The 72,089-nt window shown below is 33.8% G+C and overlaps 3 protein-coding genes and 1 pseudogene across 4 annotated transcripts in view; 1 reads left to right on the top strand and 3 right to left on the bottom strand.

The window, feature by feature from the left end:
* Window positions 1-8,542, bottom strand: part of LOC107604869 (putative alpha-mannosidase At5g13980) — a 24,700-nt gene extending 16,158 nt beyond the window's left edge. Inside the window, exons 1-16 of one of the 2 annotated variants that reach the window (XM_016306575.3) lie at window positions 8,098-8,542; window positions 7,283-7,366; window positions 6,777-6,865; window positions 6,449-6,623; window positions 6,244-6,363; window positions 6,020-6,106; window positions 5,858-5,929; window positions 3,910-4,023; window positions 3,441-3,541; window positions 3,236-3,329; window positions 2,972-3,139; window positions 2,800-2,889; window positions 1,379-1,444; window positions 1,206-1,262; window positions 291-510; window positions 54-187 (exon numbers count right to left, since the gene is read on the bottom strand). In XM_016306575.3, the coding sequence (XP_016162061.1) occupies window positions 54-187; window positions 291-510; window positions 1,206-1,262; window positions 1,379-1,444; window positions 2,800-2,889; window positions 2,972-3,139; window positions 3,236-3,329; window positions 3,441-3,541; window positions 3,910-4,023; window positions 5,858-5,929; window positions 6,020-6,106; window positions 6,244-6,363; window positions 6,449-6,623; window positions 6,777-6,865; window positions 7,283-7,366; window positions 8,098-8,295 (1,869 nt within the window). In that variant the 5' untranslated portion in view covers window positions 8,296-8,542. Of the gene's footprint in view, window positions 1-53; window positions 188-290; window positions 511-1,205; window positions 1,263-1,378; window positions 1,445-2,799; window positions 2,890-2,971; window positions 3,140-3,235; window positions 3,330-3,440; window positions 3,542-3,909; window positions 4,024-5,857; window positions 5,930-6,019; window positions 6,107-6,243; window positions 6,364-6,448; window positions 6,624-6,776; window positions 6,866-7,282; window positions 7,367-7,789; window positions 8,009-8,097 lie in introns of those variants that run through there. The other variant, XM_021104854.2, reaches the window with a different exon arrangement.
* A 9,685-nt stretch (window positions 8,543-18,227) lies between these two features.
* On the bottom strand, window positions 18,228-25,012 carry LOC110263503 (uncharacterized). The gene is made up of 9 exons (XM_088490984.1): window positions 24,778-25,012; window positions 20,114-20,243; window positions 19,709-19,769; window positions 19,576-19,611; window positions 19,297-19,377; window positions 19,148-19,189; window positions 18,828-18,879; window positions 18,465-18,690; window positions 18,228-18,372 (listed from the first exon to the last, which is right to left on the bottom strand). Exons 1-9 carry the CDS (start codon window positions 25,010-25,012, stop codon window positions 18,228-18,230), a joined length of 1,008 nt encoding a protein of 335 aa, XP_088347110.1.
* A 3,561-nt stretch (window positions 25,013-28,573) lies between these two features.
* LOC148562754 (protein FAR1-RELATED SEQUENCE 5-like) lies at window positions 28,574-30,565 on the top strand (annotated as a pseudogene).
* Window positions 30,566-66,964: 36,399 nt separating this feature from the next.
* Window positions 66,965-70,546, bottom strand: LOC107604871 (small ribosomal subunit protein uS13m). Its single transcript, XM_016306576.3, has 4 exons — window positions 70,117-70,546; window positions 67,905-68,038; window positions 67,540-67,773; window positions 66,965-67,446 (listed from the first exon to the last, which is right to left on the bottom strand). The coding sequence occupies exons 2-4, from the start codon at window positions 67,959-67,961 to the stop codon at window positions 67,294-67,296; spliced, it is 444 nt and encodes a 147-aa protein (XP_016162062.1). The 5' UTR covers window positions 67,962-68,038; window positions 70,117-70,546; the 3' UTR covers window positions 66,965-67,293.
* Window positions 70,547-72,089: the final 1,543 nt, after the last annotated feature.

The raw sequence follows: 72,089 nt of genomic DNA, 5'->3' as shown, positions 1-72,089 counted from the left end.
AAATGTTCCTAATTAAGGGGGAATCTTTTCACGCAAAGTGATGTATCACGCACCATGCTTCTTATATTAACATAATTGCTGTGTGTTTCTTCATCTGTAGAGAATGTAAGTTTCAAGTTCCCTTGACCAACTTCAAACCTCGCCTTTTCATTACTTTGATATGTATTTACTGATGATTTGGTTGAACCTGAAAACAAGAAGAAATCAAATATAAAAAAAACCAATGCTGCAAGCAAATGGAAAGCAAATAAATATTAGTTAGTTAATAATAAAACAATTTATTATAGAACCTGTTCTTTTGGCAGTTGAGACAGTGTATGTGCTAAAACCAAGTGGAGGTACTGAAACTGTGAACGCAAGCCAATATTTGGGTGTGTTGGGTGGAGTGTGTCCCAAATATGCCTTGACATAAAAGTTTCTTAAGCCTTCAAAGACCTCAGCTTGAGGAAGAAGTTGAGATTCTATTTCTGTGCCATTAGAGTCATGAACCGCAACATTGTCATCAATAACCTAAAGAAATTTGTCGCAATGGAAGGCATGTTACCAATAGTAAACATTATCATAGTTTAATAGATCATAACTGAAACTTATCTGTGCAAGCACTATATGTTATTTATATTATCAAATGTTGTAAGCATGACAAGACAGGACCTGGAATATTTCTTTTAGAATCCTCTAAGGCTATAGCCTAAAACCACAAAAAGGGAAGTTCAATGCAAAGCATCTCTTATTATGTAGGGTTTGGATTAGGACTACTCCCAAAGGGTATAATGTAGACAGTTTAACCTGACGCAAGCATACACAACCCATTTGAATGTCAGTTATAGAAAAAAAACCATTGAACAGACGACCACGAACTCAGCACCAGTTATTTATATTAGAAGTTGATCACCAAGAGTATTTATTCCTCTATTCGGGTGGAAAAAAAAAGCGGTTTTAACATTTTGGTTCACCAAGCACTCGTTTCTAAAAGACACCTCTGATTAATGGTAGCCAAAGACCATTTACAGTCTATGAAATTTTAAAAGCAGCTTATTTCAGTAAACTGATGCCAATAACCTTTAACAGCATGCTGACCATCGAAAGAATCAAATGAATGTAGATTGTAACAACTTTTGTTATATTAGTTTCAACTTTTAAATGATGTAAGTGGTGCAAGATATCAGATTGAAGACAACAAGAAATAAAAAGATGGCATGACTCACAGGAATTCGAATCACTTCGTTCCTCCTCCAAGCAAGAGAGTTGTAAACAATAATAACCTAAATATAAGAAGGATCAAGGATGATGAAAAAAGAGGATTAAAAATTCTAAAATAAAACACTTTATGGAATGCTTAGCAGCAAAGATAAACAAATTTGAAGAAATAATGGTTTACCAAATTCTTTCCATGACTGAGATCAACTTCTGATGCAGGACAATAACTTATATTCAAAAGTGGACACTGGAAAATAAACGGAAAAAAAGAGGAAAAGAAAGCAGATTGCAATCATCAGAAACCTTACAGCTTGGAATTGGATATGATAATCAGAAACAATCAATACACAAATTTAATTCTATTCAATCTCAGTTGTAATCACTATAATCTCATATAGAGAGAAAAAATTAATATCCAAAGCTCTGAGCATCAGTCGTTACATAATATGGCTAATACACAAAACTTGAGATTGGATGAACAAATCAGGTATATAGTAACATAGATATGGACATTGCAAGAATAAGAGATTATTATTGTTTCGGAAAACTCCCTTGTAGCTCAACGTGTTTATGCATTAAATAAGGTGACAAATTTCTAAGCATCAACAAGATATGCAAATGTCACAGCATGATGAATAATTGAGATTAAGGATATTTCTTTCAAGTGAACAGAGAAAGAAAAGAACCATATATTTGTGAACACATGCAAAGGTTGGTAAAACTATAAACTATATCGTATATCAAAAGATGATAAGTTTAAGCTGAAAAAAAGCTTCTCAGTATAAGCCACTATTTGGAACTTATGAATATAAGTATAAGCTGAGTTCAACAAAATATATTATTAAAATATAAACAGTCATTTAGATGCTTTATTTAGTAAATTTATCCTGCAAAACAACAATTTTATATAATCCAAACAAAATAGATTATTTTAAAACCATTTTCTAGCTAAAGTATCAAAACATAAATTGATTTCACATGAATAAGTAACTATTGAAATATTTTAATCTTTCAGTTATCCCAACACATGTTAAAGCTAATCGCTAACAAAGCTAAGGACCTATAAGGCTGCGTTTGTTTACAAGTATAGGACACTGAAATAGTGATATAGAGAGAATTATATTTGGCAGATGAGACATAGATATAGGCATTGTATCCAGAGATACTGAATTAGTTTATTTTTTGTCCTTTCTGACAGGAAGGACATAAAGAGTCAAAGACACTAACAAAGACACAACTTATTTTTTCATTATTCCTATTAATTTTTCATAATTATATTTTTTATTATTATATTTTTCTTCCTAAAGTTTTTATATGGAAAAAAAATAGTAAAGTGGACTTTCATAAAATGTTATTTTTTATATTTAGTTTATTACCAAACAAAATACAAGAACATTAATTTTTGTGTCTGTCTTTTGTGTCTTGTTCTCGATATCCTGTCTTGTCTTATCCTTATAACCAAACGCAGCCTAAGTGACAAGAAATAGTTTTCTAGGAACAGTAAGTGATGAGAAATAGTTTCAAGTCAATGTAGATTCAGGCATTATAGCAAGTAAGAAAAATGATCCACAAACTTCAAATTCAACAACAAAGATCTTTTACTTGTTGAAACATTGTAACTGGGTTCTGACATCCAGCGGGCAATGTTGACTCAACCAAGCATGCCAGTGTTGATGAAACCAATTGCTCTGCCTGCAAAATGAAAAAATGCTACTAGGTGACGTGCTAACAAATGGATATAGACAATTACAAGATAGATAAACTGAAACTGCACCTCCTTGTAGCCTATTGCCAATCGTTTCGAATAATCATTTGCCACATGCTGCTGTTCTGTGCCAGTGACAGCATCATGATGTTGAGCAATTGCCAAAGCATCAGCTAATGAGTCTGTATTTGGCCCTGAATTCATTCTCCCACTAAAAAATTCTAGTTGTCTTGCAGCCTAATAATTTATTGGTAGAAGATAAATTTCTTAACATCAGTGGACCAGAAGTTTCAGTTACCTTATTTATATTACCTATAAACATAGACATCATACCAAATAATAGCCACTCATTAATCTGACATAGCGCTTGATAGCTGGCCTACTGGTAAAGTATCCAGTCCAGTAAGCATTTGCATTATCTGCATAACTTTTTTTTTTTTGAAAAAAAATGCACAAATACAGGTAAAACATCATCCAATGAGAAAAGAAAACTCAGGAATTAAGAAAAGAGATTATGCAAACTAAGTCTTAAACTCACGGGAAGTAATCATCAGTCTTGATTGGCCACGTCTCATTTGTAGCATATTTTGCATCCGTATATATGGATGGTGTAGAGTACAAAGCATTGACACGTCCATCCTAAAGTTAAAATTAACACTATGAGTAATGACAGCAAGTCAAATTGTGAGTTAAACCACAATAAAATATATTCCTTTTTAATCTATGGATTACTGTTTGTATTGTCTTTAGATACAAGTTTTAACCAAGAAAATTGATTTTACAGAATAAGAGTTCTGAAAAAAGTTTACACATTCTTCATCATCTTAAAAATTGTAGGGCTAGCTTGTTACTAGTTATTATACGAATTTTTGATACATCCTTAACTCAATGACCAATACCAATTTACTAATATAAAATCATATAGGACAAAAAGAAATTCATGAAAAATGAATTCTAAGTAGTTAAAGAAGGAGGTATCTCATTCTCCTGAGTTGTTAGAAAGTTACCTTGTTGACATAATGAATAAACTTGTCAAGCTGTCGGAACCATGTATGTGCATATTGATACTTAAAATCAGTTCCCATCGTCCACATTATATGATTTGTTCGAGTTATGTTTGCCTGAAAATGAAACAATATGGCGCAATAATTTAAATGAGATCCTGCATAGAGTTGTTAAAGTTCCACTTAGTACAACAATAGTATAATTACACTTCTTGCTCAAGTTTCAAGTTAAAAACATATGTCATTCAAATGGATTGCCATTCTGTGAGGTAAGAAAAAGACTTCCCAAATCCCGATTTTAATAAAACTAAAGGGTGATAACATAATAATATTATTACCCAACATTGAACTACACAAATAACTAGAATACAATAGGTAATCAGTATGCTCTCTGTAGTGTGTAATATATACATCACTAGTCTTTCTGGTGCAAATAGTACTCTGTAGTGTGTAATATATGCTCTCTGTAGTGTGCATCTTTTTTTATTTCTTTGCCATAGATTTGAGTCTAAGTCCAGACTGATAAATAGTACCTCTCATTTCAAATTAACTAGAAATGAGACAAGACACTAATTATTGAGTTCCCAGAGATATATAAATAAGGAGCAAGGAAGGGATAAATAACAAGCAAAGAATGTGACATGAAAAAATCTCCAGATGAGCTATACTAGCAGAAAAACTTTATTCTGTTAGAAAGTGAAATGATTCATTTTGGGTGCTAAAGACACCACAGAAAGTTAAGGGAACCATATCATGAAGGGAAAATGAAATACCCATCTCTGTTGGGGAAAATCATTTTTCAAATCTGACAGGAGCTGATGTAAAAATGAAGAGTCTTTGCCCTATTGGCTATTGATGTTAGATTTTGGGTAAGGATTCTTAGGAACTCAACATAATAGATAAAAGGTTAACAACAACAAAGATCAAGTGTTACTTATGACAATTAGTTCAAGGAAACTGAAATATTAATATCAAAGATAAGGAGAACAATAGATAATGATCAATTACTTCAATTGTATTGGAGGAGAAAATTCATGTACATAGGAATCTCAATACCAGTTATAAAAAATATTAAATGTTACTTCAAAATGAACTCGGATGAAAATTAATTCAGGAAAGTACATATATCAATAATGTAGATAACATTTTAAAGCAGAGTAAAAGATGACAAAACAAATTGGAAGTGAGCCAAACTAAGTTGAGCTAGGCCAAGCTCCGGAAAATTGAGATCAGCTCATGGCTTGCCTCAATAAAAATAGAGCCGAATTATAATGCTCAAGCATGACTCACCAAAGGATATATATATAATGAAAAACTAACAATTGTATATCTTATATTCTTACATTTAGTTCATGCCCTCTCATCATTATATATAAAGGATAACTGTAACTTTTATATCAAATGATTAATATAAAGATCTTTCACTCTTCTATTATAAACAATCTAGTTAAACTCACTAAATCTCATTCATCAACCATTTTAACCTACACTAAAATAGACAAAAATATTATGATTTAAATATGGTAGAAGTAAAAGCAATTTACCATCATATGTTCAACAAATTTATGTCATATAAATTAAAAGTATAAAGTAATATATGTATTAATGAAAGTATATAATATACATAATCAAGCATGAGCCAATGAGCTGTACTTACCGAAACTCAAGTTCGACTAATTTAATATATGACTTCAAATCTAAACTCAAGCTCGGCTCATAAGCTCAACTTATTGAGCTGCTAATGAGCTGAGCTCGAGTCAGCTCGCGAGTCGGTTTGACTCACTTGCAGCCCTTAGAACAATCCATAGAAAAGGACAGGATAAGTGTGATCACGACATTTTGGCTGTTTAACTTTCACATATTATTTTGCCCTAAAAAAATATATGCTTCTTGTTCGCACAGAAATCATATAACTTATTCAGCAGTGGGAAGGAAAGCTTGCTCAATTTACCTGTGACAATGCAGCAGTAACAAAGTCATTCACTCGATCTTCAACATTGTAGTCAAACAAATCCAGATTATCCTTAAGCAAAAAGTAACAGATATATATTTAGCACAATAGGCAAATAAAAAATGTAGTAGTGACAAAATTAACAAGTTCTTATAATATTACTTGAATTACTGGTGAAACATCATTAACTTCAAAGTAAAATCCACCAGGTGGTGGCTCATAATTCTCAGGGAAAGCACCTGCGAAGATCTGGAGGAATACCAAGCATCAAGGATATCCATGAGATGATGACAAGAAATATATAATTTAAGAGTCACCAATCATGAAATAACATACAACCATACAAATATCAAGGAACAGAAAGAAAAACAATTCTTGAGAGTTACCTGGGATGATGAGCCAAAGCTCTTACTACCCTGCCATATGACCTCAAGACTCTTCTCCCTTTTGCGCTTAGCCCTATCTTGGTAATCTATCCGACCAAAGAAAAGTGAGTCAAAGCCAACCTGCATCCACAGTAGAACAACCAGTTGATAGCCAACTAAGAAAATAGTACTTGTGACATTTATTTTTCTTCCAAATGTGCCATACTTCAGCTCCCAATAAGTAAGCCTGCACAGCAGAATGTCCAAAGGGATCGATTTGCCAACCAACTCTAGGAGTCACACCAAACTCCTCTTTAATAAACCGATGTCCAAGTGTAGTCTGATCAATCATGTCTATGTAATGAGTTGATGCTTCATCATGCATACACATGCCTCCATTTCTGTGACAAGGACAAATGAAAGAAAGGAATAATAAATTCAATAGCAGAAACAAGTCAATGTAAGAGAGGATTAAAGAAAGGGAACCCTGACAAACATGAAAGATGACTTTGTCCTTAATCACAATGAAATTTTGCATCAGAAATGGAATTTACATGAACTCTAGTTGACCCGAACTAACGAGTTTCTTTACACTATCCTGAGCAGCCTCACTCTGATCTCTCCACCATCTCTGGAAAAAGGCCTGCATTGAGGAAAGAAATATTTCAGGAAAAAGTTTGAAAAGGGTCTATTTCATCAAATGAACATGAACATACAGTCACATGGCATGCTCAGGTATAAAACAGTGGCTTAATTTAGGTGATAACTGATAAGCAACCTTGACTCTAAAAATTTGAATAATCCTGCATGAATAGACTACAGACAAAATAAAAAATAAATAAATAAAAATTTTATATATAACCAGTGCAGAAAAAGGAATGAATAGAAAATTTAAACTTGTAACAGCATTAAATTGGACCTAAAAACCCAACTTTTTTCAGTTATATATTTTCCTCTAGGAGGAAGTAGATGCAGCAATATAATCCAAAAAGTCATGGTCACACGAGGAAGAAATGAAGTCACACACACATACAAATTAAAAAAATATATATTAACTTACTTGCTCAACGTAGATAAACTTTCGATTCTTATCAGCCAAAAGAGCTTGAACAACAGAATCCAACACATTTTGCACACAAGCCCCCTACACAAAATTTGTTTAAAAAATTACTCAGAACAACAGAATGATCAAGGAGATTAAATTCAAACAAAATAACCATCCTCTAATACAAGCATTTGGTTTTAGACTATAGTAGTTACTGCCACTCTAATGCAAAGAATCTAACATACACATATGCATTCATTTCAACAAACATAAAAAGGCTAAACAACAAAACCAGATATTAGATAATTGGATAATTCATAAAATGCATTCTGTGATGAGTTTAGCGATAGGTTTATTTAATATTCACTGGATTCTGAGGTTGATATTCTGTAGAGGAATAGGCTAGCACCTTTGATTATTTTAATCAGACTTCCAGTACTATAAATTAGGGAAACATTTTTAATTTCTTGAAATGTGCTGAACAGATTATCAATGGAACAATCAATGAGAATGGCTGCTTACTGATTAAAGCTACACATGTTGGATCAGATACTTCACTTTCTCAATTTGTTCAGCTTGTAGAAATCGCTCAACTAGCTAAGTTACCAGTTCAAAAGAATGGATTAAAGGGATAGAGTGTTATCAGGAGACGCTAGGTTTCGCTTGGGAATTGAAATAAACTTCTTTTTTTCCTTAATGCTCGCAATGGTGAATCAATCATTCGATCTCTTTTTCCCTTTCCTTTTGTTGCGAAATCAGTTTCAATCAACAAACACATTCTTCAAAAGTTCACTGGAAAAAATAAAATAAAATAAAATAAATAGAAGTACCTGAATTGAATTGTTAGAACCAACATAGTACTGATCAACGGTCTTCAACCAACCAACATCGTCGTGTGTATGAGCAACGAGATGAACGTTGAGCTTCCCAGGCACCACGCCCTGCGAGGTGTTATACGCTATGTACTTTGATTCCACACACAGGAACAGTATTGTTCCTAGAAACAAAATCAGCAGTTCGTTCGCCATTGGAGATCGTGCACACTGCTCATCAAACTCACTCACTTCTTCTTCTGTGTATTCTCGAAGAAGGGTTTAATCAGTTGAAGAAAGAGTTCATTTGACTTCATTTAAGTGGGGTTTGTGGTTTCTGTCCTTTTCCAATATTATTATTTTTTATTGGAAAAAATTATTAGATTGCCTTTGTGAAAAACTCAAAACTGGATAAGGGGGCCAGGGTAACTTAACGGTAGAGTCTTGGTGTGGAATTGTAGATGTTGAAATAATCAAATTTATAAACACGTGAGGAACTGAAGTGGCTCGGGTTTTTTTTTTTTTTTTTTTTTGGACTGGGTCCAGGCAAGTGGCTCGGGTTTAAGAGTGACTTGTCTCCTGCCACTCTTCTTGTGTTCAAATCTGTATGACAAAATGCATAAAATTTGGGTTTTGTGACTTATGTCCTTTGAAATTAGGCCTGGTAATTTTAATGAAAGGGGTTTTTTTGGGCACGGTAATGAAAGATTGATTAATGAGGGAACTATTTTTCTATCCTGGGCCATGGACACGCAATAGTTTTGACTTTTGACCCTGCTAAATAGACTTGCTAGTTGCTAAATGGAAACTGTATAGGGGTAAGGATGGAGTTTTTGTTTCTGGGTCTCGGAGGCCTTGGTTCTGACCAAAAACACCAAAAAGGATGGGGTATATATATATCACATAATTTTTTCATTTAAAAAATATTCCTTGGATTTACCTTAAACAATTCTTTGAAATTAAATTTATAATATTATAAAATCACTTATTTATTAAGGATTTATAGTGTATATAAAATTTGAGGGTTTAATTTAGGTATAGATTAGTTACTAAATTTAATAATTAAAATATATATAAATTAATATTAATTTTAAAATTTGTTGTATTAATATTTATATCATATTATTATAAATTTATTTATTTTATCAAACAAATTAAGGTGTAATTATTAATATTAATATATTAAGGGTTAAGTACTTTTTCGTCCTTAAAATCTTGGGTCAAAATTAAAATTATCTCTAATCTTTTTTTTATAATATCATCTTCAACGTTATAAGAAGTTATAAAATCATCTTTTTTACTCTAAAAAGACAAATTTACCCTTACAAATAATTGATTTATTCCTCCAATTAAAGGTAAAAAAAAAAAAAAGAAAACAACTAACAAAACACAAATAGAATCAGGGGGAGGGAACGGAGGCAAGGGATCGGGGTCGTCGTCGTTGGCAAAAAAGTCCTGAGAACGTGTGGCACTTGGTTGACGGCGTTCGGGGATCCCTTTGTAGTGGCTGTGGTCGTTGTCGCCAGTAGTATTGGTGTCGGCGACAACGTCTGGGTGTCGGCGGCACTTGATAGAATGATGATAGATGAGAGGATGTTGATGGAAAAAGGTTAGAAAAATTGATGATGATGGTAGGATGGGGTTTAATTTTTTATTTTATAATTTTAAATTTTATAATTTATTTTTTGTAAGGATAAATTTGCCTCTTTAAGATAAAAAAGATGATTTTATAATGTTTTATAAATGTTGAGAGTGATATTAATAAAAAAAATGTTGGAGACAATTTTAATTTTAACACAAGACTTTAGGGACGAAAAAAACAATTAATCCTAATATAATATACTAAAAATATTTCAAAAATAATTTATGTTTTATCGAATAAAGTGTAATTTTTACATACTTGTATAGCTATTAAAGATATGATTATTGTCATGAATTGATTTGTTGTTAGATCACTCCTTTTATTAATATAAATAGGGTAAAGTATTAAATTAATCCCCTATATTTGGGCATAATTCTGTTTTAGTTCTTAAGGTTTAAAGTGTCCTATTTAAATCTAAAAAATTTTCATTTAACATCAATTTAGTCCCACAGTGAGATCAAAGTTAAATAATTAACGGAATGTCCTACATAACAACAGTATAAAAACAAAATCGATAATCTGGAGAACAAGTACAAGCTCCAGAAGCACAAAATCAGTCGTTGATGCATCAATACATTTATTTATTATTTTTCTTATAATATAAATAAAATATTTTCTATATAACTAAAGAAAATAATAAATAAATGTATTGATGCATCCACGGTTGATTTTGTACTTCTGGAGCTTGTACTTGTTCTCCAAATTATCGATTTTGTTCTTATACTGTTGTTATGTAGGACATTCCGTTAATTATTTAACTTTGACCTCACTGTGGGACTAAATTGATGTTAAATGAAACTTTTTTTATTCAAATAGGACACTTTAAACTTTAAGGATCAAAATATAATTATGCCCAAATATAGGGGACTAATTTAATACTTTACCCATATAAATATAAGTTTATATATAATGCACTATCACTTAATTATTGTGGTTTATTTTATATAATTATTACTTTATAAATATTCTTGAATGTACATTAAGTATTTATAATTTAGAAATGGTATTCTGAATATTTTAGTGTAGTAATAATGCAAGTTATATTTCTAATATTCTTATAAAATAATTTATCAAGTTAGAGTTTAAGATTCGCGAATGAGTCTATAATTTAAAATTTAAAGTAAAATCTTGTTTTTGAGAAAAAAAAATACTTTTAAAGCTTAAAGTAATACAATATTATAACAGATTATATTTATAATAGTTTTGATTAATTTGGCTATGGATTTAGGATTCATTAGTGAGGAGTTTATAATTTAATGTGGAAGATGTAGGTTTAAAAAAAAACTTTTGTTGATAGATTTCAAAGTAATATTATTAGTGCGTATTATAATCATAGTATTTTCGACTAATTTCATTTTCAAATTTTAGGGTTTATAATTATCTATGGTATAAATTTGTTTTTTATAATTTTGTTGTAAAGTTTAAATTAATATTAGTATTTATTATATCTATAATAGTTTGAGTTAATCCCACTATCAAAATTTTAGATTTAGAATTAAGGGTTTATAATTTAGTATTTGAGATATAAATTTTTCTTTCTAAAAAAATTTATTTATGTAAATTTCAAAGTAATACCACTATATATTATATTTATAATATTATCGATTAATTCACCAATAAAAGCTTTAAGATTTAGAATTTATTATTTATGATTTAGTATTTAGGATATAGATTTATTTTTTTTATAATTTTTTATATATAAAATTTAAAATAATATTAGTATATATATTTTTTATATCATCAATTAATTTCCTCATCGAAATTTAAGGATTTAGAATTTAAAGTGAGAGTATATCGTTTAGAATTCACGGTATAAGTTTTTTTAAAAGAGAGAAATTAATTTCATAAGTTTAAAGTAATATTAGTACATATTATATTTATAATATTATGGATTAATTCATTTATCAAAATATTATGGTTTAGGGTTTAACGACAAGAATTTTTTTTTTTGTCTAAAGAGAACAAAAAAAGAAATAAAGCAACAAAAAAAAAAGACAGCAACAAAACTAAGAAGCCAAGGCAATAGTTGAATCTTTCTGGATTAGGTGCAAGGTAGGGGTGCACAGACCCGGTCCGGTTCGAAGGTCTGGCTCAGTCCCGAACACTTTAGGAATTAATTTGGTGTGATTTCATTGGGTTTAGGGTCGGGTACGGGTCTCAAAAATAGACTCGGTCATTATTTCGGGTCGGGTCCGGGCCATAGCTCGGGTCACCCGAAGTCGGCCCGGTGGCCCGATCATCATACACAATTAATATTTTGTGTTATTAGTGATGGATCATGACTATTCTTATGTGAAATTTAAGTATTGTAAACCTTAATATTTTGTGTTATTAGTCATTATAAGACCATAAGTTAATGTTTTATGTTTATAATGCATAAGACTTTAGACTAATACATAAGATTGTGTTATTTGTATTGATTTAAATATTTGGTATTATTAGACAATATCAGTATTGATTGTGGTTATGCTTTAATATTGATTGTGGTTATACTTTAATTTTGAAGAAGGGTTGGTTCTTGTTATACTTTTCTAAGTGAATTTTACCATGTTAACTAATGGTTGGAGTCTTGGAAATTTGGATATTTTTACATGCTAGCTTACAAGAAGGTATCAACGTAATGTAATGTTAACGGCCCGGTTTTCACCCGATTTTCACCCGGTATAATTGTGGCCCGAAAGTGTATTAGTTTCATCGGGTCTAGGGCCGGGTTCGGGTCTAATAAATAGACCCGGTGTATATTTCGGGCCGGGTCTGGGTCACATCAAACCCGGCTTCACCCGGCCCATGTGCACCCCTAGTGCAAGGTCTCTTCAGGTGGATTAAACTAGGGGTGTTTATAGGTCGGATGAAACTGAGTTTGATGTGACCCAGACTCAACCCGAAATATACCGGGCCTATTTGTTAGACCCGAACCCGGCTCTAGACCAGATGAAACCTAAAAACTTTCGAGTCACGATTATACCGGGTAAAAATCGGGTGAAAATTGGGCCGTTAACATTACATTACCTTGATATCTTCTTGTAAGCTAGCATGTGAAAATATCCAAATTTCCAAGACTCTAACCATTATTTGACATGATAAAACTCACTTAGAAAAATATAACAAGAACTAACCTTTCTCTAAAATTAAAGCATAACCACATTCAATACTAATATTGTCTAATAACACCAAATATTTAAATCAATACAAATAACACAATATTATGCATTAGTCTAAAGTCTTATGCATTTTAAAATATAAAACATTAACTTATAGCTTATAATGACTAATAACACAAAATACTAAGGTTTACAATACTTAAATTCCACATAAGAATAGCCATCATCTATCACTAATAACAAAAAATATTAATTGTGTATGATGACCGGGCCCAGATTCGAGTGACCCGAGTTATGGCCCGAACCCGACCCGAAATAATGACTAGGCCTATTTTTGAGACCCTTACCCGGTCATAGACTCGGTGACATTACACCAAATTAGCCCCTAAAATATTCGGGATTGGGCCAGATCTTCGGGTCGGGCCATGCACACCTCTAGATCAAACCACTCTAAATGGACATTTTCTCTTCTTACAACAGTTCTAGCAAGATAGTCAGCAACTAAATTTGCTGTTCACAGCACAGGAACAACCCTGACCTTCTATTTTCTCACAAATAATTCAATAATCTTGCAAATAAGATCCTTATCTTTGGCATGGTTCATAGCATTCACATCACGAAAGATAAGCACAGTTTTCAGATAGTCTGTCTCGCAAATAATGTCTCAAAATCTTGCATTACAGGCCAAGATCAAACCTCTAAAAATAGCAAAAAAACTTGCCACTGAGAGCAGAATCCATCGGCGATGTCCCAGAGCATTCCTTTAAGCAAATGCCTTCAAAGTTTCGAATAATACAACCAAACCTACTAAACCAGCTATCTTCAAAGAAACTCGCATCACAATTAAGTTTATAAGTATTACGAGGAGGTGTCTTCCAATCTTGAGGAAGTGAGAACGTCCCTACTACCACTTGAATTTGAATAGATTTAATAAAATCCTCACACGAGCTCACAATGAAAAGTTGGAGTTTACTCTCAAGCCAAGGATGCTCTAGATTAAACAAGTCATTATTTCTACTCCTCCATATCTATCAAAGGGTAGAAGAAAATAAAATCTCATATTTCTTAAGATTTATCTTTAACGAAGTCTGAAGGTGCATCATCCCAAAAAATTATGCAAAGGTATAGCCTAGTCTTCTCCAAACCTCTTTTGATTTCGGACAATCTCTTAAGCAATGAAGGATAGTTTCAACCTCATCATTACAACGAAAGCAAGTATCAGAAACAGTAAGGGATCTACGATAAAGGAGACAATAGGCAACGCGTCATAGAGGTTTAACCAAACCATAAATTTGATTTTTTTCAGGAATTCTGAGTTACTAGACCCATAACCAATTCTCATTCTTCTGCCAGTCAAATTTTTTCCCAGCAACCCAATTATAACTGCTCATAGAGGTATAGAAATTTGAATTGTCCCAAATCCATTGAGGTTCAAGTCCTTTCTGGATATCAGGATTAAATATATTCAATTCCACTTTAATAGTCTCAGGAATTATGGTATAGCAAATAGCAAACATCAAAATTTCAATGTTCATCTTTTCAAACATCCTTTATCCTAAAATCTGTATCTGCAATATGGACAAAAGGGAGCTCCACTGCTAAAGGTCTTTGCGGCCTCCAATTGTCAAACCAGAAAAATTGATCCATCTGACCACTACAGCAATTATAGCCATTCCGAATTCACCTTCCATCTCTCTGAATACTGCGCCAAACAACATAGGAGTTTGTGTCATAGAAAGTATTTCAAAGTGAGTTGGTAGACTGATATTTAGACATCATAATTTGAACCCATATCTAATCAGGACAATTCGAAAGATGCCAGATCAACTTTTCAAGGAGAGCAACATTCACACATCAGGAACCTCTAACCCCTTACACACTAAACTTCTTAGGCATCACAATGGTTTTCCAATTGACGAGACTAAGAACATTCCCATTAGTATTACCTTTTTATAAAAATTATCCCATCATAAAGTTGATTTTACTACAAACATAATCGGGAAAATACATCACCTGCATATGATAAACAGGAATAGAGGTCACTGCTGATTTTATAAGACAAAGTCTTCCAGCCTTGTTGAGAAGCTTTCCTTTCTATTCTGCCAACCAAGATTGAATCTTGTCCAAAACATTATGAAATCAGCTCTATTGGCCCTCTTGTGATTTAGATTAATGCCTAAATATTTTTCTAAATCTTGAGTGAATCTAATAGAGCAGATACTGGTGAACATCTCCCGACGCTTATTGACTCTTAGAGCAAAGGGCCTTCAACTTTTTAGCATTCACCTTTAAATCAGACATCTTACTGAACATATTAAACACATCTATAGACTTAAGTCTTAGACACCTTGAAGAAAAGAAGAAGATCATCAATGAACATTAAATGAGATATGTGAGGCCCACCTCTAGAAACAACAACACGATCCTAAATCCCATTCAAGACATGTTTATTAATAAAGCAAGCTAGTCGCTCAATGCAGGCAACAAAGAGATACGAAGATATTGGATCACCTTGCCTCAGACCTCTCCTAGGGGTGAAGTTCTCTAATTTTGATCCATTCCAAAGAATAGAAAGGGACGACGATCTCACACATAATATAATAAGACAAACTGAGGAATGAAAAAAATCAAATCCATACAGAGAATGCTCCAAGAACCTCCAATCCACTCTATCATAGGTTTTCTTCATATCAATCTTGAAAGTAAGGATTCTTTTTTTTTAACTTTATCCACTTCATAAAATGCAAAACCTCTTGAGTTACAATAATTTTGTCAATAGTACCTCTTTCTGAAATGAACTCGTCTTTCATAACAATGCATAAAAATTAAAAAGTAGTTTAAACACATGAATTATTAGTAAAAAAAGGATGAAGGTGGTTAACCAATACATTAGTGATCACTTTGTATACCACATTATATAAACTAATGGGTCGAAACTATTTTAGATTGGTGAGAGAGCTAGCCTTGAGGATTTGTCATTTCACAACTAGAAAATGGATTAATACAGACAGATTTACAGACGGATTTAGTCTTTATTACATACGATTTTTGGTTACCGACGAAATTACCGACGGATTTTGTCCCTCTGTAAAAGCCCCGTCGGAAATTATTTACCGACGGATTTTTTTTCCGTCGAAAAATTACAGACGGATTTTTAACAGTTACCAACGGATTTTCCCTCTGTAAATTTTCTATCCATTTCCCAAAGGCGACGGACTTTTCGACGGATTTTTCGTCTGTAATTACAGACGGATTTTTCGACGGATTTTCCGTCTGTAATTACAGACGAATTTTCAGACAGATTTTCTGTCTGTAATTACAGACGGATTTTCCGACGGATTTTCCGACTGTAATTACAGACGGATTTTCCGACAGATTTTTCGTCTATAATTTGAACCTTGAAAAATCACCTCACACTAAGATTACAGACAGAAAATCCGTCGGTAAAGTAAAATAGAAATTTTTTTTAAATTTTTCCATTGCAAAATGAATACTTTAGGTTTATTTTTTAAATTTCCTCCATCAAACACACTGTAAATTGAAAAAAAAAAGACCAAAAATTATATAGATAAACATAATGTTCATTACATAATACCTATAAAATTGGATGTTATTTTTCAACATCATTGCCCAATATATGACTATCATAAAAAGGTACCCAAAAAAATAAACTATTGACAGAACTATAACTATTTACATTACTCATTGACACTACTAGTTCCTTCATTTTCAACAATTTAAACAAACAAGATTTTATATTGATCCTATTCCTTTTAAATTGCATGATGGTGACTTGCTCAGAGCCATTGACAAATACACCTCCTCGACAAATAAACCATTAGACAAAAACGCTCCTTTCGATCAGTCAGCAGGAGTATACCCTTAGAGGCTGGACCAACTTGACCTGGAGCGTAATAATGCCAACGAAAGAGTTCAACATCTCTTCCTAAATGATCGTTTTTGCGGACTACCTGAAAGCGTTTTGGGATACACAATTTAGCTAGTATATATTGAATCATTTTGGTGCATCTGTCAAGTAAGGCAAGACAAGTCCAAAAGAGCAATCAAAAGCTCAATAAAGCAGCAAGGCAAATCTAAAAGAGCAAAAATAAAAAAGTACACCTGAATCACATGCTAAATTGGACTCCCGGCTTTTTTCAGCACTCCTAACTGTAAGCATGTTACTGTAATTTTCAATAACTGACATTGATTAATGATTGTGAAATTCTTTTTTTTATGTTTTTTTTACTTGCTCAAAGTGAATAGGGCATTTCCTTATGTGTCAATCAATGAATTCCTTGAAATCCTTTTAAAGAACCTATTACCTGAATGGCTTGCATGCTTTGTGCATCTGAAAAGTCAATTCCATCTCGATTGATAAACCTAATTGAATTCAAAGTTTTCAGTCGCTTAATCAAGTACTTTACGAAGGCCAGGTATCACATAGAGATGACACTAAGTCTATTGAATCAGGTCCAAAACTAGACTGCATTACACCTATGTAAAAGCAAGTAATAAGGAAAATGCCAAAATGCATATAGCCATCTATCTACATTTTCGTCTTTCATTTTACAACCTTTCCTCCACAAGCTAGATGTCAGCTTCAGTCCACCTAGTCATTTATAACAGTACAACTAAAGGATCTTACAAGTATTTTCTAACATATTTGAATTGTTTTCTTAACATCCAACAGAGAATATAAGCAAGCAATCATACAAGTAGCAACAGATGACTAGGTTCTAGTTCTTTAATTTTTCAAGTTTAGACTGAAGATTATTATTTACTACAATTCATAATCCAATTACTGGTTAGTAGTGATTGCACTGGAGTAATACTTTTCAGCCAGAAAGTCAAACTTACAGACTAGACAATAAACAGAATTATCAGATAAATTTCTACAATCACAATATCACGTATGTTCTCACTTGCAGTATTGCAAAATAACAAAATAACGTTCTCGGTTCCTTACCAAATCCCCTTCCAGATTTAGAACCACATATGTCGCACTGCCATGCATCCTTTTGGGGGAAATTAAAAAACCCATGTCAGATTATGTATATGTCAAAAGTAAAAATAAATTAAAAGGGCAGAGCATGGTGCAGACAAAAAATAGTAATCCAAGTAAATTCAATTTTCAGACATTGAAATAATTAATAGAAAATTTAAATAACAAGCGAAGTGACTTGCCATAGATGCCTAAGGGAAAACACCAAGTGCATGATGCCCAACATTGTTATACAAAGACAAGCACCACCGTTCCTTTGCTCGAAGAGAGTAATACTCGGCCACAAATTTTCTCCAATAGGCCACAAATTCACTGGAACGAGACAAAAAAAAAAAGAAGGAATCTTTATCAATTAGAGATCATGGAAGTAAAACAAGAATGCGAGATGAGACTGATTTATTTATTTATTTTGAAGGTTGTGAAGAACACACCATTTTCCATCATGGATTGCAACTGCTTGATTGCATCCTGATTGCAAATACCCATCTTCAACTGAAACAAAGACAAATCTGCAACTGGGTTCTTGAAAAGTGTGACCTTTAACACTAGCACAGAAACCTTGTATAGAGTATAAACATTCTGAAGAAGACTGTGGGGAGCCAAAAAACCAAAATCATAATAAGAACAACTGTCTTACCATATGGGGTAGTTTGTAAAAGCATGCATCTCATAGTTGTTTTGCTTTAAGGAAAGAAGCAAATGTTCAATTCCTTCAATGTATGAATATCCACTTGTCATGCAAGTTTTAAGGCCTGTGATGGAAACACACATGAAACTAAAATATCGACAATCTGGAATTGATCTGAAATGACTTGATCTGGAAGAACTGTAGCCAATCTGGAATTGATCTGAAATGACTTGATCTATGAACAAAAATATCAACATCAGCATTTTGCGGTTCTTAAAAGTCAGATTTTCAATGTATTATATTAAACTAAAATAGTATCATGTAATGACTAATACTAAGATATCAGCTCTAGCAACAAAATGTTAGACCAACCTTCTAAATCAACATCCCTTCCGTCCTTAAAAACTTTTCTCGCTAGCTCCATCTGGAAGAGAAAAACATTATTAAGAACGATGTTATGAAAGTGGAAACTACTTAACCATTTTATGCAGAAGATACAAGAAATTCGAAAGCAAGTAGTGAAAAGCGAGAATTCAATTTCTATGATTTCTCAGCAACCAAAGATACTTGAGCCCTTAAATAATCATTGCTTTGCCTTAGATCTTCAATAATTTTGATGTCTTCGTCCATTTTTTCTGATTTTTCGGCTGTGTATCCATCAAATCTTTATTTAGCCTTTGTATGGAACTTACGACTTCTTCCTTTTCTGGAAAACTTTTGGAAGGATCTGACATCTGTTATAAAAAGCCAATGCCGGCATTCCAAAAAGTAATTATTTACATTATCAAAAAGCCATTATATTGTTAACATAACTGATATCCCTTGAATGCTTGACCTGTACCTGAGAAGCACTGGAAAGGACATTAGCCGCTAAAGACTTCCTGCTTGTTTCAAGAGCAGCCTCAATTTCATTCTTTTCCATCTAACAATAATGAGAACAATGGGTTATAGTAGAGTACATTTTAGAGGTAAATATCACAAATTCACAACTAAAAAATATAAGTCTTTTAAATTATGACCTCCCCATAGTATAACTACAAACAGAATGATTCTTTTTATCTCACGGTGAGCAAAAGAATGCTTCAGTTACAATGATGAAATATATATAATATAAATTCACTTTGTCTCTATCCAGCTTTAATATTTTAAGCTCCTCCTGAAAGGACTTGTTCAATTTCTGTTCCTTTGACATTTAAGTGTAGAATCAAATAAGAAAGGAGGGTTAAAAAGCATGGTTCCTTATCAAGAATTACCTCTCGGAGAGCTTCAAGTTTCCATGAACAATAGCCGGAACTTTCTGCAGAAGGTTTACTTCTGCAAAGACATCAAACAGCGCATGTAAGTAGCCAGAGCGGACAGCACCAACTATTGCAGATCTCAATATCTCAATATCTCAACAAATTTGTAGAAACTTATCAGTAATTTTAAGTTAATTAAGAACAGATCTCGATATCTCAACAAATTAAAAAATGAATGAAGTTAATTAGTATTATTTTTATTTTTCTGTGAAATTAGCAGCAGCAACAGGGAAGGGATAGGGCTAGGGCTAGGGATAATGAAATCAGAATAGAATCACAATGGAAGGGGTTAGGGATATGAACGAGAAGGAGGCGGAGGCCTACCTGAACTAACGGCGACGAGAAGAGATGATGACAAACCTCCGGCGAGGAGAGAAGAAGCAGCGACGAGAGCAGCGCAGAAGGAGCTCGTAAGACAAGAGCACGACGGAGAGAGGTCGTACGACGATGGCAACGAAGGGAGCAAACACGATGAGGGCGACGGAGGGAGCTCATGCGATGCGAGCCGCGGCGGCGGTGACAGCGGAGGACGTCACATCTTCAACGGAGAGAGAAGGCAGGGAGCAAGGAAAACGTGAAAAATTGAAATGAACCTGGGAGTTTCGGGAACCTGGGAGTTGGAGGACTACAGCGTTCAAAAACTAGGCATGAATGGCGAGTGAATGGAGTTAATCTTCAACTAGGGTTTTCAATATTTCCGACGGATTTCATTTAAATTACAGACGGATTTTTCGTCTGTAATAATTTAATAAAATGCACGTTTTGTCTATTTAATTACAGACGGAAAATCCGTCTGTAACCATTTCACAGAAAAAAAATTAATTTTTCCGACGGAATTATAGACGGATTCTCTTTTCCGTCTGTAATTTATGCTAATCTATTTTTTTTGTTTTCTGACAAAAAAATCCTTCTGAAATTTCGTCTGTATTTCAGTGGGATAAAATCCGTCGGAAATATCCGTCTGTAATAACTAATTTTCTAGTAGTGTTTAGTATTTAGGATATAGATTTGTGTTATCAAAGTTTATTTTCTAAGTTTAAAGTAATATTAGTATATATCATATTTATAATATTATCAATTAATTCACACGTACAAATTTAAGATTTGGAATTTAAAATTAAAGATTTACTATTAAGTGTTTAGGGTATATATTTTGTTTTATAAAATTTAATTTATAAAGTTTAAAGTAATATCAATATTTATTATTTATAATGTATCATGTTAAAACACCATATAATTATTAATTTTTAAATAACTATAGTATCATATTTGTGGTAAAATTAAAACTTTAGTGTTTGGAATGCAGATTTAAGGGGTTTTTTTAATATTTAACAAATTCATCATGATTTTAGTTAATTTTGAACTATTTCTTTTTTAATTTACAGAAAGTGCATAATTTAGTATAACAATTAAAATTTTAATTTTTATTGCATAGATTTTCTTTATAAACGCTTTTGTTATATCAAATAAATTGATATTGCTTATATTTTTTAAATTATATTTATAAATCTAGGGTGCATGGTTTTACAAGAGTGTGAAAAGTGTTAAAGTTTTAAGTTTTTTAGAATTTATATTTAGTTTGAAAACACTTATTTTACATTAAACACATTCATATTAATTTAATGTTCCTATAATTTTTATTTATATATAATCAATCCATTCATTTATCAAATGAAAAAAGATATATAATTTAGGGATAAGGTTAAAATTTAGGCTTTAGGATATAGACATGATTTATAAAGTTTTATTTTTTTATTTAGAAAGCTAAAGTCGATATTATTATTTATACTATTTTAGAGTTATTCATTTATCTTTGGTCAATAATTTGGAGCGTATAATTTACTACAATTAGAGTTATTAAAGCTTTGGATTATATATAATATTTAAATTTAGTTTGCAAACTTTTTTTTTTACAAACAAATTGATATTTCTTTTAATTTTAAATTTTTAGGATATAAATTTAGTTTGTGTCTTACATTTTTATTTGAATAAATTAGTATTATCTTAAAAATTAATCATTTTAGTACATTAACAATATAAGAAGTTTTATATAATCATCTAATTAGATTTATATGTTTGGATGATCGTGTAAAATTTTTTATATTAACAATGCATAAAAATTAAAAAGTAGTTTAAACACATGAATTATTAGGATATACATTTATCTATATATACATATTTATACTATTACGGCTATTTTAGTAAAAAATTAAGATGTGTAATTTAAAGATATGGTTAAAGATTTGAGTTTTAGAAAGGTTTAATTAATCTGTTAGTCTCTATAGTTTTGCGAAATTTTTAATTAGGTTTCTATATTTTTTTTTTTTAGTTGAGTCTCTGTACCAAATTTTTTTTCAATTAGGTCCCTCTTGGTAGTAATTAGTTTAATTGTATAGGGACCAAACTAAAAAAAAAATTGGTGCAGGAACTCAAATAAAAGAAAAAAAATTGTAGGCACTCACTAAAAAAAAATTGATGCAAGGACTCAATTAAAAAGAAAAAAAGTATAGGAATCTAATTAAAAATTTTGCGAAACTATAAGGACCAATAGAGTAATTAAACCTTTTAGAAAATATATATAGTTTGTAAATATTTTATTTTTACATTAAGCACTTTAATATCGATTTTATTTATGTTCAAATATACTTTTATAAATTAATTAATATTTTATAACATTTTAAAATTATAAAATTACACATTTCAAAATAACTAAGAATATTTTATTTATATAAAGATAAAGTTAAAATTCTAATATTTGAAATAAATAAATAATTTTGACTTTTTTAATTACTTGAAATAGGATCTTCTACTGGTATATATACGTTAAACATGATTAGAACGAAGAAAAGACATCATATAATAAACGTGAGCACCAAGAAAATTTCGATCATTTCAAATGCGAATCCTTCCCCCCCTCTTCCTCCTCTTACTTCTACATCTTCAATCAGCAGAATCAACTTCAGTCGCTCTCAAGTCTCAACGCAGAACAAGTTCCTTCCAAGACCGTTGGTGAATCCAGCACGAAGCTTAAATGGAGTTCTAAAATTGGAGGAGAAGAAACGGTTCTTGGAGGTGGGTTACAATAGGGAGGCTTCTGTTTACAAATGCATTTTGGGTTTCATGATTTGGTTGATTAAGTTTTTACGATAATTTCATCCTTTGTGTTTGTGGAAAATTAAAAGAAAGTTGCATTTTTCTTTTCTTTAAAGGTCTTGGTGTTAATTCTGTTGCAACTTTCCTAAATTTATATGCATACTTAGTTTTCTTCATGAATTTATGTGCAACTTTTCGTCGTGGATTCAAGGTGCTGAGGAGAAAGGTGAATTAAATAATTGTAACAGTTTTATTAACAAGAAGAGGAGTGCAAATCCTAACAACAACAATAACAAGAACAACGATGATGAATGATCAGTTGTTGATGGAGCAAACTTCGTTCTTTCTTTGTTGATGTTGCCTTCTGATGGCAAAATTGTGAAGAGAAATGATTGCGGCAGTAAAAAGGATCTTCTCTGGAATAATTGCAATCCGGTGTATCAGCCTCCTCAGGTTTTGATTTCTTTCTTTCTTTTCAGTATACGAATTCAAAGCATGTTTTGTTATCACTTGTTAGATTTTGGTGTTAAAAGAATAACAAAAAAACGTATAGGGAAGAGTAATTCTTGAGGATTAAGAATGAAGGTCAAATCAGTCAATTTGGACGACCAATTTGTTCTTTTTTTTTTTTACCAAACAAGCTCAACATAATAAGTGGAGTGAACTAGAACACAAAGTAACATCAACCAAAATAAATTAAATGTAAGACAAATATTTCCAATGTCATCTTTAGCATTGTCATCAACAACAAACGGAATTCACACTTCTCCACGCGTTGTAACTAGCAACCGATTTGTGAAGAACTTCTTCTATACCTGATTCCTTATTATGAAAAATTCGCCCATTCCTTTCTAGCCATATATTCCACATAACTGAAAAGAAACATATGAGCCACTTTTTACACTCCTCCTTCCTATGAGGTGCACCTGTTAAACTCTTAAAAGGTTCCTTCATCGATCCCGGAAACAACATCTCATAATCAGAAAGCCAAACACACTACACCTGCCAAGTAAAATCACAACCAAAAAATAAGTGGTGAATAAATTTAACATTTTTTTTACACAAAATACATATGTTGTCACCCTAATGAATAACTCCATTCTTGGTGGAACCAAGTATTTTCATATAGTTCTAGTGAAACTATAACTCGTAACATCTTTGGGAAATGTTTCTGACTGCAACACCTGCACAAAAGAGTTACTAGAAAAACTCCTTCCCTATTAAACTTTCACACAACTCTATCCTCTCTATTATTTGCGAGCTTTATAATTTTTAAAGTATCATGCAACTAATCCACTAATTCCAACTCCCATTAGTATAATTCTTGCCTCCATGAAAGTTTCAAATCCACTCTAACCCATCACAGAACCCACAATCATCTATTACAGATCCTCTTTGGTTTGAAACAGAGAAGAGCCTTGGAAAAACTATCTTTTAACAATCCACTTTGTAGCCAAACATCTTCCCAAAATCGAATCTTTCGACCATCACCAATCTCCATAGATAATCCAGAAAACATCTTATATCTCACATTTTGATTTTTAAACTGTAGTTGACAAATATCCTTTCATGGACTCCCTTTAGTCGACAATGTCTGATTTGACAACATCAAATTGGGATCCAAGCTATGACAAAAGCAAATAATCTTCTTCCATAAAGGACACTCCTCTTTTGAAAAACGCCACCACCACTTAAAAAGAAGCATTGTGTTTCTAACCACGGCATCACCCACCCCAACCCTCCCAACTTTTTTGGGGATTTAAACACATCCCACTTCACCAACGTCATATCATTCTTTTCTTCCTCCTTACTCCACATGAATCTTCTCTGCAATGAAATCAATTTTTCTGCTATAGCTTTCGACATCTTATACAGACTCAAATAGTATACTGGCAGGCTATTTAACACTGATTTAATGAGGACCAACTTACCAGCTTTATTGAGCACCTTTGCTTTCCACAAACTGAGCTTCTTCTCCACTTTATCAAGTATCAGCTTCCAAGTCTCGACCAACCTAGTATTCGCTCCTAATGATATGCCTAAATATCTGACTGGAAGATTAGCCTCCTTACATTCCAAAAAGCTACACATGTTATCAACCCACTGCTGCTCACAGTTGATTGGAATCAAGCTAGATTTATTGAAGTTGATACTTAACCCCGACATTGTAACACCCTAACTTTTAGCACGTTATGATCGTACCAAAAGTAAGGCGTTACTAACCCATTTTCCTTTATTATCTATTTAATATTGAGCATTTACGTCGGTATCGCGTTTCAGTTTTTAAGAAAATTCCACAAAATTTTGTTTCTATTAATTAAAACCACATATCAAAGATCTTCAAATAATAATAATCACATAAATACTATTAATAATAAGTTATATACAAATAAATCAATATAAAACTTGAATACAATACCTATCCCTCTAGATAAACTAGAAACTAAAGCAACAAGGGCGAGGGAACTCTATAAAAGCGTCAGGCATCATAGGTAAACCTACTAATCGTCCGCAGCTTCATACTGAGTCTTCGAACCTGTGCCACTGAAAGGGTGGAAGATTTTGGGGTGAGAACAAACCACACGTTCTCAGTAGGGACAGAGAATGCCGTTAGAGTAGAGAAATAAGTTGCAAATAATCGCTTTTTAACTTTAAATAATGACCTTTAGAACTCTTTAAAACTCAATTTAAAGACTTTGGTTAGTTCTTAGTAAGTTAAGTCATTTAAGAAAATCCTAGTCAGCAATAACAACCGAAACCCGCAACAAACATAATAACTATAGCACACAAAGAGAAACAAATACAACACATACACAATCACAGAAAAATACAACAAGCAAGCACAACCAAATGCAAATGTGCAAACATCATGATGCATGTCTATCCCTAACGCAGGTCATGAGCTCATGTGTCGGTTGCCTACCCGCTCCCGACATTACCCTGGCACAAGTCCCAGATATGGCTTTCCAGATGCATATAGTGTGCTTATAAGTCGTACGACTAGGCCGCATACAGTGTGACTTTAAGTCGTATGGCTAGGCCGCATACAGTGTGACTTTCCAAATTGATAGGCGTACATCTAGAAAACAGTTCTCAGTGTGTGGGAGTCCCCACTTTACATTTGACACTAAGGCCCAAACAATGTCACATATGCTCTCCTGTGGCAGACAGTCCCTTAAAATTTTTCTTTATCTTTGTTCTCTACTCTCCTGTGGCAGAGATTCCTTTAATTATCTCTCTTTCCTTTACTTTTCATTCTCCTTCTTCTCTTTCTTATCAAGCCAAACTCATATAATAATTTAAATGAAATCTCTTCTCAAAATATTGGATTTAAAACATTATTCTTTTCTTGATAAATTGAATTCAAATAGAATAAATCTTTTCTTAACTAAATAAATCTCAAATAATCTAATTTTTCAAAACCAAATCTTTTAAAATAGCATTTCAAACAAAGTCTCAAAGTTTATAAAATTTCGGTAGCATGTCCTCTAAAATTCAGACTATGCACCCTTCCAGGGTCCCAACCAAACAATCTCTCAATCATTTTGAATATCAAATCCTTTTCAATAATCAGTCCATTTTCAAATATTAAATAATTTTCAATAATCAAATCGTTTTCTTTAAAGCTAAGCCTCTTTTTATTTCAATAAAATTCAGCTCTCTTTCAAACCTTTTGCTATTAAGACCAAAGGAACAAGCCGCACGTTCATTCAAACTTTACAAAACCTCCTGATCATATTCTTTTTACATTTAACATTAACCAAAACCACCTTTTCATTTATGGTTACAAGAACCCGGACATAACCTTCCTCACTTTCATAACTCCTTAATTCATATGTCATTTAATCAAAGCATAAACGTAACGTATTTTCAGCCACAATTCAAACAATCAAGAATTCAGATATGTTCATCAAACTCAATCATTCTCACAGTCAATACTTATTCATCAAATTCAATTAGTCTAGACAAACACAATTTATTTGCAATTACTTAATAAACCTTTTGGCATTCTTAACTTAAAAACTATTAATTATTTTAAAAAATAAAACCTCCTACCTCGATTGTCGAACCCATAAACTAAATGCCTCAAAGAAATCCTTTTCTCTCGACTCGCACCCAGCGGCAGCCGCAACCACAGGTTTATCCACTATCCGCAGCAACAATCAAAACTCTTAATCACGACATGCCACAACTCTAGTAGTTAGGATAACGGTGACAACATCAACAATTATAATAACCATTCACTTATCCAACACAAGTTTAATCGGTGAGAATTTATCGAAATCCTACCTCCATACGAAATCAAAATACTCGAAGCTCTGGAGAAATTTTTTGACCGAGCTGCCGAAGAAGAAAACGTCCAGAATTGTCTGTGCCTCCTAGAATTCCAGTTGGCCGAACTCAAAGGATAGGGGAGCTACGTCACCGTTAGCTTCCACCGAACAAAAGTAACACCAACGTGTAGAGGAGGAGGATACAAATATTTTTACCGGATTAGATTTTTTATTGGAGTTACGGATCATAAGAAATCGAAAGTAGAATTTTTGGTGTGGGTCACGGTTCCATGAAAACTCACGTTCTCTCCCTCTGTTCTTTTCTTTCTTTCGGTAGTGATGATAAGAATGAAATGAAGAATGATGATATGGAATAAAAGAAGGAAGCTTCTACGGTGGGGAAAGTATTTTCTGGTCCATCAAGGACCAGGTTAAAAATTTGAATTATAAAAAATTTTGGGACTCATTTGAAAATTTTGCAATTGAGCATTAGGTTCTATCTGGTGGTGATGTGGCATAGAGATTATAATGTTAACTGCAATTTAAGAAATGCAACTCAAATTTAATTAAAAACTGAGTTAGGTGAGGTGTTTGTATCTGAAGAGAAACATAGTTGCCACAAAAGGTGCTGAGCACGTTTCTTGAAGGCGGACGGAGCAACGGAAAAGTTTCCCATTCGAATACATTTCGGTTATCCACAATTACTCCTTGGAAGAACTCGTTGATGAGGTAGGTCTTCTAGCACCAGTTTATGTTCAAGACCTTTTTTTGTGGTTGAAGTCGCTGTTGTAGATGATCTAGATTTTGGGGGGGGGGGTTTAGGGTTCCTATTGTTGACCAATTTGGATACCCATTTTTTTAGGGTATTCCTAGAGATGTTGCTGGTGACCTGTGTCACAGGACATTGAAATGTTGTGGTTGTTACAGGATCAGGCTAAGGAGATGGAAGGAAGCTACACAGTCTCTTTGAACATTCGACAACGATCCCAAGTACAGGTGAACGTGTGTCAGTTTATTTCTTTTGCTATAGTGGATAAATAAGTTGCTGTGAAGTGCATGTTTAGTAAAATTTGGACTCATGAATGTTCTTGTTTTGGCTGGACAGTTTGTGACAGGTGAGACAGTTGGTGTGGATGAAGAAGATGCTGAATATGGGGAGGATTACGAGCAGCAACACAAGCCCGGGATGATTGTCGACGGAATTAGGTCATTTAATAGAATAGATTTTTCTTCTTTGACGTATGAGGAGATGCGGAGGTTTGAGTTTGTGGACTTGCAGACAGCTTATGACTTCTACAATGAGCATGGGCAGATTCAAGGGTTTTCTATTCGGAGGTCAAAGGTTGTAAGAAGCACAAAGATTGGATCGGAGGGAGAAATTTTATGGTATATTTTTGTTTGCTCGAGACAAGGTGAGAGAGACGCCAAACATATTCATCGGGTAGAAAGGAAAATGGATCCTCGACCAATTACACGATGTGGGTGTGGTGCACAAATAAAGGTTCACGTTGATCAAAGCACTAGCCGTTGGTTCGTAGATAAGTTTTGTGATGAACACAACCATGAGATGCTAGATGCAAGGTTCCGGGAGTTGTTGCGTTCTCATAGAGTAATCAAGGAAGGGGACATGCATCAAATTAACTCGATGAGAAAAGCTGGGATGCATGTGCCAACCATATTTCGTGCATTTGCCATCCAATGCGGGAGATTTGAGACAGTTGGATTTGTAATTAAAGACATCTACAATGCAATAGAGAAGTAAAGAAGAGTGGGGGCGAGTGATGTGGAGTGTGCCTTAAAGTATTTGTGTTGCCTAAAGAGGAATGACGCAAACATGTTTTGGAAATTCTCATTGGACGAGGAGAGGAGGCTGCACAATATATTTTGGTGTGATGGTACTAGCCGACATGACTATAGTGTGTTTGGGGATGTTCTGGGGTTCGACGCAACTTATGGGAGGAATAGGTACAAGTGTCCGCTTGTAATATTTTCGGATTTGGATCATCACATGCGGACTGTGGTATTCGGTTGTGCAATTCTGAGCAACGAAGTAGAGGAAAGTTATGTCTGGTTGTTGTGAGCATTTCTTGAGGCAATGAAAGGACAAGAATCAAAATCTGTGTTGACCGATGGAGATTTGGCAATGAAGAATGCAATTAATGCTGTCTTTCCAAATGCACATCACAGGCTGTGCAGCTGGCACCTGCTACGAAATGCGGCTATCCGCATTGGCCGGCCTATGTTTCTTCGCAAGTTCCGAGTTTGCCTGATGGGTGACTTAGAGGTAGATGAGTTTGAGAACCTATGGAGCGATATTGTGGAAGATTTTGGGTTGCAACAAAACCCGTGGATACTAGATATGTATGAATGCAAGCATATGTGGGCTAATGCATATATTAGAGGCAATTTTTTTGCTGGGCTGAAGACGACGTCTCGATGTAAGGCATTGAACATGCAGATTGGGAAATTTATTGGGAACGGATACAATCTACGTAAATTTATTGAGCATTTTCAGCACTATCTCGAGTTCATAAGAAGAAGAGAGCTAGTCGCCAATTATAGATTTGTGTATGGGCAACCCATTGTTAAGTCGAAGTTGGAAGCCTTGGAAAGATACGCAGCAACAGTATACACGAAAGAGGTTTTTGAACTATTCTAGGAGGTCCTCCTTTTGTCCAGCAATGTAAGAGTTGTATCTTACAAGAAAACTAGCACGTGTTCCCTGTTTGAGGTTACCATGTACTGCCGGGACCGATCCTAGAGTGTGGCTTGGGATGAGGTGGATGACGAATTTACTTGCTCATGTTTGCGTATGTAATCATTTGGCATTATTTGTGTGCACATGATGGGGGTGTTTGTTTATCTGAACATCACTCAGCTTCCGGTGAAGACCATATGCGAACGATGGACGAAGAAGGCCAAGCAAGCGGCAGTGGACCCATCTGGACAGGTAGGCGAGATTCCTGAGGCTGCGTATATGAGCATGCACGCAGCTTTGCTAAATGATTGTAGAGAGTTAATCAAGTTCGCCTGCCAGTACTTTGAAGACTACTCTGAACTGAAATCCATGATACGAAACCAAAGTAATGCATTGAGAGAGAAGCATCGGTTAAGGGTTGGCATAGCTGATTGTAGAGAAAAGATATCCGTTCGCGATCCGTTGCGGGCGAGACATAAGGGATGCGGCCAACGAGGGTTAACTGCTAGGGGAAAAACTTGGTGTGTGCAACGTTGCAGTAAGTGTGGCAAAGCTGGCCATAACTCCAGGAAGTGTGCGGAGTTCGGAAGCGAAAGGCGCAGGGGCATGGCCGCAGCGATGGAGGGTTGGGAGAACACGTCGGCGGCAAAGGAGGGTAACTATACGGATGAAATGAATGTGAGTGGCATTTACATTTTACAAGAAAGTTATCTGAATTTGTGTGTTGCTTATTTCGGTATGACATGATACCATGTTAGTTTGATCAGCAAGGGTTTCTTTGTTATTGTATGGATACTAGCTTGTTGAATTATGTATTAATCCCTCCATTTGCTGGTGCCGTTTGGCGTTTCAGGTTGATGAAGATGAGTTTTCCATTTGAAGATTTGGTTTCTACAAATGCATGATGTGTAATGAAAATTTCAATGCTTAGTTCAGTTTTTTGATATGTAATTCATGATTTGGTTTGGCGTTTGGTTTTTGTGTGAAGATTTTAGCAGCCACTATCTTTGCAATGACATGCTTGCATGTTGCAGCTGGGAAAAGTTTTTATACATATTTTCGACTGCATTATAATCAACGGTATACAAATGTGACTTGTATCAAGCTTCATAAATCATATTTGTTTAACATATTCAAACATGATTGTCAATATAAAATGGTGGTATTATATGGAGTTGTGTCATCACTTCCATTTTACATATGAATTGAATATCATCATTGTGATAATTAATTATATTTTTAATAATTGCATGACAGTAATATGTAAGTATATAACAACATGTCGATTTTATAAACAAGTAATTAATTATTTGTATGCATCAAACTCCTTTAATATTTATCAACCCGTGTTAGTTCACAGCATTAAATTTGTAAATACTGGTTCTTATGAAGAATGGAAAATAATATACCTTCAAGAGTGATTACAGATAAGTTGTTGATGTGTATTATCGCGAGCAGGATCCATCATGATTTATATACATAGAATGGAGTGGTGCCGATTGGGTGGGGTTGGGTTTGCATTGGAAAAATAGTAGATATCTGTGTGGAGGTTATATAATTTATGAGGTTTTTGGCAACATCAACTTTAAGAAAATAAATTTTATAATATGGAGGCAAATTATGTGTAATTATTAATGAAAGAATTGAATATCTAATAAGTTTGAAATACACATTTAAAATCAGGAAGCATTAACTATAAGGCCATGTAATCTTCAGTTTACATCCTCGATTATGAAATGCACAAACATGTATATGTAGATGGATGAAGCCCATTAGACTAAAGTACTTTCATTAGGTGACAATCCAATAACATTACAACTAGGTGCAGTGGATGCAACCACACTATTGTCAATCAAAATGCAAAATGTGCAGCCAAGTACTTGAATTTTGCCATTCGGGGAGGGGTTGTGTCCAACGAATTCAGTTCCGTTTGTGGATACTGAGCAAAAAATACAACCATGTAAAATACAAAGTTTGATGCAACACGACATTACCAAGAGTACCTGGAGGCATCCCATGACATGGAACTATTGCCTTCCATAGTACCAACGGCATACACTTCAACGTTATGGGATTGCCTACAACACATGATTCAAAATGGTAGGAACTGAGTTTACTTAGTCTGAGCATATGTCACCCTAGCAGACTAGATGCAAGAAATTGACAGAAATTTGAATACATTAAACCATAATCAGCCACTACAAATATTATGCAAAGCATCGAATTTCCTTCAAGGTAGCACGTCAGCCATGGTGCGCTTGCTATTCCAGTCGATGACAGCTCTCTGGAGAAATTCATCCCGCATTTGGTTAAAGTGCTTAGCCGCAAAGCCGAGGGCAGTGTCAATGCGGATTTTGTCAGCCAGCAGGTCGATATTGTTATGCTGCGTTGTCACAAACATGATTAGAGTTATGTTACCGTTGCCCCAAAAAAAAAAAGAGCAGTTTCAGTACATAGGTAATTGTGGAATATCGTTTTTTACCAATCGGATTTAATGTGAAGTATTGCTCCATCTGAAGCCAGAGGAGCACCCAGAGCTTGTCCTTGTAGCTGGAACAAAATGACAAGTATCAGATGCTAAAGCCAGTATACACCCCAACAAAAACATGTCTATTATTTACTAGAAGAACTGCCTTACCAGTTACCCATGTTAGGGATTCCAAGTACAAACTCAGGGTTCCATTCAGCTAGTGGAGGCCTATGGCCTAGGAGATTGAGATCCAGAAATTTCTCCTTCAAAATATAATCCAGAGTCCTTGCTTGCAGAGTAACAAATCCATATATCTCAAAATTAACACTAAATGCATGGTTAGTAAACTGGTATAATGTTTTATGGCCCAAACCATGTTTATAAATTATATTTCACTTAAGGTGGCTTACTTTTTATTGTCCCAACCGTATTTTGCAAAGCAATATTAACGGTATTTTGACTAGATTGTACTCATTCTAGATAGCCCAACTCACTCTACTTGGCCCAGCCCACTTCAAAAGTTATAGAAACAGTATGTCACCGTGTTTTTGGTCCAATTTCATTGACTCAACCTGGTTGAGAAGTAACACCAACTACATCATAATTAAATGGAGTTCATACCGTGGGCCCAATCAAGTTTTACAGTAACCCTATCTTCTTGTAGACTAAATTGGGCTCTCCTTTTTTGCCCAAATCAGGACACACCTGTTCAAACAAAAAATTAAGGATTTTTTGAACCCAGTAAATCCAACACGCATCGCACCCAAGATATGATAACACCAAAGTCTGACCTAGAACAAAAAAAAAAAAAAGAAAAACAACCAAAGCATATTCCATTGTTGGTACATGCAGATACCCTAAACATGCAAGTAACGTAGGCAGCTATAGTTCCCAGTTTAGGAAAACTCACCACAGATTTCGCAGCGTATTTTCGTCTTATGATTGAATCATCAGTCGGATAGCAATCCATAAGCCACATCTTCCCACCGTTGATGTCCACAACAACCAGGTAGAAGTGATCCTCTCCAGTAACATCTACTTTGTCAGCCATTTGGACATAGGTCTTCCAGAAACATAAAGAAAGTTATTCCTATTCCAGCTAAGAAAATTGACACTCGAAATGCATACAGATATAAGCTTCAAGGCAAAATGCTAACATATCTTAGTGTTGTTGGTCTTGGTAGACAATCCTGAAAGAAGAAGGCAGCCACTTGAGAGTCATCTATGTCTGGATCCAGTACGAATTCCTGGAGTCGAATGGACAACAACGTTGAAAAGAAACAAGATCTGGGACAAATAAGTAACTTGATAACCATATCCAACCACCAAGTCGGGATGCTCACCGAGAAATGTAGCGAGAGTGACCGCACAGTTCGCTGCTGAAGCTGGGACTGGGTCCATGATGTTTTGTATGCCATGAGCTGCATAACATACGCAGATGGTTCTTGTCCCGGCTGCAGGCAGTAGAAATCTTCCCTCTCTAGCTTCATGTCATCTCTCTTGAACAACATTTCGCTAGGGTTCATGGATTCCCCAAATATGTAGGCAATGGATTGGGCTTCATCGAATAAACTGTATTATATACAGTTAGCCGACATAAACTGTATTATATACTAGACTTGGTTAGCCGACATATGTTTGTATAATCAAAATCGTCCGGTAACGATAACATGACAACCAAAGTCAAGAACAACTTACAGAAGGAAACGTCACACCGACCATAGTGGATGACATCGGAGATGCGCTCTCACGGGGTGCCCTTCTCATCTTTCCAGATTTCTTCATCTCTTCCGGAGTTAAAAGGGTCAACTTAGGGATCTTGGATGGGCTATGGTAGCCTCAAGCTGGACTTCCGGAACTCACAATGCCATCTCTAAATCTCACCTAACCAAATAAATCGAAGAGTCATTAGTTAACCAATAACCATGCAAACAAGCTTAACTAGATACATGTTCATCGTAGAAGATGATTGACTTGAAGACCGTTACCGCAAACTGAGTTTCCTTCATTTTGGCTGAACGATTATCCTGTGGGTCAACCCAAGAGCCACCTAACCGTAACGTGCTCCTGGTTGTTATGGTGGGATGCATTGATTTGGCCGCATCCAACGGGATCATAGAGCCCAGCATTATAGTGTCGTCTGACCACACACCATGTGCAGTGATGATCCTGCTCAACGGTAACAGGCACCATGGGACTAAAGCCAGGTGTGGAGTTCGCTTCAAGCATCACACCCGATTTTGGTGGTGGCGGTGTCAGTGTGTGCTCCGAAACAATGTTTTTTTTGCGGGTCGGAGTTACTCCAGCGGATCCATCACCGTCGCCGGGCCGGAGAAAGCTTTTCATGCAAGCCTCAACTAAAGCCATCCCCCGCCGCATGTCCTCCGCCAGGCTTCCCACTGGATCGGCTTCCTTCATGTGGGTCTGTAAACATGGAAGACAAATACAATTTTAATGCATTGGAAAAAATAAACCTCACTGCATGGTTAGTCCAATAGAGACCGAAGACGAATCTTATCAATGCGAATATAATTTGCACTTACATCCAGCACTTTCAACAGTTTTTAGCTCAGCTCCTTCATTGTGCCATTCACCTGGAGAAGGGCAGCGGTGATACATGCAGCCTGACCGCCGGAAGAAATTGGTTGTAAGTCTATGATCAAGGTCCAACATCATTTTAAGCCACAAAAAAAAAAAAGAAAAGCAAATTCTCGTACCTCTCCCCCCTTCGAATCTTTGGAGTCATGATCCATATTCTCGGTTGCATGTTCGGACGCTCCCTTTGGCTTATCCGCATCGTTAACCTTGCCTCCATCATGCTTACTGTCATTTCCCCCACCCGGAGCCACAATGTTGCCTCCTTGTTGGTCCATATCGTCCACGACCTCTGTTTCCATCTCTGTAATTGCAGACACCACAAACTTTAACCCTTCGTCCACATAGATTAATTTGTAAAACAATATATGGCAAAAAATTTATTGAGATAGCAAGAGTTGACTCTACTTCCTTTTAACGTTGGGGCAGGTGATCCTCCCACCCATCGCTTAGTGCAGTAGGGGAGTGGTCTACACTCATAGCTCCACCCAAACCTCATCATAAGCTGTCAAAATCAAATCTCGTTGTCAGTAGGTGCATGTGAGAGTAGCTTCCCCTCTTCATGGGTGCCTTTCTCATAAGGGATATTTCGGAGTTCATAGTCTTAACAAAATTAGAAGATGCTAATTCACAATAAAGATTTTCCACACGATACGGCATTTTTTTACCTACTTGAACTTGTGAGAGAATATTCCCTTGGCCTATTCAGTTGCGTTACCTGAATGTATGACAATATAAATATTAGTTAATATTAATTTTTTATAATTTTTTTGTATAAATTATAATTTAAATAATCAATATAAATAATTGATATATTTAATTAATAAAAATCATTAATTAAATATTATTATAATTACTTATAATAATTAATTATTATAATTTTTAATAATCTAATATTTATTAAATAAGTGGTTAACATAATTATTTATAATTTAATTATTTAATCATTTGCCATATGTGAAATTACATATATTAAACGTATATGTAATGTAATATAGAAATTTAATAATTTTGTTTAATAATTTACAACATGGCAAAAAATTGTTGGTTGCTGGTTCATATGCCTTTTACAGGGATCCTCAGCCTTAGTTAGTAAAGGGATTCTCTCCACTATTAACCCAAGTGGCTTTTGGATCCATGTGTCAGAATAAAATCTCCATTTATTTTTATTGGAATTGCATCTATTTACTACCAATAATGGAGCTGCTCTTACCCTAGTTGACTTTTACCCTAGTTGAACCAGTGTCATCCTTGAGCAGTTGAATAAGTCACTATTCAGTGTCACATCACCCTTTGCTTCCACTATTTCCCAGGTGAAATGATTACTGATGCAGCCATCACTCATTCAAGTCCAACTTATACGCTTTCATGAGTTCCTTCCGGCGTAATGTTTATGGATGCTTTGTAGAACCTTATCTTCGTGGATACTCCGGAGCACTACCAAAATTAAACCGCCAATTACCTACAAATTCAAGTTACACGCATTATTTGTGAAAATTTCGATTGGATTTTTTTGGTCTAAGACTTTCTATACAACGCATATCAGTTAACCCAGCATTGTCTTTTCGAAGAAAAACATGGCATCAACATCAACTACATTTAAGTTACAGCTTAAGGCGGCAAAAACAAAACCATCATGAATTCAAATTTTCGACTACTCCATCTAACTAATTTATTCAAAACGGGAATTCTTATCCGAATTTGGTTAAAATTACAATGGAGGATGCTCGGTTGTTTTGGGCACACAAATATTTTATAAACAACAATTCGTTGGTTGCATCGGTATTATTCAAAATAATCAAGAATGAATCATTGAGGGAAATAAGTTACGAAGGTTAAGGAGATCCAATTCATTCCTGCTTAACAATACCTATTTCCATCAATACAACAACATAATGACACACACAACATGCATCCACATTATGTAAAACACATAACCGAAAATCGGACACAGCTACATTTTACAGACCAACAAAATAAGAACTCACACATAGCGGGGCCATGTGCAATGCTTTCACTAGTCAAATACTTATGAACCGCCGAACATAGCATACACCAGAATCAACCGACTTTCAAGGGAAATTGTTACTTGTTGCGAGTCTTCGTCCTAAACAAGTTTGACATCTGATCTATTGCCTCTGTTAACTGCATTAAAAGCTCCCTGTTTTCTACCTCTAGCTGAGACACACGCCCCTCTAGCATGGTGACTGCATGTTGAAGTCACGCAATGGCACTTGCTGCGCCAATGCAACACCACATTAAACGATCGGTTACTCAAAAATAAATCCAATTTCTTTATTCACAGTCTAAAGTAGAAAAATTCTAACCGTATCGTAAAAAAGACATACCGTCCGAACCCGGGGGCTAGTATTCACTTTCATTGGGGGAAGTCGGCTGTTTCTCTAGTGACACCTGACGCGAGGATGAGTTAAAATAAAGATGCGGTCCACCACTCTCCGCGTCTGCTGTGAAGTATACGGCATGATGAAGATGGAGGTCGCTTGCACTGGCCGAACCAGAGGTAGCACCAACAGGAACCCCCTCCGCTAGTGGTAAAACTTGAAGACCTTGGCTGTTGTTTGAAACACCCACACACTGCCCATGCATGTAATCAACCTATGCTCTCCAGCCCACTTCAAAGCTCCGATACCGGCGATGCAGATTCTTCGGATAGCCGCTCACCTGTTGCTCTGTCGACTCCTAGGTGTTGTATATTCTGGGTGTCCATCCCCTAAATACAACGTAACACTCACCCTCTACACGAAGAGACATGTGGCTTTTTGAAATCCTCCTCCACTTAGTGTATGAAATACTTTCAGATTTAAGAAACAAATCAAAGTGACGACGACTGGAGTTTTAGTAGATGAAGTGTCTTGCCTCACTCACTCACTGATTACACTCTCACCGTCCATTTCATTATTAAAAATCCACGCGTCAGCATCCCAAGAAATCATAACTGAAACTTTATTTAATGGTTGGTATATGTGCAAGTAATAATAAATAGTTTAGAGAAGAAAGGGTCAACAGAAAAATAAATAAGATGAACTCACGGGACACGGTTACATTTAAAAGTTTGATTATGTGAATATAATTTAGAAATGATATTTCATATTTAATAAATGAAAGCTTTCGACCCCTTTTGTAATAAACAAGTTAAATGTTTAATTACAAATGTGAAATCATTATACATGCTTCTATATATAATTTTAATTATAAATATAAACATAAAATCACTATATTTTTATATAATTATGTTGTAAACTTAATTCCGATTACGGGGCATAAATATGTAGTACTTATTTATATTACTTTCATTATATTTATATACACCATTTTTTTATTGAATAAAAATTAAACGTTAATATAAAAGAAAAATTTTGTAGGCATTTTAATAAATATATAATATTCTATTATCTAAAATAAACTGCTTTTAATATATAATACTGTAAATAATAACATAATCTTTTATTTTTAGATAAATAACATAACATATTTAAATTTCAAAAATATATATATTTTTTATTCATTTAAATTAATTATGATGCAAAAATGTTTGAAACATTAAAAATTATATTAAAATTATTTTAAATTGCAATATTAAAATGTAAACATAAATTCTATACTAAGACAGCTTACCTAAACAAAATGGCAAATCACAGGTATAAATCAATGGCAAGATATAAAATTACATGTAAGGATAATTTCGATTATGTAGGCAATAGAAGATTGGCCTAGAGTATAAAATAATTTAATTTATTTTAAAGTTTGAATTATGTAGGCAGTAGAAGATTCGCATCCTCGTTATTGTTATAATCAGCAATCATGGAGGGATCCACATCATCCTCATCCTCATCCTAAAACACATCTTTCCCACCATCCGGAGCTCCACCCTGTCCGAATTCTAGTACCATATCATCAATACCGGCCATCGCAATTGCAACATCAACCTCCGGCCCAGTGTCAACCCTAGCTCTATCACGAGATGGGATTAGATCCACATTGAACGACGGGGAGGCCACCAAAAACTGTCTTAGGCTCAAACCTTTGTCCACGTGAGTTACTTTTCTAGGGTTTAATAAGAACGCAACTACAAAAACGGTTATCTTTGAATATATCCGAATCTCTGGTATGAAGAACGTAAGTAAATTCTTAAAATTGAAACCAATATATTACTTAAATTCTCTGGTATGAAGAACGTAAGCTCATGACTCAAACAGAAGATTAAGGCAATAAAAAGTGTAAAATGTAGAATGAAGTGTGTATGAGTGAAGAGAACCCGAAGGGCTGCGTCTTTTCCCTTTTATATCTAATCCTAATTTGATTTGAAACTAAAATAAAAACAATGAAATCTAGACCTAAAAGATTTTGTTTGTAAATGAAAAAATCTAAAACAAAAAAATTACAATAATTAAAAGCCAAATCCACTAAAATAGCATTAAAACTTCTTGAATTATAACTTAAAATAAACAGCTAATAAAGATAATCTTCAAGTATAATTGTTACAAAAATATAGATAATCTTCATGTCTACATAATCTGCTACAATGTTCCATACGCATATTGGTGCGTGCGTACGCAATCCCCACACTTTCCGTATAGCAGCATTCCCAGCAAGTGCACTGGGTCGCCCAAGTAATACTTGAGTGAGTCAGGGTCGATCCCACGAGGATTGTGGCTCGAAGCTAGGGATGACAGTTTTCTCCAGCGGGGCGGGTATCCGCGGGGATTTACCCGTCGGGGAACGGATTTGGGGGCCAATTTCTCCCCGCGGGGTCGGGGAACTGGTATCCGTTTAATAAACGGGGCGGGGGCGGAGGTAGAGATACCCGCCCCGTGGATACCCGTTTAATACCCATCAATATCAATTTACCAAAATATCCCAGTATATATATTTTTAACAAACCCTAATACCCTATTCTCATTTCCCATTTCATTCACTCTCTCAATCTCTCTGCCCGAGCCTCAGTCTCAGTCTCTCAGATCCTCTCCTCACCACTGCCGCCACCTCCGTTGCTCACTTCCCAGACTCGCCACGAGCTTCTCCCCCTTCAGCAAGGTCGCCTCACCTTCCCCCTTCCTTTTTCCCCTTTTCTCATCAAGTTCTGTTTTCCTTTTTTCCCTTTTCTCATCAGAGCTCCTCCTCGCGCGCCATCCTTCCTCCTCCTCGTCAGATATCATCAGCGCCACAGATCTGTCTGTCTCCGTCTCCACCACAGATTTGCATGTTGCCATCTGCGCATCGCCGATTTTGTCGCCATTTATTCCGTCTCTGGGTCTGCTTCTCGCCGCTGCTGATTGCAACTGCCTCGTCATCTACAGATCTGTGTGTTTTAATTTTTTTTTTGAAATCTAATGTTAATTTGCATTGTTATAAAATCTGCATTATATAGATCTAGGATTTTTTAATTGTTCTGAAATCTGTATTGTTTATCTTCATTGTTATAAAATCTGCATTGTACAGATCTGAGTTCTTTGAAATTGTTCTGAAATCAAAATTGTTAATCTCCATTGTTATGAATGATGTATTGTTAATGTGCATTGTTTCTAAAATCTGAGTTCTTTGAATATTTTAATTTTTTTTAAAAGAAGATCCGCGGGGATATCCGCGGGGAATGGATATCCGGCGGATATCGGGTATCCGCCACCCGTCACGGATACGGGGCGGGGACGGGGGGATTTTTGGGGTCACGGGGCGGGGGGTGGGGGTCATGTCCCCGCCCCCATGGGGACCCGTTGCCATCCCTACTCGAAGCAAGCTATTGTTGTCTTACAAGTCTTAGTCAGGCGGAATTAGAAGGTTATTGGATTAAGTATATGGAGTTGGATGAAGTATCATGAAACTATGAAAGGAATACTGAATTATAATAAAGTTAAAGCAATAATAGGAATAGAGTTGAGAGTCGGACTTACTTTGCCTTTCTGAACTAACTCCAGTACTACTGTCTTCTTTGCTTGTGAATGATCTTCTTCTATGGCAGGCTGTATGTGATCAAAGCCATTGCCCGTGGTCATTGATCTCCTCTCCTGCAGATTGAATGCCATTGGCCGTGGTCATCCAATCTGACAAAGGGTGAAGTGCTTAGCAAGTCATTCTTCTGGCGATCCTACTCAAAACGCCACAGATAAGGTCGAATCTTCCGGATCAGAGAATGTTGCTTCTTTGGATTCTAGCCTATACCACAGAGACCCTAATCTCCACAGAAATCAGCTGAACTGGTGTCTCGAGAAGTCCCAAACGAAGTCGTGGATTAACTGTCTGAGAGATGTATAAACATAGCTGTTGGCTTGTGCTTTTCCTTTCGAATATTCACACGAACCCAAGTAGACACGGGTGTTTGTCAGGCGCGTTCGTCTTAATGTGATTAACAGAGCTAATTGGTTAGATCATCCTATTCACCACGATGAAGATCGGGATATACATCTTAGAGATAGATCAAACACAGATCAAAGAAGAAATAATAGTACTTTTATCAATTTATAGGACTCAGCAGAGCTCCTGCTCTCAACCTAGGAGGTTTAGAACTCATACTGAAAGTAAAAAACAATGATAAACTTGAATAATGTGTAAAAAGTTAGAAGGACCCTGAAATACATAATTAAAATCCCTTAAACACTAAACAAATGACTAGTAAGGGTAAAACAGTCTATCTAGTGTTAAACTCCACTTCCGGGGCCCACTTGGTGAGTGCTTGGGCTGAGCTTTAGTGAGATCCACGTGCTATGAGGCTCCTGCGGCGTGAAACGCTGGCTAGGGAGTCCTCATTGGGCCTTTAGATGCTGGGCTCTGGTCTTTGGGCACTGGATGCCTGGAAAGGGGCAGGAAGCTGGTTTTGGATGCCAGTTTTGGGCCTTCTAATCCGAAGCAAGGTATAGACTATCATATATTGCTGGAAAGCTCTGGATGTCAACTTTTCATAGCCGTTGAGAGCGCTATATTTGGATTTCAGTAACCCCAGAAAGGCTCTTCCGAATGCAGGCAGGTCAAATATGGACAGCATCTGCAGTGCTTTTTCTGTCTCTAAATCAGACTTTTGCTCCCACTCCTCAATTTCAGCTAGAAAATACCTGAAACACAAAAATTCATAGTAGAATCCAAAAATATAAATTTAACACTAAACCTTATAAAAACTTAATAAAAACTAAATAAAACACACTAAAAACTATATGAAAATGATGTCAAAAAACGTATAAAATATCCGCTCATCACATATGCTGTGTTTACAGAATTGTAACCTGGTAAACATGGGTTCCAATTGTTCTATTTAGCTAACTTGCCTTTTATTTTATATTATCTGACGAATAATTAGATTATTATATTCAAAATTTATTAACGAACTACTTTATTAAAAACATGTTTTAAATTTAATATTTATAATTTTATATATATAATATTTATAATTAAATACTTATTATATTTAATATCATCCAATTATTTCATTAATAATTAAAATGTATAAAATCAGATCATATTTTATTTTCTATTATTCTTAAATATTTTTTATTTTGTTAGTTAAATTTTTTATTCTTTAACCCGACCACACTTTTATATATATATATATATATATATATATATATTAGTGCAAAAATATTTTTCACAAAATATTTTTCATGATACATAATTTACTAAAAATATATTTTGTTAAATCTAAGAATGAATCGTAACTTGTTACCTGATTTTAATATAATTATGTAGGATGGAAAATCATTATTATTATTAAAAAGGGAATGAAATTAATAGACAGTATACAAATTAAAAAAGTTATCACTTATTTCATTGTAGGAAGGTGAACATCTTACTGAATTATTACATGCCACTAAACAAACTTAGTTAACATATAAGGTGCGTTTTGTGGTACCTATTACTTTACTATGCCTATGATGACTATAAAGAGGTGCCAAACCTAATTTTTCTAAAGAAACTTTGAACTAATAGTTAAGGTAAATATTTTAAACAAAAATTTAGAGAAAATAATTTATTTATACTAGAAAAATAAAGAGAAGATAGATGTTAGCACATCCTCTATAAATGCTCAAATATATATGGGTTAGGTTTTCTGGGTTTGAGAAGACCGATAGCAAACAAAAATTAAATTATATTTAAAAATTAAAATAAATTTTTGTTTATATTTATAAACACTAAAAATTCATAAACACTAGAATTTTAAACCATACAAGAAATAAATAAAAAAAATAAAAATCCTTTTATAAAATTAATTTGGTTTTAAAAAATAAAAATAATTAAATTTAATTAACATGAATAATTTAAAAAAAAATCTTTTTATATAAACAAAAATATAGAATAATTATCAAAATCAATCATTGGGTATTTTAAAATGAGAGACTTTAGTCTCTTAGATTTTAAAATAGATAAAATCGTCTCCAACATTTATTTTCGTTAAACGGTCCGGTGTCTCTCCAATTTGATTCGAAAAGTTAAGTATAAAATTGTCTCTAAAAATTTAAAAGTAATATTTAAAAATTTTAATAGTCATTTTGATTAAAAAATCAAATTAAAAAGAGACTGTATTATCTAACAAAAAAGTAAATATTATGGATTGTTTTGTGTATTTTAAAACTTAATAGACTCAAATCTTTAATATTAAAAATTTTGAAGATATTTTTGAATAATTATTCAAAAATATATTACATAATTAAAATTTATAATTTTAAATTAATATTACAATATTTAAATTAAACATTTATAATTTATAAGATATGTTAGTGTTCATTAATACTAATAAAAATAATAGAATTTTTCTCTTATTTTTCTTTTTTATTTTTTCCTATCCCTTGTAAATTGGATTTTCCTTTTTTTTTTTCTAAGTCATATATAAAAATGTAAATTTGGTAATCTACTATCAACGGCTAAAGAAAAAAAAGAAAAAAGAGCAAGAGAATCCAATTAAGCAAATTTATCATTTTCAGTACTAACTAAGCAAGCTTCTTTTTATAATCTTTTTACCAAATGCCATACATTTATTGGTGGGTCAATAATTGACCATCACTAGACACCATTTTTTGTGCTACCAGAAAACTGGCTAAACATATAAACCTACTTATACATGTATAAAATTATTATTACTTATTTTTTATTAACAACACTACAAGCGTACAAAATACTATATGGTAATTAGTTTGGAGTTTAAAACCCCAGTCTATAAATATTTTATCATTATTATTTTCTATACGTATCATGTAACTTTGTATAAATAAAACTTCGGACATTTTATTATGTGCTAAACTAACTTAAATAAATAACATTAAACTTATAAATACATAAATAAAAATATAATATTATACAAATCAATATAAACACATAAATGACGAATTATAATTTTAATATTTACTAAATGACTAACAATTAAATCCAATGAAGTTCACATTATGGGAGTTAGTAAATAATTAAGTTCTTGATTTAAAAAAAATGAAACTATAATTAACATTTAAGTTTGAGTGATTTGGTGAAATTTAGACTTTCAAATTTTGCATAACATAAAAAATTTCAATTAAAAAAATAAAAATTTAACCTGAGTAGTCCTCAAAAATATAAACATCTACAATATTCATGCCATACACACATATTGATTCTTATTTTTTATTTTTTTTGTCCGTGCATTGATCCGTAAATGAATTCAGTTACTTTACTTCTCAATATTTTTTAACCTTTAAGGATGTGGCATACCCACCCAACTGGGTCCAATCCTACAAACCTAAACTAAAGCTTCAGTAGGGTTAACCTTTTTTTTCTCATTCACTTCATTTCATGAAAACTGACGCTACAAAGAAATTACTGACCCAATTTATCTTTTTAACCAAAATCTAATATCTCCACTCTACACATTAATACCATCCAGCTCAGCATACTTATACTTAATCTCTTAAACATATTTTTAATTATTAAAAAATAAAGAGTACAACAAAAACTAGACCTTCTATTATACAACTCTCATTCTCACCACATAATAGACATTTTCTAAAAAAGATCTTACAGCACCTTCTTCAACTTTTCCCACCATAGCTAATGCCATAAAAGAAATGCATCACATTATGTTTTTATATAAACAAGCCACGTTTCCATTTCTCTACCTTTGATTATATATACATATATATTTATTTATACCTAGGGATATAAGCATAAAGCATGTTTCAATTTTATATATATATAAATATATATGTAATGCATATGACTAAAGGCTTCGGCCACTTCTTCTTTTTCTTTTAAACAATAATAATAATAATAATAATAATAATAATAATAATAATAATAATAATAATAATAATAATAATAATAATAATAATTTTTTATTTTTTTAAAAATATTTTATTATAATAATAAAAATAATTTAAAAATTTTAATAGATTTTAAATTCAAAATATCATAAAATTTAATTTAATTACTTTTAAGAGAATAATTTTCTTTAAATAAAATAATACATCATTATTTAATTTTTCAAAAATTCAGGGTGTTATAAACATCACCTCAAAGCACCTCAGTATTCTTGCATAATTTCTGATGGTCTTCTCTTCAAGCGGGCAGAATAATATAGTGTCATCCACAAACTGGATATGTTACAACTTTATATTATCCCTACCAACCAATAAAGGCATAATACGTCCGTTTAACTGCCTTACCCATTATCCTATCTCAACCAGAAGAATGAACAAAAATGGAGATAATAGATCACCTTATCTCAAACCTCTCTCTATCTTAAAAGGTTTCGATGGCGATCCATTAATCAAAATTGACATAGAAACTGTACCAACACACTCTTTTACCCATGTCCTCTACCACCAACCAAAACCCATCTTCTGCAATACAATGTCCACAAAACTCCACTTAACTCTATCATATGCCTTTTGAAAATCTAATTTAATAATCGTCGATTTCTTCTTCCTCAGCTTAAGCCATTACACTGTTTCACACGCAATAAGAGCACCATTACGTATTTTTCGCCCTTTAACAAAAGTACTCTGTGTCTCACTTGCTAGTCCTTACATCACCGATCTCATTCTCCTTACCAACACTTTAAAGATTACCTTATACACACAGCCCACCATGCTAATCGGCTGATTGTCCTTGATCTCTTTGGCTCCAATAAATTTCAGTGCTAGAGCCACCCATGTAATATTTGAATCTGAAAGTAGCCTGGATGTCTGAAAAAAATCCAACACAGCTGTCGTGAACTCTGAACTAATCTCATCCTAATACTTCTTGATGAAATTCATGTTGTACCAATCACTCTCTGGAGCTTTAGAAGATTCATAGTCCAATACCGCCTCCCTAACCTCCTCTACCGTCGGCATTCTCTCCAGTTCTACAGAATCATCTTCAGCTATACGATTCACCAACCTCTCTAAAACCCAATTGGAGATCTCTTCTGATGATACAGGTCTCTATAAAACTCCCTAATAGCAATCTTAATTCTAGCTTGATTTCTTATCAACCGTCCATTAAGAGCCAATGCATCAGTTTTATTGTTCCTTCTTCTTGCCGATGCCAAATTATGGAAGTACCTAGTGTTTTTGTCCATATCCTTCGCCTATTTAGATTGCGACATCTGTTTCCAATGCACCTCTTTTCTCACATACCATCTCTCACAACAGCTGACTAACGCCTTTCTTCTTGCTTCCATGGTACCATCATAAACCCCATGACTGGCCATATCGTCTATCTTCTTTATCTCATCCTCAGAATGCTGAATCCTATTATCCATGGCATCAAATTTGTTCTTATGCCATCTTCTGATCAGGACAGTCAGAGCCTTCAGCTTGTTTGTGAACTGCACATCACCAATACCTCTCCATTCCTCTCTGACCATGCTAAAGAACCCGGCATATGTAAACCAAAAATCTAAACTCCAGAACTGACGTGGTCCACCTCTAAATTTAGTATCCTCCACTATTATTGGATAATGGTCTGACAAACCTCTAGGACTACTTTTTAGTCTAACCTCTGAAAACTCTTCAACCCATTTCACACTCAACAGAACTCTATCAATACGACTGCAAGATCGGCCTCTAAACCAAGAGAATTTTCAATTATTAAGCGGCAAGTCCACTAACTGTATATCTTAAATCCAAGTCTTAAAATCTTCTGCTGACGCTGATAACCTGTCCTAACCTTTTCTTTCTTCCACCAGCACTATCTCATTAAAGTCTCCCATGTAGCAAACCGGAACTTGACAAAGACCAGCAATATAACTTAGTTCCTCCCATACAAAAAGTTTCTCAACCCTAGTATGAGCACCATATACCAAACAAAAAGCACAACAAAACTCGTTTTTATAGTAAAACACCTTTAACACATAATCATCTCTCTCCTTTATAACAATTATTTATTCTAAACTAATTTGTTCTGTTAATAACTACTTTCAGATTGTTGTTGTTGTCGTCGTCCATGCTTTCTTGAAGCCTTGAACATCATGCTTCTTTGATTTCATGGAGTTCAGCTCTGAATATACCCTTGTTTCTTTTTTCTGATTCTCTACTTAGCTGGCTATCTGGCTTTACATTCTTTAGGCTATAAAATCTTAAAATTTATTTCTCTACTCATTTATTATAGGGTAAAGTACTATTTTGGTCCCCGATGTTTGGGGTAAATTCTATTTTAGTCTCTAACATTTTAATCATCTTATTTTTATCCCAAAATGTTTAAAATAACATCAATGTTATCCCACCATCAAAATTTTCACTAACAATTAACGGAATTAATGTACTATTAATAATATTTTGTTAAAATTACGGTTGCTCAATCCACTTCTCTCACCTTCACCCTCTCAACAAATCCAAATCTCATTCTCCTATTCCTTGCTTTCTCTCTCTTGTGCACTATTAATTCTCCAAGAGGGGTTTGAAGAGAAAGAAGAAGGGAGTAGGAGAATGGAGTTTGAGCTTGTTGAGAGGGTGAAGGTGGAAGAGGGGGGTTAGCTTTAACAAAAGTATTATTAACGGTACATCAATTTCGTTAAGTGTTAGTGAGGAGTTTGATGGTGGGATAACATTGATGCCATTTTAAACGCTTTGAAATAAAAATAGGACGATTAAAATGTTAGAGACTAAAATAGGATTCACCCCGAACGTTGAGGACTAACACAATACTTTACCCTTTATTATAATTTGGCCTTCTTTTGTAGATTTCAGATCAGAATGAACCAAACCAATGTTAATATTATATGAATCATCCAAACCAAATAACATTACATAGATGTCCCCAATCATATTTCTATATAAATCGAATTAAACTAATTCGAATTACACAATATAGTTGTAAATCGAAACATATGGGTTCGAATTACATGGGAACATTATTTTAAGTATAAATCGAATTGGTTAATTCGAATTAGTATGGAACAATGTAAATCAAATCAGTTTAATTTGATTTATTACTTGTAATAAATTATTGATATTTACTATTTCTAAGTTAATTGTTATTAACTTTAAAACATAAATGCCAATAAAGAAATACCTTCTATTTGGATTCAAATAAAATATAAAAAAAATAAAAACGAATAAGAATAGAAATCTAACTTGTGTTTTAGTTCAAATTTCAAAAAATCTACATTTTTATAAACTTATGAATTTAAAACAGAATATTAAACGATTTCTAAAAATTTATTAAAAATTATCCTTTGACTCATTAGTATCTAAACAATTATTACCGGGACTTTTGATGCTGAAAAAGTTAATATAAAGTATAGCCCTCTAAGGTGGTATAAGAGTTAAAACTTGAATTTTTTTTAAAATCAGAAGTAACAGATAGTTATACATTATAAAATGACCAACTATATTTATACAATATGTAATTTGACTAACTTATACTGTATTTTAATTATTTTTCAAATTACATATTGCATAAATATAATTGGTCATTTTATAATGTATAACTATCTGTTACTTCTGATTGTGAAAAAAAAAATTCAAATTTTAACTCTTATGCCACTTTGGAGAGCTATACTAATATGCTTTATATTAACTTTTTCAACATCAAAAGTCTCGATAATGATTTTTTAGATGCTAATGAGTTAAAGGATAATTTTTAGTGAATTTTTAAAAATCATTTAGGCTGGGTTTGTTTTTGAGAATAGGACAAGACAAGACATTGAGAACAAGCCACAGGGTAGAGACATAAAATTTTGTGTTCTTATATTCTGTTCGGTGATAAACTATAACAAATTATGAAAATCCAATTTATTCTCATTTTTTTTCATTCAAAAAATTTGAGAAGAAAAATATAATAATAAAAAATATAATTATAAAAAATTAACAAAAATAATGAAAGAAAAAATAAAAAATAAGTCATGTTTCTGTGTCCTTCCAGTCAGGATGGACACAAAATACACTAATTCAGTGTTTCTGGACACAATGTTTCTATCCATATCTCATCTGTCAAACACAATTTTGTGTTTCTGTGTCCCTGTCTCATTGTTTTGTCTCTATAAACAAACGCAACTTTAATGTTCCGTTTTAAATTCATAAGTTTATAAAAATATAATTTTCTAAAAGTTGAACTAAAACACAAAAGTTAGATTTCGTTTTGATTTTTTTGATATTTTATTTGAATCTAAATGAGGAGTATTTCTTTATTGATATTTATGTTTTAAAGTTAATAACAATTAATTTAAAAGTAGTAAATGTCAATAATTTGTTACAAGTAATAAATCGAATCAAGCTGATTCGATTTATATTGTTCCATACTAATTCAAATCATATTGATTCGATTTATACTTAAAATAATATTCTCATTAATTCAAACCCATGTATTTCAATTTACTACTATATTGTGTAATTTAAATTAGTTTAATTCGATTTATATAGAAATACAATTAGAGACATCTATATAACGTTATTTGGTTTGAATGATTTATGTAATATTGGCATTGATTTAATTTATATAAGTATTTTACCCTTTTTTTTATATTAGTCTTTTAATAATATAAATTTTTAAAAGTTCTTTCATTAACTCCAAAATTTAAATCCGTAACTTTTATTTTTAGAGAAATATATTTATTATTTTGACTAATTTTAAATTTAATTATATATTTTAACTAATATTTATTATATTATCATCTATATTTAATTTACTAATTTATTTAAATATTATTAGATTTGAGTGATGTAAAATATTATTTTTATCATTTAGATGTTCAATAATAAATCTTGTATTTATTTATTTTTATTATTTCAATTTTAGTTTATTATAATTTATATATTTATTAATTATTATTAAATTAACAGTTTGACCAAAAACTCACCGCTCGAATTAATAAATCAGTGAATTAATAATAATCTATTATTACATTTCTCTCTCGAAATCCTGTCATGCCAAAGACAGCTTAAATACACATAAATCGAAACTTAATAAATATGATCTACTCTATGAAAAAAAAATAATAGTGTTATAAAATAAATAAAAGATATATTAAATATAAAATAAAAATGTATAAATAGAAGACTCTAGCATTAATATAATTAGTTCAATAATAATTTATATATATATAATAATATTATATGTTGTAATATGTATATATATATATATATATAGAAAGAAGTATTAAAAGTAAAGAGAGAGAGAATTGCATTTGTTTATTGTTACTGTGTATAAAGCCTAAGTTCATTCCTCTATTTATACAAGTTCAAGGTTCACTTTTTCAAAGGTTGGAAAGTATGCACCGCACATTCTTTAATGCTTGTACTTTCCAATAGTACTTGAATACAGGAAGGAATAATGTTAAGTAGACATTGAATGGATATGGACGTCCATATCGTAACACTCCCCCTTGGATGTCCATTTAGGATTATGCCTCATTAAAACCTTACTAAAGAAAAACCCAGTGGGAAAAAACCTTAGTGAAGGAAAAAGAGTACAATATCCTTTGTGATGGAACTGCCTCATTAAAAACCTTGTCAAGAAAAACCCAATGGGAAAAAACCTGACCAAGGGAAAAAGAGTACAGTCTCCCCCTCATGCCGACATCATTTAATGTCTCAAAATCGGCGCATCCCAATCTCATGTACCAATCTTTCAAAGGAGGATTTTGGGAGTGACTTTGTAAATAAATCTACCAGATTGTCACTTGAGCGGATCTGTTGGACATCAATTGTCCCTTGATTTTGGAGATCATGAGTGAAGAAGAATTTGGGAGAAATATGCTTTGTTCTATCACCTTTGATGTATCCACCCTTAAGTTGAGCAATGCATGCTGTATTATCTTCAAACAGGACAGTTGGAGCTATCTTATGATCAATCAGTCCACATGATGACAGAATATATTGAATCAGACTTCTGAGCCAAAAACACTCGCGACTAGCTTCATGAATCGCTAGTATTTCGGCATGATTAGAAGATGTTGCAGCAATCGTCTGTTTCGTGGACCTCCATGATATAGCTGTACCTCCATATGTGAACAGATATCCTGTTTGAGATCTCCCTTTATGTGGATCAGACAAGTATCCAGCATCTGCATAGCCAACTAATTGTGACTTGGATCCATATGGATAAAACAATCCCATATCAACCGTCCCATGAAGATATCGAAAGATTTGCTTGATTCCACTCCAATGTCTTCTGGTTGGAGAGGAACTATACCTTGCTAGTAAATTTACATCAAATGATATATCGGGTCGTGTATTATTAGCAAGATACATTAGCGCTCCAATGGCACTAAGATATGGTACTTCTGGACCAAGGATATCTTCATTTTCTTCTTTAGGACGGAATTGATCCTTTTCCACATCCAAAGATCTTACAATCATTGAGGTACTTAATGGATGTGACTTATCCATATAAAATCTCTTCAAGATCTTTTCTGTGTATGTTGTTTGATGAATAAAGATCCCACCTTTTATATGTTCGATCTGCAGGCCGAGACAAAACTTAGTCTTTCCAAGATCTTTCATCTCAAACTCTTCTTTTAGAGTTTTTATAATTGTTGGAATCTCCTCAGGAGTTCCAATAATATTTAAATCATCAACGTACACAGCAATTATAATGAACCCAGATGCAGATTTCTTTATAAAAACACATGGGCAGATATCATCATTATTGAATCCGTTTTTGGCCAGATACTCAGTAAGACGATTATACCACATTCGTCCAGATTGCTTCAGACCATATAAAGATCTTTGCAATTTGACTGAGTATAACCCTTGCGAATATTCATTGGATGGTTTAGATATCTTTAGTCCTTCAGGGACTTTCATATAGATATCCTGATCTAATGAGCCGTATAAATAGGCTGTTACCACATCCATTAAATGCATATGCAGTTTATGATATGCAGATAAACTAACCAAATAACGCAATGTTATTACATCCACTATAGGGGAATACATTTCTTCATAATCTATACCGGGCCTTTGTGAGAAACCTTGTGCCACAAGTCGGGCTTTATAGCGCACAACTTCATTTTTCTCATTTCGTTTTCTCACAAATACCCACCGGTATCCAACAGGTTTTACATCTTCTGGTGTACGGACTACAGGTCCAAAGAATTCACGTTTTGCGAGTGAGTCTAACTCAGTCTTCATGGCTTCTTTCCATTTTGGCCAATCATTTCTTTGTCGACATTCTTCGACTGATCTTGGCTCAAGATCCTTACTTTCATGCATGATATTTAATGCCACATTGTATGCAAATATTTCATTGACAATTGTCTTATTTCGATTCCATTTCTTTCCTATAAAGACATAATTTATCGAGATCTCGTCATTTTCACAATTTTCAGGTACCTGAACGTCTTCTGGCGTTAACACTATATCAGAATTTTGGACAATTGCAGGTGTCTCTACTATGTCTTTTTCAACAGGAATATTATTTACCTCTTTTCTCTTTCGGAAATTTTTGTCTTTGGAACCGACAAGCCTGCCACGCTTCTGGCGTGTATTTGCTTCGGTGGCAATTTGTCTAACTGGGACATCAATTCGAATTGGAGCATTTTCCGCTGGTATATACGACTTGGTTATCCTCTTTGTATCGGAAAATGCATCAGGCAATTCATTTGCTATTCTTTGCAAATGTATAATCTTTTGAACTTCTAGTTCACATTGCCCTGATCGAGGATCTAAATGCATCAATGATGATGCATTCCAATTAAGTTCCTTTTCAGGAAGCTTATTCTCTCCCCCTAATGTTGAAAATTTTGATTCATCAAAATGACAATCCGCAAACCGGGCTTTAAACACATCTCCAGTTTGTATCTCAATATACCTCACTATAGAGGGAGAATCATATCCAACATATATCCCCAATTTTCTTTGGGGTCCCATTTTGGTGCGATTAGGTAGTGTAATGGGAACATATATCGCACACCCAAATATTCTTAAATGAGAGACATTTGGCTGCTGGCCAAAAGCTAATTGCATAGGAGAGAACTGATGGTAACTCGTTGGCCTCAAATGAATAAGTGCTGCAGCATGTAAAACAGCATGCCCCCAAACCGAGGTTGGGAGATTTGTTCTCATAAGTAAGGGTCTAGCAATTAATTGGAGGCGTTTAATAAGTGATTCTGCTAACCCATTTTGTGTGTGAACATAAGCTACTGGATGTTCAACACTTATTCCATTAGCCATACAATAAGCATCAAAAGCTTGTGAAGTAAATTCACTAGCATTATCAAGGCGAATTGCTTTAATTGGATTTTCTGGAAATTGTGCTTTTAATCGAATAATTTGAGCCAGTAACCTCGCAAACGCCAGGTTGCGAGAAGACAATAAGCACACATGTGACCATCTCGAAGATGTGTCTATTAAGACCATAAAATATCTAAAAGATCCACATGGTGGATGAATAGGTCCACATATATCACCTTGAATCCTTTCTAGGAATTCAGGGGACTCAAATCCAATCTTTACTGGTGATGGCCTTAATATTAACTTTCCCTGAGAACATGCAGCACAACAAAATTCACTAGTTTTAAGAATCTTCTGGTTCTTTAGTGAATGTCCATGGGAGTTTTCAATAATTCTCCTCATCATGGTTGTTTCCGGATGACCCAATCTATCGTGCCAAGTTATGAATTCATTTGTGCTAGTAAACTTCTGGTTTACAATGGCATGTGATTCAATTGCACTAATCTTGGTATAATACAACCAAGATGAAAGTGAGGGTAATTTTTTTAATATAACTTTCTTATTTGAATCATGAGTTGTGATACATAAATACTCATGATTTCCCTCATTCATTGTCTCAACATGATATCCATTTCGGCGAATATCTTTGAAACTCAACAAGTTCCTCAGGGACTTGGTAGATAATAGTGTATTATTTATTATAAATTTTGTTCCTCCAGGAAACAAAATTATAGCTCTTCCAGAACCTTCAATCACATTGCCTGAGCCAATAATAGTATTAACACATTCTTCTTTTGGCACAAGATGGGTAAAATATATATCACTTTTGAGAATAGTGTGTGATTCGGGTGGGTTTCGTGAGAAATAGATTAAGTAAAAAATAATAGTTAAGGTGAGAGATTAGAGGTAAGTAAACTTGTGAGGAAGACACTTCTGTTAATGGCGAATAAACAATACAAGAACTAATAGCGAGGAAGAGATGTGGAGAACAAGTGTTGAGACCTCCACTAATGTCACAAGAGGATGAACGAGCTTTGTTTAAAGTGGACAGGAATGGTTTACAGAGAAGAGAAGCTCTCAGAAGAGGATGAAGGTGAAGGTGAAAGTAAAGGATGAAAAGGGTTTCAAGGTCTGTGAAGAAGAAGATGATCAAGGTGAAAGTGAAAAGTGAGAGTGAAGGATGAAGGATGAAGGAAAAGATCGAAGATGAAAAGGTTTTCAAGGTGAAGTTGAAAAGCGAAGTCTGGTTGAAGGTGAAGGTGAAAAGTGAAGTGTGGAAAGGTTGCTTTACAGAGGTGGCTTGGGGTCCTTTTTATAGTGTAGAACGATGATGAAGAGGACACCCCTTGGCCAATGGTTTTAGTCTGACATTTGGTTTACTGCTCTTTCCAAAATATTTTTAGGTATTTGGGATCACCTCAAGTCTTGTCAACTGAAAATGGTAGGAAGTTGATTCCCACACGTTAAACCAAAGCTCCTGACATGTGACATTAGTGAAGGGACATCTAGTTTGGTTTTCTTTCAACTAGATGACACCTTTACACTCCAAATCCAACCAATCCACTTCCACCAATATAGTTCCCACTGAAGAGAAATTCAACTCCTCAAGGTGTTCTTTTGGGTTCCATCCTTTTAGCCCAATACCTCTAGGAGGAACTTAACTCTTTTTTGACCATGTTTGTAGGTCATTATAAAAATAGATTATGTACAAAAAGGTTTATATTTTTAGTACACAATCATAAGCCCCATGCAGTCTTTGAGGGTACAAAGTATTCCCTCAAGCTGCATTAAACTTTTTTGTACTCAGCAGAACAAGAATAATAATTTTTTTTAAGAAACTAACATATCATAATTCTAAAGAATCAAATTTTCCCTCTTTTATTCATTTTTTGTTATAATAAGATATGTATTTGTAAATATATAAATATTTCTGTATAATATGAATATAATTATGTACTCATAAAAAATGAATAAAAGAACGTTACTGTGCAAATATTTTAGATATTAATAAAATAAATAAATAAAATTAGTAAATAAATATATTCATAATTTATTTGTATGAAAAAAAAAGAGGGATGATTTGATTTAATATAATAATTTACACTACAAGAAAAAGCAATATTTGTAACAAAAAAAATTGTTACAAAACATCGAAATTTTGAAACAAAAGTTTTTTGTAACAAAAAAAGGGGCCGTTGCAGTATGTCCCGTTACAAAAAGTTTTTGTAACAAAAAGTGGAACTGTTACAATTCAATATGATATTTTGTAACAAAATTTTCTGATACAAAAAACCAGAAGCCGTTACAAAAGTGGTAACAAATTTTGATTTTCAAGGTATTTTTGGTGACAATTTATTTTTTCCTATCATAAAATTTTGTTACAAAATATAACATGATTTTGTAACATTTTTTTCTTTAGTTGCAAAAGCAAATTAATTATTTTGTAATAATTTTTTTTAATACAGATTGCATACATAATTTACTAAATTATTTTTTAATAAGCAAGCCTATATCTATATAATATGCAAAAACATACATAATTCAAACAAGATCCTTTTAGCTAAAATTGTTTTAAAAAAATTAACATTAGTGAGTACATTGATTAGTTCTACAAGTTATATGTCTTGCATAAGTTCAACCAAAAGTTAAAAGTTCTAACATAGATTAGTGTCTCTATGAATCAAAATATTCTTGAGCTCTCAAGGTAGCATGTGGTCACCATTTCAGCACTCCTGTAAATAAGAAAAACCGAAACAAAAAATTAGAAACAAGATATAACACTAATTATAATTTTTTCCATTAAGTTTTATCCATCATGTTTAGAAACCATAAGCAATTTTAGGAGTACCTTTAGGGTCTAGTTTCTTTCATTGTCAAAGCGCGCTATGAAAGAGTTCACAACAGCTTGTTGAGCTTCCAATTGAGCTTTCATTTGAGCTAATTCTTTCTCTTGCCGTGTTTGTTGCTCTTCAAGTTTTTCTTTGAGCACATCTATTTCCTTTGTTAGCTCCTCACGGTCTTGCATTGCCTCTTGAAGTTGTGCTTGAATTCTTAACTTAGACTTTGGAGCCTTTATGTCATAACTTGCACCACTTTTACAATGGTGGAGTTGTCTTGAATTTCGAGCAATCGCCTTGTTCGGTAGTCTGTCCTCCCATCATGCTCCATATTACCTCTCTCTTTGCACATGTCTACCCTAGCGACCACCCTGGCACCACGGATTGCTGGAAATTGTTTAATGTAACAACGGCCTGCAGTAGACTCAATTGTGTTTTAGCAAGATCAAGCTTCTAACAGAACAAAAATAAATGAAATCATTTCAAAACCATGTATAATTCTAAAAGAATATACTTATAACATAATCATCTGGTGTCTAGCTTAATATATTTTCATAAGAACTCGGACAGAACTTCTCTTTACAATTTGACTTCACCCTTACAAGCTTTCTCACTTTCATAATTTCTCAAGTCAACAACCAAACCAAGACATAAACATAACCAGAGATCCCAGCATCAATCACAGCCTCAATTTATAAGACTCGATTCATATTTCCAATTCAACAAGCAACACCAAATTTATCTTTATTCACAATCATAATACAATCAGCAGCAACGACAACAATATCATCATCACTAACAAAATCACAATTAACAAATACACATATAGCTCATCTGAGAACCCAATTCTTTACAGCACCATCAAATACCAAAAATCAATTTCAGCATATTCAAACATAGTCATATTCACTAACAATTTCCAACTTCATCAGTTCTCATTAATTGGTCAGCATTTATAAATTATTTGCAATTATTCAATATGCTTCTTAGCATTCTTAAATTAAAAACTCTTAATTTTAAAACAAATCCCCTACCTCCGTCAGTCGAAACCACATAATTTAAACGCGACAATCCCCTTTCTTTTTAATCCATGGCAGCAGCAACTTTAGCAATTCCATAGCGGCACAATCATCAACACTCAAGACAGCTCTAGCAGAAAAATAGGAGGAGCAAAATGGTCGTGCTAAAACAGAGACATGCTATTGAAATTAAAACAAGAATGTGACCAAGAAACAACAATAGAACAAAACGAAGGTAAAATCATAGTAGCAAACCCTAATAGAAGAGAGGCAAAATTTGAGGAGTAACAGTGGCACTGGTGGCTCTGGTAGCTGTTGTTAGTAACCACTTAGAGGGCAGCACAGGTCAAAACAGAACCAAATAGAGCAGCGGTAAGAGCGGCGGCCATGGGTGACTGCGACGCGGGATCCATCACCGCGACCGTGAACCATGACAGCACCGTCTTCCCTCTATCAACGACGTTCTTCTCTCCGTCGGCCTTCCTCCATCGACGGCCTTCCTCACGGCGGCGGCAGAAGCTTCATCAACGTGACTTGGCAGCGGCTTGAACGGCGAACAGCGGTGACTGGGTGACATTGGCTCCGACGGCGCACGGGTCTCCTTCCTCCTCCTCTCTTCAATTGCGTTACTCCCTCTCTCCGTGGTGACAACGCTTGCGGCAGTTCGATGGCAGACCGGCAGCAAGGCGCGGCTCCACGGAGTGGCGATGCGTGCGACGGCGGCGGCGGCGAGGCAGTAGCCCTCCACCTTCTCCTCTGTTCTCTCGGATCCCTCTCTTTCTCTTTCTCTCTTCTCCGCTGTAAGGGATATGTGTGTTGAAGGCTGTTATGCGAAGATGAAAGGGGGTTTTAGGATTAGGTTTCTCAATTTGAGAATTAGTTTCTAATTTTTAATTTGGGAATTAGGATTAGAAATTAGGAATTTTATAAAAGAATAAATGATAGATATGAATAGATATTTTGATAAAATTAAAGAGTAGAATAATTTTAAAATCAAATATGATTTTATAAAAGAATAAAGGATAGATATAAATAAATATTTTGATAAAATTAGAGGATAGAATAATTTTAAAATTAAATGTACTCTATTAAAAATATTTTTAAGAACATTATTTATCAACATATTGTTAAGTTCAATTAATTATTTTTAATTTAAATTATAAAATAAACATATTATCACATTTTATAAAATATAATTTAAACTCAAAATATTATTTATTCAAATTAAATAATATAACTTTTTATTATTTTTCTATAACTGAAACTTTAATTTCAATTTATAAAATAATTAATTATAATAAAAATATACAGAAATATTAATTGACTTAAACTTAAAATATTTATAAAAATCAATCTAATCATTTCTAATAAATTAATCTCTAAGAGTGCAAATTAATAAAATAGAACATAATTCATTCATAATAGAAATTATTTAAATAAAAATTATTTAAATTGAATGGTACAATTCTTTCTTATTTTTCAATTACAAAAAAGATAATTTCTCCTAATTATTTTTAAATTCAAAGTATTATAAAGTTTTTATTTAATTACTTTCAATAAAATAATTTTTTTAAAATAAAATCATCAACAAATATAATAAATTTAATTATCCAAAAACTCAGAATGTTAGGGAGTGGGGTGTGTGAGTTGTATTACTGTTAGGGATTGGGTAATTTAAGTATTTTTAATAAAAATAAAGATAGTATAGTAACTGAAAATTAATTTTAATTTAATAATTATATACAGATATTATTTAACTATAAATTTTTAAACTATTTTTAAATAAATATTTTAATTTTAAGAATTAGAGTAATTAAATTAATTATTCTTGAAATATTATTTTATTATTATTTTATAATTATTTTTAAATAATTACTAATTAAGATAAAATTATAGATAATCAAATTATTTTTTTATTCATAAAATTTAAAGTAGTAAATGCAAAAATCTTAAATATTTAAATTAAATTATATAAAATTTTATATTTTTTAATTACTAAAATTTAAAATTATAAATAAAAAAATATTCTATTTAATATATAAATCTCTAAAAATTTATTTTGAATAAATATAATAAATCATAAATGACTTATTATTTAATTTTTAAAATAATTTTAAATTTAAAGTATCATTAATTTGACTTAAATATTTTTAGTAAAATAAATTTTTGAATATAAAATCTTAAATAAATATAATAAATAATTATATAAATTTTTAAAAATTAGAAGTCTAACATTTAATATGTTGAAACAAAATTTTTTATTAGTTACAAAAAATCTTTGAATTTTGTGACAAATAAATAACTTGTGATAAAAATATAGTATTTTGTGACAAATTAATTTTTTGTTACAAAATATTTAGAGCTTTTGAAACAAATAGATATTTTATTACAAAATGTTATGAATTTTTGCAACAATATAATCTTTTGTTACAAAATATTATAACATTTTGCAACAAAACAACGATTTGATACGAAAGCCAACATAATTTGTAACAAAAGAAATCACATTGTTACAAAATATTGAAATATTTTGTAACAAATTTTCTTGTTGTTACAAAATATTCTTATTTTGTAACAATAATTAATTATTGTTACGAAAAAACTATAATTTGTAACAATTTTAAATTTGATACAAATTTTTTGTTACAAATGTTCCATTTTCTTGTAGTGTTAATATATAAGGGAATAAGAAGGGGAGAAACTCTTACCCTTTTAATTGGACGCGTTTTAAATTTGAGTACCTGAATTTGGAGAGACACATAAGAAGAGAGAACACCTGGAAGGGTAGAAGAAAAGGTGTTCCTCATCATCTCTGCTGGGCATTTTTTTACACGCGCAGTATCATCACTACTATCACCACCATCATCCAAATCCTCTATCTTCTTCAACTATTGGGAGTTTTTCTTAGGGAAAGGACACTCCCACATTCAACTTCGCTCTGTTCTTTTTACTCTGTCTTCTTATTTGATAAGACCATTTTTCTTCTTTCCTTATTTCTGTCTTAACCCCTCTCAGCCCCATGTATATTGGGTTGCTAATTTTTGGAGTTAGCTATAGAGATTCTTTGATAAAGATCTTTCTCCTTACAACTTTGGATGTTATATCCTCATTTGTATACGTTTCCAATGAAATCACAAATAAAAAAGAAGTTGAATTAAAATTATGAGCAATGTTCATTTGTAACCATAAATAGATATTTAAAAATAAAGATAATTTATTTTAATTATTTTTTTTTTGCAGGGGGAGTGTATGATTTTAAGAAAAACAGTAGCCATTTTTTTCTGCCTTTTTTTTAGGCCAAAAAAGGAAGGTACCCATAACTTTCTTGCCCTATTTATGCTCGACTCTTTTTAGGAGCTTGGAGGGTGGGACACTTCAGTTTTTTGGAACTATTTTGTACTGCAAATTTCTTAAGATGCATCACTCACATTTTTTGAGTGTATGATTACTCATGTATTACAGGGTGCTTGCAGAATAATATAACATAAACATTGGCTCTTGATAAAGAAGCCTTTTGGAATTAAAATCCTAACTCCTAAAATTGAAATTAGGCATGGTACCTCTTAACGTACTTGAAATTGATGGGGCTAGTGGTTGTTCCATGATCCGGGTCCAGCAGGATGCAGTGTCGGTTGGGGTGTACCTCAGAAACAATGTAAGGACCCTCCCATTTGGGAGCCCATTTGGCAAAGACATCTTCCTTATTACTGCATCTACTGATTTTTAGTACCAGATCTCCCTCTAAGAACACCCTGGGCCGAATGTGTTTGTCATAAGCTAATGCCAGTCTCCGGTGATATTCTTCTATCTTGCTTCCCACGACTTCTCTTTTTCCTTTCGGCTCTTGCAACTCAACTTCACGATCCCTTGACTTTTAGAATACGCGTCAACTCCCTACAAGTAACTGGGGTGTTCTCGTCTTCCTCCATATTCTCCAGATTCGCGAACAGAGGCGGTGAGGGGGTTCTATACCTCGTTTGATCTCTAGCCATCACGTCGAAGTGTTTCTCCCCAGTGGAGTCGTCAGATGATTCGGGTGGGTTTCGTGAGAAATAGATTAAGTGAAAAATAATAGTTAAGGTGAGAGATTAGGGGTAAGTAAACTTGTGAGGAAGACACTTCTGTTAATGGCGAATAAACAATACAAGAACTAATAGTGAGGAAGAGAGATGGAGAACAAGTGTTGAGACCTCCACTAATGTCACAAGAGGATGAATGAGCTTTGTTTAAAGTGGACAGGAATGGTTTACAGAGAAGAGAAGCTCTCAGAAGAGGATGAAGGTGAAGGTGAAAGTAAAGGATGAAAATGGTTTCAAGGTCTGTGAAGAAGAAGATGATCAAGGTGAAAGTGAAAAGTGAGAGTGAAGGATGAAGGATGAAGGAAAAGATCGAAGATGAAAAGGTTTTCAAGGTGAAGTTGAAAAGTGAAGTCTGGTTGAAGGTGAAGGTGAAAAGTGAAATGTGGAAAGGTTGCTTTACAGAGGTGGCTTGGGGTCCTTTTTATAGTGTAAAACGATGATGAAAAGGACACCCCTTGGCCAATGGTTTTAGTCTGACATTTGGTTTACTGCTCTTTCCAAAATATTTTTAGGTATTTGGGATCACCTCAAGTCTTGTCAACTGAAAAGGGTAGGAAGTTGATTCCCACACGTTAAACCAAAGCTCCTGACATGTGACATTAGTGAAGGGACATTAGTGAAGGGACATCTAGTTTGGTTTTCTTTCAACTAGATGACACATTTACACTCCAAATCCAACCAATCCACTTCCACCAATATAGTTCCCACTGAAGAGAAATTCAACTCCTCAAGGTGTTCTTTTGGGTTCCATCCTTTTAGCCCAATACCTCTAGGAGGAACTTAACTCTTTTTTGACCATGTTTGTAGGTCATTATAAAAATAGATTATGTACAAAAAGATTTATATTTTTAGTACACAATCAGTGTGTGAACTTGCACTATCCGCAAGGCATACATCTTCATTACATATCCTTGCCATTCTCTTCAAAGACAAATAATAATAAAATGAGTAGTATGCACAGTTAAATTGAATAATTGATCGGAATTATTTTTTCAAGAAATACTGCACATAAAAATGTCATATACTAAAAATTTTTTTTTATTAAAAACATGACATATTTAATGATTTCAAAATTCATAAACATTAATATTTCATTATTTATATACATCACATTTGAAATTTAAATACATAGAAAATAAAACTTAATAATAAGTTCTTTACATTATTTATTTACATGGATACATAACAATCCCACACTTTAAACTATTCCATTATTGATCCTCAAAGAAATCAGATACATCATAATGAGTGGTGGAATTTTCAGCATCATTTGAAACGAAATTCGATTCTTTTCCCTTGTCGTCCTTTTTCAAAGATGCATGGTAAAGATCGACAAGGTGCATTGGGGTACGGCAGGTACGTGACCAATGGCCCTTTCCACCACAACGGAAATACTTATCCTCTGTTGATTTATTCTACCCGATATTTCTTTTTTTATCCCACTTCTGATGAGATCCTCTCTTTTGAATATAATTCCTTTTTCTTCCATAATTTTTCTTGTTATTAAAAGCTTGTCATTTACCTCTTCTGGGATAATTTGCCGCATTTACTTCAGGAAATGGGGCGGCGCCAGCTGGGCGCGCTTCATGATTTTTCAATAGCAACTCATTATTGCGTTCAGCAACAAGAAGGTAAGAAATTAACTCATAATATTTTTTAAACCCTTTTTCTCGATACTGCTGCTGCAGGAGCACATTCGAGGCATGGAAGGTTGAGAAAGTTTTCTCCAACATATCATGATTAGTGATCTTTTCCCCACATAATTTCATTCGTGAGGTGATTCGAAACATTGCAGAATTATATTCATTTATGGATTTAAAATCTTGTAGACGCAAGTGCGTCCATTCATATCGAGTTTGAGGAAGTATCATCGTTTTCTGATGATTATACCTTTCTTCAAGGTCTTTCCAAAGATCTGCAGGATCTTTTAATATGAGATATTCATTTTTCAATCCTTCGTCAAGATGACGACGAAGAAAAATCATGGCTTTGTCTTTATCCTTCTGGGATGCTTTATTTTCAGCCTTAATGGTATCTCCAAGATCCATTGAATCAAGATGAATTTCAGCATCTAATATCCATGATAAATAATTGTTTCCAGATATATCAAGAGTATTGAATTCAAGATGAGAGAGTTTCGACATAATGAAAATTTGTTACCTGAGTCTTCCTAAAATTTTGATCAGAGTCTCGTGCTGATAACGTGTTGTAAAATAAATAAAAGATATATTAAATATAAAATAAAGATGTATAAATAGAAGACTCTAGCAGTAATATAATTAGCTCAATAATGATATATATATATAAAGATAGAAAGAAGTATTAAAAGTAAAGAGAGAGAGAGAGAATTGCATTTGTTTATTGTTACTGTGTATAAAGCCTAAGTTCATTCTTCTATTTATACAAGTTCAAGGTCCACTTTTTCAAAGGTTGGAAAGCATGCACCGCACATTCTTTAATGCTTGTACTTTCCATTGAATGGATATGGACATCCATATAGTAACAAATAGAGATTTTTTAAACTATTTAGTAATAATCATATTTAGTTTAGGCCCATATTTTTTATTATCTCCAATATAATATTCCTATTATTCCCGATATTGTACAAACAAGGAGCAACATATTAGTCACAAGCATCAGTTCTAGCTGAAGTCTGCTTTACTTTAAATTAGCTACAAAATAATTATCTTCTTAATTCAACAACACAAAGGACAATATAGTCTTTCAATAGTACTTTGCTCAAACTTCAAAGTGTTGTTAACATGTTTTCTTACTTCATGCGCTACATAATCTTAATTGAACTACACTGTAGAAAGGTTTGTAATATCCTTAATATAGATTTTTTTTTTTTTTGGGTGAGGGATGTGGGTCAAAGACCCCAGAACAGAAGGAAAAAAAAAACAAGAAAAAAAAAATCAAAGCACAAAATAACCAAGGGTTAACTAACACTCCTTCTTCTAGGAATTCCAAAACAATCAGCTTCTAGCATAGAGCAGATATTTGGAGTGGGAGCGTCCAATATATGAAGGGCGTGAGGAAATTCCTGACCCTTTTTAGCAAGTTGATCAGCTATAGTATTGGCTTCCCGAAGAGTATGCAACCACTCAATTTCTTGAAGTCGACCAAACAGAATTTTAATATCATCAAGAGTCTTACATGAGTGGGAAGGAAGAGCTCCATCTTTGATAAACCGAATTGTCATGGCTGAATCATATTCAACGATTAAATGACTATATCCATTTGTTGTTGCAATTTGGAGGCCTTTAATAACCCCTAGACTTTCGCGTACATGATTGAACAACTTCTGAGATTGCATGAAAAGTCCTTAACAAATTTGCTGAGATGATTTCTAAAAAGTAAAAACTCCTCCACAAACCGTATTGTTGGTAACTTGGTATGTTTAAAGAAGGATCCATCTACATTTAATTTTAAGCCGCATTATATCCTTAATATAGATTGCAAGTTGCAATTGTTGTCTAAATGATGTGCATTCTTTCCATAACAAATAGGTATAATTTTTCTCATTTTCTACCTTTGATATGAATAATTTACTATGATTACCTACATTGATTGATCCAGGCAACCAAACCTAATGAATGAGAAAAGTTACTACCATCCATGAATAATAATTACTTAATCACAATTGTCTTTCCACACTTGGTAGCTGTTGCTCTTTCTCATGCTGGAATCTAAGAAGAATCAATGAGGGCAAGGAATCTGCTGATAGAGCGGAATCCTGCACTTGATCTAGCAAGTAGAGAAACAGAAACTACAGTCCATGAATGCAGTTATTGCACTCTCTTCATTGTTACAGGAAATAGAGTTGACGGCTAAGCAACATCTGAATTATGAAAGATTCCTTCTCATGTGAATACCCAAAAATCCTTTAGCTGCAACCGTAATACATAACCTCAAAATGCTTATTTTTCAATTGAAACAGTGAAATGCTTTGAAATGTAATATGATACTTGTTCCATCTTTTCATTGGTCACATGTTAGCACCAATACTTCTTATAACTAAGTTCAATTCAAGATTTATAAAGTACTATTTTTATATTCCTTCTAAAGTGACTTCAAATTGATTTTATCTGGCATAGGCATCTAACTATCAAAGTAAGGGATAGGATATCACGTTGAACTGAAGACTTTAAAATCTTTCAAAGGGGCTGTCTGTCAGCGTGGTAGGTGGGCAGGGTGGACATTCGTCCAGGGGGAAAGAAGGCAGGCGGCCAAGGTGGGGCATCCATTTGGGGGATGAGACTGGGAGTAGGGGGCGGCCACGGAGGGAAGTGGCGGGGCTGTTGGCCGCCCCCTCCCGTTTGCTCACGAGATAAGTTTATATTTTTCTACAACTATTATAAGCAAAGATTGGCCAACCAGCCACCACTGATGTTCTTGTTAGGTACTATTAATTAGTTCTTTGATTCCAAGACATCAGTTTGATAATATAAAACTAGAGACAAACTTTCGTGATATAAAATTAAAGAGAGGTCATAACTAATCAACTTCCATGTGCTCCAAAGAAAGAGCAGAGACAATATAAAAGGAACATCAAACAAGAAGGCCTACACCAAAATAAATAAAAACATTACATAATCAATCACAAGTCGGAAAAATTAAAACATAAAATATTTGACTTAGAGCACATAAAATCATGCGCAAAGGCAGACATATTACACCACATAATCCGCTGATTTTCTCCATCTACTTTTTCCTCCCCAAAATGTTGTTTTCTATGTGCGCAAAGGCAGACATATTACACCACATAATCCGCTGATTTTCTCCATCTACTTTTTCCTCCCCAAAATGTTGTTTTCTTTAGAAAAGACATATTTACCTGATATTAGTCAATTTCGTGCAGGATCCGTTGGCATTCTGCTCTAAAACAGAAATGACAGTCGTTAATGTCCTTCTTCTTGGCGTGCTCTTCCACCATTTCTGTCTTCCTTTGAAATGGATACAGGGGCGGTGAGGGCGAGACTGACACAAGTGTGAAGGAGATAGTGAGAAGGTTGAGGGAGTGCAGTTGCACATGACTAAGGGAAGTGTGACCCGCATTGAAAACTGAAATATACACCTCTCATCATTTGTACGGTTGTCTCATATTGGACTCCCCTATGGGGAGTGTCCGCATAAGCATTTCTGTTCTATCAAATGGTTTAAACTTTAAAGTACAAAATACGGAATTTAACAGTGCATTCTTTTCCTTGGGTGATACATGGCTCTTCATGGCACTTCTACTTCATGGTCACACTGATCCCTACTATTACTCCATGTGATCGATCATTTAATAATAACTGCACTTATTGACACTAGAAAAAATATTATACCGTGTCCATACAGCTCAAGAATATATGGATCTCAATATAGTTCTTCAATATCTAGAACACCTAAAAACAAAATTAGCACCATCCGCTGCCTCATTTGATAGTCTATTAGCCAAGATTATGTTTAACCAACCTCAGTTGGGGGTATTCAGTACCAATTTCAATTGCCATAACTTTGTTGAATTCTACAACACAAGATATAAGAACACAAAAAGTAAAAAAATAAAAAGGATTACTTTGGATTACCAGCATATAGGAAGAATATGAAAAAATAGAATTGCACTCAATAAACTGGAATATTCAGAACGAGACACAAAAGTTCTAAGTTGAACCTTCATAAATTGGTAGGAACTCAAATTCCACTTCATGATGCTTCATAGTTCTTCAGGCAAATAGGGAAATAGAGAAAAAAACACCTATGCAATCAGCACAAATGATTGACAGTACCAACTTAAAGACAATAAACTATTACTAATCAACTGCCATAAAAACAAGAACTTATTCAATTAGCTTTTATATGCGGAGCTAAAAGACTAAAACACAACTCATCTGTTGATTGATCACAAGCAGCAATATTCATCTTCATCTTGTTCCCCTCCAAGTAGGCCTGCTCTTCCTGGTGCGGGCATTGGTATGAGTTCGCTGGCCTCGACAGGGTAAGCCATCGACATGCCTGATGCCTCTGTAGCACTGAATGCCCACCAACCTCCCCACATCTCTTTCAACACATTTTTTCTGTTGCCAAACGAAAAATGTTAACTATCTGACTATCAAGAATTCATTTCAATAACTAACAAGTAATAACAAAGATCATTGATTATTGGGTACCAAATCATTCCCAATCAAGTACTTGGAAAGCAATTCGCGAAGGGAGTACAACTCTCTCTTGCTAAGGTCTCTAACATATTTGTTCTCGACACCGAGCTCGCAGACAATGTGATGAGCCTTGGAACGCCCAATGCCATGGATATGCTGAAGAGCATACTGGAGGCGCTTCTGGTCAGGGATTTCACCTCCAACACCACCTCCTATGTTTATATTTTGTGCACGCACGCCCCAAACCTGCACCAACACAAAAATGGCAAAATCATATTCCAATTGAGAAATTTAGAAGTAGACTCACAAAAACCCAAAACCCTTGAAAAATCATAAGATGGTGAATGTGATTCCGTGGAAGAGCCTTGCGAACTTACGGAAAGGTTTTGACGAAGGCGGAGAACAACATTCGTGGCATTGCGGAAACCCAACATGGTTTGGATTGGGATGGTCGTTGCCGGTGAGGGTTTCCAACTCCACAGTTTGTTCTTTCCAATGGAAATTGACGAGACTGAAGGATGCGGTGGCGAAGAAATTCAGAGAGACAAATTTAAATTTTGACGAATATTTTGTCAATTATTTCATTATCCTATGAAAAAATTTAACTTATGTTTGGTAATTATCTTTTTATTAATTATAGGCAATAACAAATTAACAATAGAGGGATGAATTTAGGGATGGCAATGGGTCTCCATGGGGGCGAGGACCCTCCCCCGGTCCCCGTTTAGCAAATTGTCCCCCCGTCTCCGCCCATCCCCGTTACGGATCCCTGTTTATTTCCCCCGGGTACCCATGGATATTAAATTTTAAAAAGGAAAAAAAAACATAACCATGATAAAATCCCATACAATTCAACTAAAATGTATCAAATTAAACACAATTCAAACACATTCAACATAATAACATAAACACTAAATCTCCAACATACAATTAAAATAAAACGGAATAGAAAAGTTTCCAACAAAACAACATAACAAATCTTGGTTGACTATCATAGCTCGGTTAAAATGCAATGATCAAAAATGGGCAAATCCCATATCCCATGCTCACTCATATAAATAAACATCCTAAATATCTTTCAAATTTAAAACCCTACACAAAAATATCACCAACTAAATGTAATTAATTATCAAAATATGCAATAACTTGCTGCAAATTTGTTGACAATTAACATAATTATACTTCCATTAAAAATAGCTGGATTGAATTACAATGCACAAGTTAAAGATAGAATATTGTCTTAATGTAGCTAAGTCAAAAAGTAAAACAAAAAATGATGGTGTTGCACAATAAACACACAACAGAGCCTGAAACAAACACACAACAGAGGCTGAAACAAAAACACAACAAAGCCTGAAACAAAAAGAATCCAACACGGAGGAGGGGTAGCAAGTCGGCGGTGATCAAGAACAGGGACAGTGCAACCAAACAATGAAAACAGAATTTTTTTTATATAACAGAACAATCAAAGCATGAATCATACAATCACTAATTGCAAATTTTTTCTTCATAAGAACAGAACAATGAAAACATGAAGCATACAATAAATCAAAAGATCACCAATTGCAAATTTTTTAATAAGAACAGAAGTTAGAACAGTGAAAAATGAAGAAAGATTAACAGTTTTCAACCCAATTTTAACAAAGCTCATCACAATGATTAACAAAAAAAAAAAAAAAGCAAAAACAGTGAATCAGTAACATAGGCGGTGCAAATTCAAGAAACTTTAATAAAATTTAACTACAAAAACAGACAGTAAAGCAATAATAGAGTTATCAATTTAAAATTTATCTTCAAATACAATCAGTGAGCAAAACCAATCAACCAAGTACTGACTGGGCATTCAGAAAAAAAAATACAGAATCAAAAGAACATTTAAATCACAGCAAAAACACAACAACAATAGGAACATTTAAAACAAAGCAACCCAAAAAAAAAATCTAAAAATCACCATTGCTAAAAACAATGATTTGATACGTGTATGCTCAAAGAATTAAAAGCTAAGCTTACAGGAAGTGAAGAATACCCAAACCAAAGAACCTTCAATCACAGCTTAAATCAAGAACAGAAAATCACAACAAAAACAAAAAAAATTAAGAGTAACATAAGAACAACAACACAAGAACAATTAGCAAATTAACAAATTCACAATAACAGTTAAAAATTTACCAGAAGAACACTAATGCAAGTGGAATCATCATGTTAATATGTTTTCTGCAAAGATGCTATTTGTGCAGCTAAAATTTCCTAATTACCAAGATCCAATTATTCTAATTTCACATGCAATCAACTAACTAAGTTCCTAAAAGCTAGAAATTATAAAACCAACCAGAAATATGGTTAAAGCATTTCATCAAACATGTTGAGTGCGGTAAAATTAAAACGAAATAAGAGAATTCAAAGCTTAATATCAATCTGATAGAGAAGAGAACATAACTATTATAACTTTAATTCAGTCTATGAAAAAATCCAAACCACTACCAAATCAAATAGTTACTTATTGTAATAGAAATCAGAAGTTGCAGAGTTTGAAGCAGAGTATTTGTGTTGTGTGAGTGTATTGTCTGGTGGCGGGTTTAGGGAACTCACTGCGGCGACAAAAGAGAGCAGTTCAACGGCTAGGTGGAGCGCGCGGGTTGGTCGCAGAGTTTGAAGCAGAGCAACGTGGCTTCCAGACGAACGCGAATGCGAACTCGGACGGTGAACGGCGAGTGAACGCGAACAGTGAACGCCGAGCGAACGTGAACGGCGAAGAACGCGAACGTGAACGGCAAACAAACGGCGACGGAAGCGCGGCTGAGCAGACAAAGACGACGGACGCCGAGCTCGAGGAAGCAGCCGCGATCGGTGATAGCGAACAGGGATTGAAGACTGAAGCACGAGGGAAGCTAGATAGACGGACGGACGGCGGCAGTATGCCACTCCTTGCGGTGGTGGTGTAGGCTTACAGTGCTAGGGTTTTTTGGCTGCGTTTGTGTGATTTCTTTCTGAATGAAAGAAAGAAAGGGAGAAAGGGAAAAAGAAACGGAGGAGCTTCCGCTTTTGTGTAAACCGGGCTGGTTTCGGTTCGGTCCGACCGGTCGGTTCTCGGCCAATTCAACAGTTTTTTACCGGTTTTACATGCTTGACCGGACAATAGATTTTCGGTTGAATCAGTCTGACCGATCGATCGGTCCGATTTTCAGAACATTGGGATACTTTAATTTTGGAGATTTTTTTTAAATAAATAAAAAGAATATTATTTCCCAAAACTAATTATTCCAACTCTTTAAATACCACGATACAATTTTTTTTGTACTTTTAGACGAGTTTACCGCACTCCCATGCAAACTCTATTATTTTTATAGAGTTCGCCGTACTCCTGGCGAACTTCACCTTGAATTCGCACAATAAAAACATGGTTGGTGGAGAACTGAACTCAATATCATTGTTTCATTCTTCTCTTTGTTCTCAGCTTGGCATTTGTTTTCTACAATGACAATCAATCTGCTACCCATTCATTATAATGGTGAAATAGTGTATGATGAAAAAGGTTTTATCGTTTTTAAGTCCGGACAACCAATAATGTACGTACATGACACCGGAAGTCAACAGCCTAACAGCGTTCAAAAATTTGATATTGCATTCCGTTGGACAGTAACACACGAAAAGAGTGAAAAAAATTACTACAGATATCCAACCGAAATAGATGACAATTTATTGTATAAAAGGTATGCTACAGTTGTCTTTGGTATGTTGTTGTTATGTTGATTAGTCCACAGTTTTGAGAAAATTTTCTGTTGTTTTTAATTAGGTATCGATTACGTAACGACGAGGACGTATGTCTTATAAGGTCGTGGTACAACCGATGGACAAATGTTCATCGTTGGAATTATTCGTGTTTTCAGTTGAGTTGGATGGACAAGGATGATCTGCAGATAAGGTTCATGATAGTCCGTTAAGTAGAGCTGTTAGAAGAAATATTAGAAAGACTATGATTGATCTAAATATGCCAGCTAAAAGTAGTCAAGAGGGGTCAAACATTGAACTTCCTAATGCTGACATGATGCAATAGGCGCTCCTCGATCTGAAACCAGCTAAGTTTGACAGTCCACTTCGTCTGTGACTGTCTATCTTCTGGGCAGAACAGCACTAAGTAGCTACTGGCAGAAGTTCTCAATGGACCGTCCATCATGGTGCTGCTCCTGCAGCCACTCATAGGATCATCATCGATCCTGAGTCCCAATTGGTACGTCACATCCTGCAAGGTGATAGTCATCTCTTCGCATGGCAGGTGAAATGTATGGGACTCAGATCTCCATCTCTCAATCAATGCCAATGTCAATGGCCAATCATGCTCGAACTCCACCATGTACGCTGCATACTCAAACCCAGCTCGTCTGAGATATGACCTAATCTACTCAAGTGGACGTCTCATCCAATTTTGTCTGGCGCGCAATATCCGAGGCGCTTACCGAATAAAATAAACAAGTTAAAAACAAAAATAAGGTCAATAAATAAAATTACAAATTCATATTTCATTACAATATAATGAACAAGAATGAAAAAAGTGTACCACTCGA

Source organism: Arachis ipaensis, chromosome B6, assembly GCF_059453495.1.
Source record: "Arachis ipaensis isolate K30076 ecotype BB chromosome B6, ASM5945349v1, whole genome shotgun sequence".
In the NCBI taxonomy this organism is placed as follows: domain Eukaryota; kingdom Viridiplantae; phylum Streptophyta; class Magnoliopsida; order Fabales; family Fabaceae; genus Arachis; species Arachis ipaensis.
This window is presented reverse-complemented; position numbering and strand designations above follow the sequence as displayed.

Bases quoted from the DNA above. Each gene is read 5' to 3' on its own strand.
- LOC110263503 (XM_088490984.1), bottom strand. From the start codon at position 25,012: ATGTCGGGGTTAAGTATCAACTTCAATAAATCTAGCTTGATTCCAATC. The intron at 19,190-19,296 runs GTACAGGTCAAG...TTTTTATAACAG, and splicing joins TCCTTTCCAGTGCTTCTCAG to ATGTCAGATCCTTCCAAAAG. The intron at 18,880-19,147 runs GTAAGTTCCATA...TTTCTCTTCCAG, and splicing joins TTCCAGAAAAGGAAGAAGTC to ATGGAGCTAGCGAGAAAAGT.
- LOC107604871 (XM_016306576.3), bottom strand. From the start codon at position 67,961: ATGTTGGGTTTCCGCAATGCCACGAATGTTGTTCTCCGCCTTCGTCAA. The intron at 67,774-67,904 runs GTAAGTTCGCAA...GTGTTGGTGCAG, and splicing joins GCCTTCGTCAAAACCTTTCC to GTTTGGGGCGTGCGTGCACA. The intron at 67,447-67,539 runs GTACCCAATAAT...GTTTGGCAACAG, and splicing joins ACTTGATTGGGAATGATTTG to AAAAAATGTGTTGAAAGAGA.